The sequence below is a fragment of the Petromyzon marinus genome, chromosome 15 (genome assembly GCF_048934315.1).
Source record: "Petromyzon marinus isolate PM22_M1 ecotype Great Lakes invasive population chromosome 15, UKy_Petmar_22M1.pri1.0, whole genome shotgun sequence".
Classification (NCBI taxonomy): Eukaryota; Metazoa; Chordata; class Hyperoartia; order Petromyzontiformes; family Petromyzontidae; genus Petromyzon; species Petromyzon marinus.
This window is the reverse complement of record NC_133681.1, coordinates 1692387-1759984: the sequence shown is the minus strand read 5'-3', so window position 1 is coordinate 1759984 and position 67598 is coordinate 1692387. Positions and strand designations below refer to the sequence as shown.

At 53.1% G+C, this 67598-nt stretch overlaps 1 protein-coding gene and 1 long non-coding RNA gene across 2 annotated transcripts; one reads left to right on the top strand and one right to left on the bottom strand.

Moving 5' to 3' along the window:
- Positions 1-17411: 17411 nt before the first annotated feature.
- Positions 17412-20652, bottom strand: LOC142924622 (uncharacterized). The gene has a single exon (XM_076067191.1). It carries the CDS (start codon positions 20627-20629, stop codon positions 19691-19693), a length of 939 nt encoding a protein of 312 aa, XP_075923306.1. The 5' UTR covers positions 20630-20652; the 3' UTR covers positions 17412-19690.
- Positions 20653-38719: 18067 nt separating this feature from the next.
- LOC142924621 (uncharacterized) lies at positions 38720-55079 on the top strand. The gene is made up of 4 exons (XR_012941731.1): positions 38720-40549; positions 40667-40783; positions 42197-45204; positions 50403-55079. It is a non-coding gene; the product is annotated as an uncharacterized LOC142924621 (long non-coding RNA).
- Positions 55080-67598: the final 12519 nt, after the last annotated feature.

Here is a 67598-nt window from a genome sequence, read left to right as displayed (position 1 = left end):
CTTGCTGACTGGCCGATGTTAGTAATCCACGTGCACGCGACACACGCTGAGCAAGACACTGATGACTTTAAAGGAAGTTCGGCGAAAGATCCCTCCCGAATACGAGTCTCGTATGCAGGAGGTCGTGGGTTCGATCCAAACCCTGACGCCTGCTGCTGTATATTTGAAGTTTGCGTGTCTGTCTCCCCGTGGTCGTGTGGATTTTTCTCCGGATCCTCCGGTTTTCCCCTCCACATTTAGAATCAAACATCACGCGTTCCGAGTATTTGGCTGCTCTACATTTCCCCATGATAAGCCGCTTGGTTGAGCTATCATTTGTGGCCAGGTCGCTTGTGAAAAAGAGCTATGTAGCTCAGTGGACGTTACCTGCTAAAATATAACAGTTGTAAAACAAATGACATCCTTTTTTTATATCACTCGGATATCAATGCGACTGCACGATGATTTAAGGACTGATGCGGTCAGCTCAATTTTTACTTTCGCGAGCATCAGCTAAACGAGCGGCAATCTCCTATCTCCAGCAGCAGCAGCAGCAACACCTACAGCAGAAGCATAAGTAGTATCAGGAGGAGCAGCTAGAGCAGAATCAGCAGCAGCAGCATCAGCAGCAGCAGAATCAGCAGTGGCAGCAGCAGTGGCAGCAGCAGGAACAACAGTTGCAGAATCATCAGCAGAATCAGCAGTAGCATCAGTAGGAGCATCAGCACCAAAATCAGCAGTGGCATCAGCAGTAGCAGCAGCAGAATCAGCAGGAGCATCAGCAGCAGGAGCATCAGCAGCAGGAGAATCAGCAGTAGCATTAGCAGAATCGGCAGCAGATAAATGCAGGACTTAACGCGATTATTTTCGAAACGCTACCAGGCCGCCTTAGAATGGACATTTTCGGCGTAAGGCACTACCTCTAGAGTAACAATCCTATACAGTATTAGTGTACTCTGTGTACCTGCAGTGCTATGGACGTGTAAGTTGTAAGCATTAGGCGCATGCAAGTGTCGTGAGGCCAAATGAAGGGCATGCGGCTCATGCTTACACACAGACACAGAGACACACTCACAGCCCGTGCGCTAACCGCTGCGCCACCGCTCCTCACCGACAATTGAAATAAAAAAATAATTCGCAAGGAGCCGCGCTGCTGCTACTGCTGCTGCCCGGCTCCCCCCCCCCCCCCCGGGGCGCGAGGAGGGGGGGGGCTGTTTGAGGGTGGGTGGTGGGGGGCTAGGAGGCTGTTTGAGGGTGGGTGGTGGGGGGCTAGGAGGTTGTTTGAGGGTGGGGGGCTAGGTGGGGGGGAGGTAGGTGACGGGAAATAATTTCCCAGAACGTTGTTTCAGAGTCGAGATCGTTCTGGCTAAAACGAAACCCTGGGTGGAGGAGTGGAAATGATAATAAGTCTTGCCGAGGGGTGGGGGGTAGGGGGGGTGGGGGTAGGAGTGGGGGGTAGGGGGGGGAGGCGGGGGGTGACGGCTCCACTCAGCTCGTGTTGAACGCGACTTGTGAGCTGGGACCTCGGGCAACCAGTGGAAAGGAACCCGTGGAGAGACGAGGGGGGGGGGGCATGAAAGGGTGGGGCTGTGTGCGTGACTATGTGGCCAGAACCACGCCCGGCCGCCTTTGTCTTCTTCTCAAAACTGTCCTTTGCACGATGCGCCGGGTATGTCATCGGCTAAGGCGATGTCGTCCGAGGTGAAGTTGGTTGCGAGCGGGAATTGAACTCAGGTCGCCGGGTTCGTAGCGCAGTGCGCTAACCGCTGCACCACAGCTCCCGACTGACACACACAAATACAAATATCCCCCATATAGTCTCAACAGACTGTTGGGGCAAGTCCTGTTAGAGAGCACCTATTGAGGCCAGAACGGCACACGAGGGGGTGGGTGGCCAGCACCACGCCCGGCCACATTTGCTCACCCAGTGGCGATGTTTCATACGCATCGTCGCATCAGATGCTCTTTTGAGGCTGAGTCGACCTAGGCGAGGCCCAGGACCGATTCAGATAATCGTCACCGGTGTTGGCCGTGAGCGGGAATCGAACTCGGGTCGCCAGGTTCGTAGCGCAGCGCTCCACCACACTCACACACAAACACTCACACACAAACACTCACACACAAACACTCACACACAAACACTCACACACAAACACTCACACACACACTCACACCCAACACTCACACACAAACACTCACACAAACACTCACACACACACTCACACCCAAACACTCACACACAAACACTCACACAATCACACACACACTCACACCCAAACACTCACACACAAACACTCACACAAGCACTCACACACAAACACTCACACACACACTTACACACAAACAATCACACACAAACACTCACACACAAACACTCACACACAAACACACACACAAGCACTCACACACAAACACTCACACACAAACACTCACACACAAACACTCGCACACAAACACTCACACACAAACACTCACACACAAACACTCACACACAAACACTCACACACAAATACTCACACAAACACTCACACAAACACTCACACACAAACACTCACACACAAACACTCACACAAACACACACACAAACACTCACAGAAACACTCACACACACACACTCGCACACAAACACTCACACCCAAACACTCACACACAAACACTCACACAAACACTCACACACACACACTCACACACAAACACTCGCACACAAACACTCACACACAAACACTCACACACAAACACTCACACAAACACTCACACAAACACTCACGCACAAACGCTCACACACAAACACTCACACAAACACTCACACATAAACACTCGCACACAAACACTCACACAAACACTCACACATAAACACTCGCACACAAACACTCACACATAAATACTCACACACACTCACACAAACACTCACACATAAACACTCACACATGAACACTCACACAAACACTCACACATAAACACTCGCACACAAACACTCACACACAAACACTCGCACACAAACACTCACACACAAACACTCACGCACAAGCACTCACACACAAACACTCACACACAAACACTCACACAAACACTCACTCACAAACACTCGCACACAAACACTCACACAAACACTCACAAACACTCACACACACTCACACAAACACTCACACAAACACACACACAAACACTCAAACACAAACACTCACACACAAACACACACAAACACTCACACAAACACACACACAAACACTCACGAACACTCATGCACAAACACTCACACAAACACTCACTCACAAACACTCACGCACAAGCACTCACACACAAACACACACAAACACTCACACAAACACACTCACAAACACTCACTCACAAACACTCACACAAACACTCACACAAACACACACACAAACACTCACACTCAAACACTCATACACAAACACACACAAACACTCACACAAACACACACACAAACACTCACACACAAACACTCATGCACAAACACACACAAACACTCACACAAACACACACAAACACTCACAGAAACACACACACACTCGCACACAAACACTCACACCCAAACACTCACACACAAACACTCACACAAGCACTCACACACAAACACTCACACACACTTACACACAAACAATCACACACAAACACTCACACACAAACACTCACACACAAACACACACACAAGCACTCACACACAAACACTCACACACAAACACTCACACACAAACACTCACACACAAACACTCACACACAAACACTCACACACAAACACTCACACAAACACTCACACACAAACACTCACACACAAACACTCAAACAAACACTCACACAAAAACACTCACACAAACACTCGCACACAAACACTCACACAAACACTCACACACAAACACTCACGCACAAGCACTCACACACAAATACTCACACACAAACACTCACACAAACACTCACTCACAAACACTCGCACACAAACACTCACACAAACACTCACAAACACTCACACACACTCACACAAACACTCACACAAACACACACACAAACACTCAAACACAAACACTCACACCCAAACACACACAAACACTCACACAAACACACACACAAACACTCACGAACACTCATGCACAAACACTCACACAAACACTCACTCACAAACACTCACGCACAAGCACTCACACACAAACACACACAAACACACACAAACACTCACACACACTCACACAAACACTCACACAAACACACACAAAAACACTCACACTCAAACACTCATACACAAACACACACAAACACTCACACAAACACACACACAAAGACTCACACACAAACACTCATGCACAAACACACACAAACACTCACACAAACACACACACAAACACTCACACACAAATACTTATACACAAACACTCACACACACAAACACTCACACACAAACACTCATACACAAACACACACAAACACTCACACACACACAAACACTCACACACAAATACTTATACACAAACACACACAAACACACACACAAACACTCACACAAACACACACTCACACACAAACACTCGCACCAAGACCACGCAGCAGTCAAATTACAGCGATGATTGCGCGCGCCTGTCCAGTAGCCCCCCTCTCGCCCCCCCCCCCCCAGCAGTCTGCAGACAGCGGGGGGAGGGAGGGGAGGGAGAGAGGGGAGGGAGAGAGGGGAGGGAGAGAGGGGAGGGAGGGAGCTATCAAACTAAGTGCATTACGCGTGGCGGAGCTGATATCAGCGCGCGAACATCTCTCGTCACCCCCCCCCCCCACCTAGGCCCCCACCCCCAACCAGCCCCCCCCCCCCCTCGTGCCACGTGGGGGTGGGCAGCAGTAGCAGCAGCGCGGCCCCTTGCCATTTTTTTCCATTTCCCATTGTTGGTGAGGAGCGGTGGCGCAGCGGTTAGCGCGCAGCGGGGCTGTGAGTGTGTCTCTGCGTCTGTGTATGTATACACATCGCCGCTTGGGAGACAAAGGCGGCCGAGCGTGGTGCCCTATCGGCCTCCACAAGTGCTCCCTAACAACACTTTCCCCAAAAGTATGTAAATTGGGGTCATTGTCTTTGTGTAGTCTGGTGGAGAGCGGTGGCGCCGTGGTAGGCGCGTTGCTCTACGAAAACGCATCGGTGGCCAAGATTTGAACACGGTCCAAGGCTTCCCCTAGATTCGACTCAGCCTCAAATGGGTACCCGGTGCTGATGTGTAAACATCAGCACTGGGGACACAAAGGCGGCCGGGCGTGGTGTTCGCCGCACCACGTGGGCGCGTGCCGTGCCGGCCTTTAAAGGAGCACTCGCCCCAACAGTCTGCTCAAGACTATACGGAGGAGCTTTGTCTTTGTATGCGTTTGCACGCCTCTGTGTTCTGCACGATTTGTTCATCGTTTGTCTGTGTGCGCGCACGGGGGTGTGTGTGCGTGTCTCTCTGTCTCTATGTATTTGTGTGTGCGGCCAGTGTGTGTGTCCGCGCCAGTGTGTCTCTGTGTTCTGCCCTATTTATTCATTTGCTATTGTTTTGCTTGCGTGTGTGTGCGCGTTAGCGTCCGTGCGCGTGTGTGTGTCCGTGTGGGTGCATGTGAGAGTGTGCATGCGTGTGTGTGTGCGTGTGAGAGTGTGGATGCGTGTGTGTGTGCGTGTGAGAGTGTGGATGCGTGTGTGTGTGCGTGTGAGAATGTGGGTGCGTGTGTGTGTGTGTGAGCGTGGAGCGGTAGTGTAGCGGTTAGCGCGCTGCGCTACGAACCCGGCGACCCGCTTTCGATTTCCGCTCACGGCCAACACTAGTGACGATAATTATCTGAACCGGTCATGACCCCACCCACCCCACCAAACCCCTAGGTCGACTCAGCCACAAAATATAACCTGGCGTTGAATCATACGTCTGTCGTGATGATGATGAATGTAAATGCATGCCGATGATGCTCATCATGATGATGACTATGACCCCGATGATGATGATGCCGATGATGATGATGCTGATGATGATGGATACGTGGTGATTATACCACGTGCGTGCACCGCATGTGTAAATACACCCACGGTATATTTACACACGTGACGGCTGGGGGGGGGGGCAGTGGGACCAAGAGTGAGTCCCCCATCTCAGTGAGAGAGAATCCCTCCTCCCCCATCGCCCCCTCCCCCCATCCCCCATCGCCCCCCCGCCCTCCTCTCTGTAATCAAAGCAGCCACTTGACTCGATGACCCCACGCGCAGCACCGGATTAACGAGATGGCATGAACGGATCTGAGTCGGAATAACAAGGCCCATCGCGTCCATGTAGTACATGGACAAGGGTCCCCGCTGTTCGCGAGCAGCACCTGTGAAGGCCGGAATGGCACACGAGGGGGTGTGTGGCCAGCACTACGCCCGGCCGCCTTTGTCTCCCAGTGTTGATGTTTTACACACCGCACCAAGTACTCATTTGAGGCTGAGTCGACCTAGGGAAGGGCCAGATAATCGTCATTGGCGTTGGTGGCCAGTGAGCGGTAATCCAACTCGTGTCGCCGGGTTCGTAGCGCTGAGCTCTAACCACTACGATACCGCTCCCCGTGTAGTACACACGTACATGCATGAGATCATATTGTTCATACATGCATGTGCGCTTTATCTTTTCATTAATCTTGATTTGAAGCTTTCGTGACTGCAGGAATCCAGACTCTTTGGTTCTTTCGGTAAAGTCACGTAGGTATAATCATCTGACGACGGACGCTTGTGTTGCGCCCGAAACGTCGTGATTTATTTTATTTGATACCTACGTGACTTTACCGAAATAATCAAAGAGTATCTTTTCATAAGCCGCGTGGCGCTGTGGTGTGGAAGCCACCTGGTCTATCGCTCCACACGAAGCTGCGGGTCTTCTCGCCCACGGCGATGCCCTCCCTTCGCTACGCACACGAAACGTGAACCCCTTTAACAGAACATCTGCGCCGGTTTGAAACATTCGTGCTGACCTTGCATACAAGCCATCGTGAGTTTAGCCAGACCGGAGCACAGTGTGGGGAGCTCAACAGATCCTTAAGAGATCTGGACACTAAACTTCCTGCAGTCACGAAAGCTTCAAATCAAGCTTGACTAAACTAAAACTAAACTGAAAGTTTTACCAGGTAAGGCCCCACTGAGCGATGTACAGTAGCTCTTTTTCGGAAGCGACCTGGCCACAAATGATAGCTCAACGAAGTGGCTTACCACGTGGACATTTATAGCAGTCAAATACTGTAAACGCATGGTGATTCTAAATATGGAGGGAAAACCCGAAGGACACCGATAAAAATCCACGCGGCCACGGTGAGAGAGACATGCAAACTCAAAATATACAGCAGTCGCTCGGGTCGGCATCGAACTCACGACCTCCTGCATCCCAGGCGAGGTAGTTAACATCTCCAAGCCACCCACACAGTTCACATCACGGGCGAGCTCCTCTGGCAGGCGAGGCCGCTGTTGGCTGGGTCACGGATCCCGGGTCATGCTCAGCCACCGCGTGCCCAAGCAGCTTCTGTTTGACGGGCAGTGACGCAGTAGCGACCTTCCGGGTCTCATCAGCAGCACAGTCGGTCTCGTCAACGCAATACTGCTGCCTGCTAGTGAGATGTTAGTGACAAGCGCACTCCACCCTATGAAGGCCGGGAAGGTACACTAAGGGGGTGGGTGGCCAGCACCATGCTCGACCGCCTTTGTCTCCCAAGTGGTGATGTACAGTGGGGGAAAAAAGCATTTGATGCTCTGCTGATTTTGTACGTTTGCCCACTGACAAAGAAATTATCAGTTTATAATTGTAATGGTAGGTTTATTTGAACAGTGAGAGACAGAATAACAACAACAAAATCCAGAAAAACGCATGTCAAACATGTTATAAATTGATTTGCAATTTAATGAAGGAAATAAGTATTTGAACCCTCTCTCAATCAGAAAGATTTCTGGCTCCCAGGTGTCTTTTATACAGGTAACAAGCTGAGATTAGGAGCACACTCTTAAAGGGAGTGCTCCTAATCTCAGCTTGTTACCTGTATAAAAGACACCTATCCACAGAAGCAACCAATTAATCAGATTCGAAACTCTCCACCATGGCCAAGACCAAATAGCTCTCCAAGGATGTCAGGGACAAGATTGTAGACCTACACAAGGCTGGAATGGGCTACAAGAGCATTGCCAAGCAGCTTGGTGAGAACGTGACAACAGTTGGTGCGATTATTCGCAAATGGAAGAAACACAAAAGAACTGTCAATCTCCCTCGGCCTTGGGCTCCATGCAAGATCTCACCTCGTGGAGTTGCAATGATCATGAGAACGGTGAGGAATCAGCCCAGAACTACACGGGAGGATCTTGTCAATGATCTCAAGGCAGCTAGGACCATAGTCACCAAGAAAACAATTGGTAACACACTACGCCATGAAGGACTGAAATCCTGCAGCGCCCGCAAGGTCCCCCTGCTCAAGAAAGCACATATACATGCCCGTCTGAAGTTTGCCAATGAACATATGAATGATTCAGAGGACAACTGGGTGAAAGTGTTGTGGTCAGATGAGACCAAAATGGAGCTCTTTGGCATCAACTCAACTCGCCGTGTTTGGAGGAGGAGGAATTCTGCCTATGATCCCAAGAACACCATCCCCACCGTCAAACATGGAGGTGGAAACATTATGCCTTGGGGGTGTTTTTCTGCTAAGGGGACAGGACAACTTCACCGCATCAAGGGGACGATGGACGGGGCCATGTACCGTCGAATCTTGGGTGAGAACCTCCTTCCCTCAGCCAGGGCATTGAAAATGGGTCGTGGATGGGTATTCCAGCATGACAATGACTCATAACACACGGCCAAGGCAACAAAGGAGTGGCTCAAGAAGAAGCACATTAAGGTCCTGGAGGGGCCTAGCCAGTCTCCAGACCTTAATCCCATAGAAAATCTGTGGCGGGAGCTGAAGGTTGAAGTTGCTAAACGTCAGCCTCGAAACCTTAATGACTTGGAGAAGATCTGCAAAGAGGAGTGGGACAAAATCCCTCCTGAGATATGTGCAAACCTGGTGGCCAACTACAAGAAACGTCTGACCTCTGTGATTGCCAACAAGGGTTTTGCCACCAAGTACTAAGTCATGTTTTGCAGAGGGGTCAAGCACTTATTTCCCTCATTAAAATGCAAATCAATTTATAACATTTTTGACATGCGTTTTTTTGGATTTTTTTGTTATTCTGTCTCTCACTGTTCAAATAAACCTACCATTAAAATTATAGGCTGGTCATTTCTTTGTCAATGGGCAAACGTACAAAATCAACAGGGGATCAAATATTTTTTTCCTCACTGTATATATACACCGCACCAGGTAATGATTTGAGGCTGAGTCTACCTAGGGGGACGCCAAGGACAGGTTCAGGTAATCGTCACTAGTAATGTTGGCCGTGAGCGGGAATCGAACCCAGGTGGCCGGGTTCGTAGCACAGCACGCTCACCGTTACACTATCGCTCCCTATCACACACATACAGACACACACAGAGACACACACACACATAGACACACACACACAGACAACAACAACAACCGCCATTCGCCACTAAGTGGTGGTAACGTCACCACGACGCTTGTGCCAGGCCATGTGCACCTTGAGGCCACGTGAAGTGTCGAACGCCCGCTGGCAGGAGGTCACAGGGCAGACCCAGGTGCCACGGGTCGACTGACTGAGATGACTGGCTGATGCACCACCTGTGCCTCCTACTGTGCCAACCTGCTGTGCTTTAGCCACCCGGCGCTCCGCTCGTTGTTGTGAGCGTCGCTCCTCTGCCCTCCGCTGTTGTTGGAGGGCGACTGCCTCCAACTGCTCAGTAGCGTCCTTCACGAGCCTCCTCCACAGAGGCCGATCTTGACACCGCTGGTACCAGTAACCGGCAAGTCCACTCAGCTCCACGTCCTCCTGTACCACATCACTCCATCTCTTCTCTAGCCCGTGCCGCGCCCGTTTAGCCCCCTCGATCCGGCCGAACAAAAGCTGTTTCGGCATGCGGTGGCTGGGCATGCGGGCTACATGACCCAGCCATCGCAGCCTTGCCTGACGGAGGAGCTCACCGATGGGACCTTGCCCAGATCTTTCAAGGATTTGTGAGCTCCTCACACAATCCAGCCTGGTTAGGGGGGTCCACGTTTCGCAAGCGTAGAGAAGGGAGGGAATGACCGTGGCCGAGAAGACCTGAAGCTTAGTGCGGAGCGACAGACCAGGTAGCTTCCACACAGCGTTACGCAACCGATGAAAATATATTGCCGCTCGACTGATTCGGAGTGAGACCTCTGCTGTTAAACTGGAGCCGGTCATAAGCACACTGCCCAGGTATGGGAAACTCTCCACTCTCTCCACAACTGCCCTATCACTGATTGGGAGTTGTGGGGGTGGAGTGTCCGATGGTATAAAATACCCAGGCAGGTGCTTAGTTTTGGTGGGGCTGATGGCAAGGCCCCATCTCTTAGTGGCACGCTCCAGTCTCAGCAGCAGCGTCTCCAACTCTTCCTCTGAATGAGCAGCTATTACAAAATCATCGGCATACAAAACGTGGTTGAGCAATAGGGAGCCATCCCTTGACCGCACCCGGGCATCGATCAGCCTCCCATTATATCTGTACCAAATGGAGATTCCCCCGGTACAGTTATTGAAGGCTTCACGAACTACGTGGTCAAAATAGATGTTAAATAATGTGGGAGCCAGAGGACATCCCTGTCGCACCCCAAGGTGTACAGGGAATGACTCTGACTCCCGGCCACGTAGTTTTACCCGGGCCCGCTCACCATAATGAAGGTCCTTAATGATCGTGAGCAGAGGGTCAGGGACTCCAAAAGCACGAAGACAACCCAGAGCCCAGGCCTACTGATGGTATTATAGGCCTTGACCAGGTCAATAAAGCAGAGATGTAGGTCTTGTTGGAATTCCCTACACTACTGCTGTAGCAGACGGACAGAAAATATGGCATCTGTGCAGGACCGCCCTTGCCTGAAACCGCATTGGGGCTCCGCAAGCCTCTCCTAAGCGTGCCTGGCAAGGCGATGTTGAATAATCCTTGCCAGGACCTTTCCCGGCACACTGAGGAGTGAGATGCCCCTGTAGTTGTTACAGTCTGTGCGGTCCCCCTTCTTACAGAGGGGGACCACCAGGGCATCCCTCCAATCCTGCGGAACCCGTCCAGTGGTCCAGACTGTTGTTATGATGTCATATAGGGCAGTCTGTGCACAAACGCCACCCTCCCTCAGCATTTCGCTTGGGAGATCATCTCTGCCCGCTGCCTTTCCTGGTCTCAGACTCCGGATCGCCTCCACTAGACACACACACACAGACACACACAGACACACACACATAGACACACACACAGACACACATAGACACACACACACATAGACACACACACATAGTCACACACACACAGACACACATAGACACACACACATAGACACACACACACACAGACACACATAGACACAACAACAACCGCCATTCGCCACTAAGTGGCGGTGACGTCACCACGACGCTTGTGCCAGGCTATGTGCACCCTGAGGCCACGTGAAGTGTCGAACGCCCGCTGGCAGGAGGTCACGGGGCAGACCCAGGTGCCACGGGTCGACTGACTAAGATGACTGGCTGATGCACCACCTGTGCCCCCTACTGTGCCAACCTGCTGTGCTTTAGCCACCCGGCGCTCCGCTCGTTGTTGTGAGCGTCGCTCTTCCGCCCTCCGTTGTTGTTGGAGGGCGACTACCTCCAACTGCCCAGTAGCATCCTTCACGAGCCTCCTCCACAGAGGCCGATCTTGACACCGCTGGTACCAGTCATTGGCAAGTCCACTCAACTCCACTTCCTCCTGTACCACATCACTCCATCTCTTCTCTAGCCCGTGCTGCGCCCGCTTTGCCCCCTCAATCCGGCCGAACAAAAGCTGTTTCGGCATGCGGTGGCTGGGCATGCGGGCTACATGACCCAGCTATCGCAGCCTTGCCCGCCGGAGGAGCTCACCGATGGGACCTTGCCCAGATCTTTCAAGGACTTGTGAGCTCCTCACACAATCCAGTCTGGTTAAACCCAGGATGGATCGTAGGCAGGCCAGCCTATATGTTTCTAACCGGCGAAGATGTTCCATTATGGGGGTCCACACAGACACACACACATAGACACACATACATAGACACACACATACACACACACAGACACACATAGACACACACACACAGACACACACACAGACACACATAGACACACACACATAGACACACACATAGACACACACACATAGACACACACATAGACACACACATAGACACACACAGACACACACACACAGACACACACATAGACACACACACAGACACACACACAGATACTCTTAGAGACTCTCACAGCCGTTTAATCAGCGCGAGCTCGTGGCGCAGTTCTCGAACTAATGAAGAGCGCTCGTGACGCGCCGGGCAACGAGGGCGTTCAATCCGCGGCACTAATCACCTCGTCTTGCCTGTCGCCAGCTACATCGCCGCTTGTGTGTGGTGGGGGGTGGTGGTGGGGGGTAGTGGGGGGGCAGTGGGGAGGGGAGGGGTGTGGTAGAGCCGGTGGAACGGTGGCTCGCGCGCTGAGCTACGAACCCGGCCGACTGCGAGTTCGATTCCTGCTCTCAGGGCCACCAACACGAGTGACGATTTTCTGTCGCAAGGTCCTGGCCCTGGGCCGTCTAGGTCGACTCAGCCTCAAATGAGTGCCTGGTGCGGTGTGTAAATATCGTCACTGGGGAGACAAAGGCGACCGGGCGTGGTGCTGGCCACCCACCCCCCTTCAGAGGCGTTACTCGATAACAGCACTTGCCCCTGCAGTCTGCTAAAGCTACACGGGAGATCTTTGTCAGTCTGGTGCCCCCCCGTTCCCCCCCCCCCCCCGTCCTTACTTCCCCCTACCCTTCCTTTCACCCCCCCCGCCATCCCATTCCCCACAATCCCCCCCTCCACCCCAACTCCGCTCTAATGAGAAACTTGCAATGATAAAATAATTAGACAATGCTCAGTTTCGTCATCACCATCATTAGCCGCTGTGTTCTGTCCACTGCTGGATGAAAGAAAGCATCTCGCAGAACTGTCGCCAGCTGTCACCGGTCTCGCGATGAAACAATCCATCCAGTTTCCCGTCATTCATTTAACTCAGCTAAAACTAAACTATTTTTTTTTATTTTGCCAGGCAAGGCCCAAATGAGCTTCCTAGCTCTTTTTTCAGAAGTGACCCGGCCACAAATGATAGCTCAACAAAGTGGCTCATCATCATCACGTGGAAATGTATAGCAGCCAAATAATCTAAACGCGCTGTGATTCTGAATGCTGGAGGGAAAAACCGAAGGACCCAAAGAAAAATCCACGCGACCACGGCAAGAAAGACACCGCGAACTCCAAATATACAGCAGCAGGCGTCACGGTCGCGATCGAACCCACGTACCTCCTGTATACCAGGCGAGGAAGTTAACATATCCTAGCCACCGTGACTGTAATTTAATCCAGGAGAGCCTCTCTGAGTCTCCAGACTCTGCTATTCAAGGCGGTCCTGCTACAATGGAATGATGTTAGTCTCTTCATTGCATTATTGAGAGTTTGGTTTTGGGCGAGTCTATGGCTGTGTATGGACTTGTGGTTTTCTGTGATAGTCTATGGATCGCTGTGAATTGCATCATGAATGAGAATCTCTGTGTAAGTGTCTGGGTATCTGTGCGAGTCTATGGGGTTCTATTTTAGTCTATGGGCCTCTATGTGAGTTTATGGGCCTCTGTGTGAGTCTATGGGTCTCATTGTGAGTTTATGAGAGTCTATGTCAGTCTATGTCAGTCTAATGGTGCTCCAGTTTCCTCCCACCTGTATAATAATAATAAACGCAACTCATTATTAATTGTCTGCAAACATTTTTATAATAGAAAACCCAATGTAGTAGCAGCGGCAGGAGCCTCCTGAGAGCGAGTCATACGACTCTCCTTGATATCTAACTAATAATAATAATAATTTATATTATTAATACGTTGACTCAACCCATTATTCTTCTCTCCGGGGTGCATAAAAAGTGTACTTCTCTATGGGGAAGTCCACAGTTGGTAGTCCTGTGCCGAGACTTACTCGCCTCCACCCACTTCGCCCTTCCAGCCACAGGAAGGTGGAATGTCTACCGCTGGCTCTGACGCACTGTAAACGTTCGATGAGCATCAATGCCTTAATGCTCACGAGCAGGGGGGGGAGCAATTGCCCGCTCTGGCTCCGTGTAGTGGACATCTGTGACAAAGAGCTTCGTCGCTTATCGGATTCCTCCTGCAGCAGAAATAGAGGTTCTAAATAAAGATGCCGTGCGTTCTCTCTTCTGCACATTACATTTGCGCTGAGTGTGATTCTCTGGTCACCATCTCAACAACAACAACAACAAAGCACCCCCCCTTTGTACTGGCGCATTGAGATGGACTGCATTGAGAGGCTTAGCGGCGTAATAAAACAAAAACCCCAACAACAATATTCGATAGATTTAGGCTGATTACAATACATCTTTGCGTGATCCACCAACCCAGGTCTATACAGCGCTGCATGGACAAGCGCTGCGCGTAGCCTACCACTCCAGCAGTCTCACGCCTCGCATTGTTCCGCCAATGATCATTAATTTAAAACACGATTTAAACACGTTAACCGTTGCGTAATTGCACGAGTGTAATTACTTGGAGGCTGCTGCGTTAGGTGTTGACGTTCAGATTAAACAATAATATCTTCACAGTCTTGCGTGAAGGTTCATGCGTGACTGTGTGTGTGCGTTTAGCAAGGTACAAGAGGACGTGGAGCTGGGTGGACTTGCCGATGACTGGCACCAGCGGTGTCAAGATCGGCCTCTGTGGAGGAGGCTCGTGAAGGACGCTACTGGGCAGTTGGAGGCAGTCGCCCTCCAACAACAACGGAGGGCGGAGGAGCGACGCTCACAACAACGAGCAGAACGTTGGGTGGCTAAAACACAGCAAGTGGGAACAGTTCAGTGGTTGCCTCGGCCAGCCCATCTCAGTTAGTCGACCCATGGCACCTGAGCCTGTCCCGTGACCTCCTGCCAGCGGGCGTTTGAAAGTTCACCTCTACGTGCACGTAGCCTGGCACAAGCTCCGTGGTGACGTCATCGCCACTTAGTGGCGAATGGCGGTTGTTGTTGTTGTTTGTTAAGGCTATACGGGGGATTTTTGTATAATGTAAGATCGATTGTGGGGAGCGGTAGTGTAGCGGTTAGCGCACTGCCCTACTAACTCGGTAACCCGAGTTTGAAGTCCGTTCACGGCCAACACCAGTGATGATTATCTGAAACGGTCATGGGCATCCCCTAAAGCAAACTCAGCCTCAAATGAGTACCTGGTGCTGTGTAAACATCGCCACTAGGGATACAAAGGCGGCCGGGTGTGGTCGTGGCCACCAACTTCCTCGTGTGCCGTTTCCAAAAATCTCTTAAGGCTATACGGGGATCTTTGTCTTGCGTGTGTATGTATGTGTGAGTGTGAGTGTTCCTATATGTGTTTGTGAGCGTTATTGTTTCAGCACGTGTGCTTTGCGAGTGTGTGAGTGGGTGTTTGTGAGAGTGTGGGCGCCGTGAGAACCATGCCCTGGGTAATTGACTCGAGTCGCTTGCTCACTTCATTATCCGCTTCCCTCGAGATAACCAAGAGATTCAAACTGTGCCCCGTGAAGATAATAGCCAATCAGTCCGGGGCCCTTGCGAGTTGAATCACGCCACACAAACACAAAGACCCCCCCCCCCCCCCGTGTAACCTTCACATCCTCTCGGTGCAAGTGCCGTAAGCGAGCAGACAATGCCATTTGCCTTTCCCAAGAACTTATGTTTATATACTGCACCAAGTACACATTTAAGGTTGAGTCGACCTAGGGGAGGCGTGGCGGAAGATCGTGTTGGGGGGGGGGGGGGTTGGCTACCAATCACACTCAGATGGGGCGTGAGGTCGAGCCACATCCAATAGGGCAAGGGCTCACAAAGCGGTACCGATTTTATCGACCACCGCGCCACGCGGATTCCATTGTGCTGTCGCTCCGTTTCTCGTCAGTCACCGGGCTGCGGATAAAGGCGCAGCCCTCCCCTCCCGCCCTGCAGGCGGCCGCGATGACGCCCCTGCCCGCGGAAGTGGCCTCCCCTCCCCGCTGGAGGGAGCTCTCGAGAGGAGCCGCTCCACTCCAGTGGTAGTTGGCCTACTCTTCCACGCCGTTTGCCCACACTTTACTCCACGCGGGGGGTTATAGAGACTCGGGGGGGGGGGGGCAGGGCGGTGAATTTTGGGAATAATTTGTCAGCGAATGCAAAGTGAAGTTTAAATCACGAGTGTGTATTATTTTTGTCAGTTAAATATCCCGATAACAACGGTGAACATGTAAATGCGATATCGTGCGAACAGAAGCCGCTCGACTTTGTTTGAAACGAGATCTAAGCGGGTTCCATCGCTGCACTCCCACGCAGACTACACTCACTTAAAAAAACAAAGCCACTCCGTGTAGTCTTAACAGACTGTTGGGGAAAGTGCTGTTAGCGAGTAGTACCTATGAAGGACTGAAAGGCTCGCGTGGGGGTGAGTGGCCAATACGACGCTCGGCCCCCTTTGTCTCCCAAGTACTGTCTCGTGTACACCGTACCGGGTACTCATTTAAGGCTGAGTCAACCTAGAGAAAGCCCAGGGCCAGGACCGGTTCAGACAATCCTCACCGGTATTGGCCGTGAGCGGGATTCGAACTCGGGTCGCCGGGTTCGTAACGCGGTGCGCTAACCGCTTCACTACCGCTCCCCACTACACATGCACACACACACACCCACATGCAAATGTACACTACGACTCCCCACGCACACACACGTACACACCAACACATACGAATAACTTAGACAAGATCCCCCGTGTAGAGAAGACTGTCAGGGCACGTGCTGTCACCCTGCCGGCCTTCACAGGTGCTCATGAGCATATACAACAGACAATGGCCAATATCCCCCCCCCGCCCCCGTATAGTTTTCTGTTTAATTTATTAGGATTTATCCTGTGAGCCATTCGGCTCTTGATTGAGCCTTGACAGACTGTTGGGGCGAGTGCTGTTCGCGAGCAGCACCTGATGAAGGCCGGGCACTTGGCCGCCCGCTCGGAACATGAGAGGCTGGGTGGCCAGCACCACGCCCGGCCGCCTTTGTCTCCCACGTAGCGACGTTTACACATCGCACCAGGTACTCACACAGAGACCAAGACCCCCCCTCTCCCGGCAGTCTGTGTAGTTCACAGACTGCTGGAAGAGGGGGGGGGGGGGGTCTTCATCTGCTGCGCCGATGAAGGCCGACACGGCGTACGAAGTGATGGGTGGCCAGCACCACGCCCGGCCGCCTTTGTCTCCCTAGTACCCCCCAAGGTACTCACACAAACACACCAACACACACAGAACACTTTTCGCTGAAACGCTTTATAAAAGAGGGGTGGAGGGAAGACATCATTATCAATGCACGGCTCTCACGCCCGTGATAATTGGTATCACACACATATATATAACACACACATATATAACACACATATATACACGCTCTTCTATGTATCGCCTTGTAGTCCGTTAACGACTCAGATGTGTGCAAGTCTATCCGTCATCACATAGACCAGAAATTATTTGTGCTTTTCATTATTTAAGGTTAAGAATGTGTACGTGTGTGTATTTTATGTGTGCGTGTGTGCGCCGTGCCGCCCTTCATAGCTGATCGCATACAGCACTTGCCCCAACGGTCTGTTAAGGCTATAGGGGGATCTTTATCTTTGTCTCCGTGTGTGCGAATGATTGTGTGCGTCTGACGGTGTGCGCGTGTGTCTACACGTGCAAAGATGTATCTGTTTTGCGTGTGCATGTGTATGTTTGTATATGTTTGTGTGTTTGCGTGTGTGCATGTACATGCGTGGGCATGGATATGTGCGTGCATGTACGTGTACATATGTGTGAATGTGCATCCAAGTCTACGTAAATATGCATGTATGTACGCATGTGTATATATGAATGTGTGTGTGGATGTGCACATGGATGAGCGTATGGAGGTGTGCACGTGTGTCCGCATGGGTATGTATGTGCATATGCACGTGTGTTTCTGTGGGGAGCGGTAGTGTAGCGGTTCGCGCGCTACGCCACGAACCTGGCGACCCGAGTTCGATTCCCGCTCACGGCCAATACCAGTGACGATTATCTGAACCGGTCCTGGGCCTCTCCTAGGTCGACTCAGCCTCAAATGAGTACCTGGTGCGATGTGTGAGCATCGCCACTATGTGCACATGTATGTGAGTATGCATGTGTGTGTGAGTGTTCGCTAACAGCACTTGCCCCAAAAGTATGCAAAGGTGGATCTGTGCACGTGGTGCGTGGTGCTGGCCACCCACCCCCTCGTGCGCCGTGCACTTGTCCCAACCATCTGGTAAATGATCTTAATCTGTGTACACGAATGCGTGTGTGACCATGCATAACTGTGTATGTGCAAATTCATGTTTATGCGTATGTGTGTGTATGTCTGCTTGCGCGTCTATGCGATTGTCCGTGCCAATGTTATGCACGTATATATGTGCGAATAAGTCTGTTCATATATATATGTGTGTGTGTAATCTCTACAAACAACGACCAGTTTATTTATTTGGTCGAACGAGGCCTATGAATGTGAACTCCCGCAGACACCAGGATACATCTCGCAAATAGGTCTCCTGTATAAATTAAACGCATTCAAAATATAATCACATCCAAATCTATTTACACATATATTATTATTATAATAATTGTATTCCTTTGCAAAAGATAATCGCGCCTTCCTCGCGCTCTCCGCGGAAGGCGATATAATTGAAGACGTGAGTGTGAACATTGGACAAGTCTCTCTGTCTCTCTCTGTCTCTCTCTGTCTCGTCTCTGCGTTTCTCCGCTCCAGGGAGAGATCTTCTCGTCAGAGTTCAGTCGCTCGCATCGCCTCCACTTCTCGCCCAACATCGATGGCAACACTTTGAGTTCATTATAAATAAATAAATAACGCCTCTTCAATAAAATCCGCGGCTTCCAGTCCACAAAACGAATGGATTTAAAGACAACCAAGAGCAATAAAGCAAAAAACACGTGTCTCATCACCAGCACCCTCCCTCCATCACTCCATTAATCCCTCCACCTATCTCTCCAACTCTCCATCCCTCCATCTCGCCATCCCTCCATCCACAGATTCCCTCCACCCACGCCGTGTTCCATTAGAATCCACGCAACTTGTTAAATGTCTTCAACTTGTTCAACGTCTTCACGTTGCCTTTAAGTGGAACTCGGGCTGGAGAGGTTCCGACGGAGCAAGGAAGGGCAAGGCTGTCGGGCAGGGCTTGCGGAGGCAGCGAATGGCGAGGTAAGTAGTGACAGGGCAAGGCTGCTGAGCTGGAGGACAAGACGGGGTAAAGGTACAGGGGGCAAGGCCGCAGGGCAAGGCTCGGTAGGGCTTCGTGACAAAGCAGATGAAGGTTGAGCGCAGAGTTAACATTGCAGGGCAAGGCTAGGTTTGAAGGGCAGGGGTACGGGATTATTCAAGACTGCGGAGCAAGGGTCACAGGGCAGGGTAAGAGTTACAGGGCAAGGCTGTAGAGCAGGGAACAATGACAGTCCACGGGAGTTGCGCGATAGGGGCTTAAGGGCAAGGCTGAAGTTTCGGGTCAAGGCTGCGGTGGCCTCCTCCGCGCTACGGGGTCTCATCGCAGTGTTTGCATAGCGCGGATCGGGTCCCGCCATGGAATCCTCCACCACCTCCTCCTCCTCCTCCTCCCGCGCCACCTCCTCCTCCTGCTGCTGCTCCTCCCTGGCCACCCGCTCCGTGCAGCTGTGTCGCTCCCTTCTCCGCCGGACAAACGCTCTGCATCCCCGCTGGGACCCCGCCACCACCACCTCCCCCTGCCGCCGCGTGCATCGCCATGAGCCCCTGGTACGCCGGCTGCTCGTACAGCGACACCCGTGCCCCCTCCAGGCCGCCCGCAACGGCCGCGGGCAGGGCCGGCAGCGTGGGCAGCGCGGGCAGGGCGGGCAGCGCCTGCCCCTGGTTGAGGTAGGCGACGAGGCGACGCATCTCCTCGAGCGCCTGCGCCTGCATGAGGATGTAGTTCTTGGCCAGGAGCAGCGTGGCGATCTTGGAGAGCTTGCGCACCGAGGGGCTGTGCGCGTACGGGATCACGGCCCGCAGGTCGTCCAGGGCGTCGTTCAGGTCGTGCATGCGCCTCCTTTCGCGCGCGTTGATGCTCAAGCGCAGCGCCCTCTGCTCCTTGTTCTTGCGGCTCGAAGGCAGTTTCCCCGCTCCTCCTCCTCCTGCCGCCGTGGAGCTTCTGTCCCCCAGCCCTCCGAGTTCACCTCCTCCTCCTCCTCCTCCGCCGCCGCCGCCGCTGCCGCCTGCGGACGTCCCGTCGCCGCATCCTCCCCGCCCCTCGTCGCCGCCTTCGTCCCCTCCGCACCGCGTCCGCCCGCCCATCACCGAACCGCGGTCACTGTCGTCGTCCCCGCTGCTGTCGCCGCGGCGCGAACCCATCATGAGCAGCTCCTCCACGGCGCCGGGGGCCAGGCCGACCCCGAATCCCAAGCCGAGCCCCTGCAGCGCGACCCCCTGCAGGCCGACCCCGATACCCGAGCCCATCCCGACGGCCGAGCCGACGCCGCCCCCGCCAGAGGACGCGAGGCCGGCCGACGCGGCGCCGTCATCGTCGACCCCGGCGCCTCCGACTCCGCCGCCGCCGCCACCTCCGATGCCGACGCCCCCGCCGCCGCCGCCGCCGTGAGCCCTCTGCTCGCGACAGCAGGAGGCGGGACCCGGGGACGCGGCGCATTCGCTCCACTGCCGGGCGCAGTCGCCCGCCGCTCCGATCGATCCTCCGCCCCCCGCTGTCGCCGCTGCTGCCGCTGAGGCCCCCCGCGGGCCGGCGGCCGCCCCGAGCTGCAGGTAGAGCTCCCCCACCCGGTCCCGCGCCGCGCCCCCGGCGATGTCCATCCCCGACGCTGGGCAGGGTCCGCGTGGCGGAGCGCAGCGCTCCACGCGAGCTATCTCATCCTCCTCCTCCTCACTCACTCTCTCTCTGCCCTCCCCTCACTGATCCCCTCACCTCCTCTCCCTCTTTCTCCTCCTCCTCGCTCTCTCTCTGCTCACTCTCTCCTCTGCTCTCTCCTCCTGTCTCACTCTCTGTACACTCCCCTCGCTCGCTACTCCACTACCCTCCTCTTCTCGCTCCTCACCTCATCTCTCTTCTCTCATCCTCTCCCACCTCCGTCTTCCCCTCTCCTCGTCCTCCTCTCTACCTTCGCTCTACTCCACTCTGCTCCTTCTCTACTCCCCCCCCTTCTCCCTTCTCCTCCCCCTACGTCTCTCCTCCACACACTTCCTCGCTGCGCACCCCCGTGACACTCCCTCTGTCTGTTCCCGTCTCCTCCTGTTCCATCCACCCCAATCCCAAATAGCCCTAGGGAGACGCGAGTGAGTCGCGATCTATCTCGCTAACTATTCAACTCCCCTCTCTCTACTCCACTCTCTGTCTACTCTCTGTCTATTCTCTCTCTCACGACGCTCTCCCTACTCTCGTCGTCTTTACTCTTCTCTGCTCCGCGTCTCCCTCTCCTCGTGAGAGTGGGGAGAGAGGGAGAATAAGGGAGGGAGGGAGGGTTGGAGTGGGGTGCTGGGGGGAGCTGTGGATATGACTGTGTGTGTGTGATGTGTGTGATGGGTGTGTGATGGGTGTGTGTAATGTGTGTGTGTGATGGGTGCGCATGTGATGGGGGTGCGTGTGTTATGGGTGTGTGATGTGTGCGTGATGGGTGTGTGTATTATGGGTGTACGTGTGTGATGGGTGTGCGTATGTGTGATGGGTGTGTGATGTGTGTGTGTATGTGATGTGTGTGATGGGTGTGTGTGTGTAATGTGTGTGTGTATGTGATGTGTGTGATGGGTGTGTGATGGGGGTGTGTAATGTGTGTGTGTGATGGGTGCGCATGTGATGGGTGTGCGTGTGTTATGGGTGTGTGATGTGTGCGTGATGGGTGTGTGTATGATGGGTGTACGTGTCTGATGGGTGTGCGTGTGTGTGATGGGTGTGTGTGTCTGATGGGTGTGCGTGTGTGTGATATATGTGCGTGTAATGGGTGTGTGTGATGGGTGTGCGTGTGTGTGTGTGATGGGTGTGCGTGTGATGGGAGTGTGTGATTGGTGTGTGTGATGGGTGTGTGTGTGATGGGTGTGCGTGTGTGTGATGGGTGTGCGTGTGATGGGTGTGTGTTGGATATGTGTATGTGATGAGTGTGCGTGTGTGTGTGATGGGTGTGCGTGTGATTGGTGTGTATTGGATGTGTGTGTGTGATGAGTGTGCGTGTGTGTGTGATGGGTGTGTGCGTGTGTGTGATCGGTGTGCGTGCGTGTGATGTGTGTGAGTGAGTGAACCCAGCGACACGAGGTCGATTCCCGCTCACGGCCAACACCATTGATGATAATGATGTGAGCCGGTCCTGGACCTCCCCGAGGTCAACTCGGCCTCAAAATGAGTACCTGGCGCGGTGTCTAAATATCAGAACGAGAGAGACAAAGGCGGCCGGGCGTGGTGCTACCCACCTGCCCCCTCGCTTACCGGCAAGTTCTGGCCTTCACAGGTGCTCACCAATAGTGCTTGCCCTAACAATCTGTCAAAGGCTATATAGGGGGATATTTGTAGTTGTGATGGGCATGTCTGCGTGTATGTGAGTGATGGATGTATACTCTTTGGTTCTATTCGGTAAAGTCACGTAAAAGTATAAAACAACAAAAAATAAAAATAAAAAATAAAAAAATTCACGACGTTTCGGCCACAACACAAGTGGCCTTCATCAGGTGAAGGAACCAGACTGTCTCGAGGACAGCGCTGGAGTGAACACAGCCAAGCTCAGATCGCGACCTTTAAGCTGTGTGGGAGTAATTAAGGTGCCTTGACAAAGGAATTAGCATAAAAATTTGCATTTAATTGGCGGACTTAGCATGATGAACGGTGTAGAGGGGGTGAACATGTGCAGACCAGCGAGGGGGGGAGGGGGAGTTTAAATATTGATGGTGTGAAAAGGGAATTTAAGCAGCTGCGAAAGTTTGGGGTACCACTACTTGAAAAAATATACTGTACCATTGAAAATTAGTTTAATGTTTGGTTCGATTTAGAACATCTTTCCAATGGTTGCTTAATTTGAAACCATCCTCTCGGTTGAAATTGTGTCTGTGTTTGTAAATCTGAATTGCCTCGTGAACAAATCTCTGATAAAAACCCGTGGGTTTGCAAAGAACCTTGGTATCGGAGAAAATTATATCGTGATCACCCACAGCGTTGTAACAGTGATCAGCTACGGTAGAAGAATTCGTTCTGCCGTGTTTCAAATCTGATTTGTGCTCGCGAATTCGGTCAGAGACATGTCGTTTCGTCTCCCCGATATAGCAGTCACCACAGGTGCAGATCAATCTGTAAACTCCGGGGTACTGTAAGTCAGGAATGACATCCTTCACGGAAGGGATCAGGTCACGGATTTTGTGTACTGTATTGAACCGGACCAGGATCTTGTGTTTGTTTAGAATTTTGGAGATCTTTTTAGTAACGCCTGCTATATATGGTAGTGTGATGGTTTTGATCGGAGTATCAAGTGGTTGTTTCTGTATGGAGGGAGAAACAGCTTGGCGGATGGTACGGTCAGAGTATCCATTCCTTTTGCGGGCCAGATGCACATGTTTTAATTCACTGGTCAGGTGGTGTTGGTCCGAAATGCAATGAGCCCTGTGGTATAACGTTTTGATGAGAGAATTATTTTGCGTCGGGTGGTGGTGGGAATCAGGTTTCAAGTAGGAATCTGTGTGGGTGGGTTTCCTGTAGACAGAATGTCCCAATGAGCCATCAGGTCTCCTCTCAAACAGAACATCCAAGAATGGCATTTTGCCATCTTTCTCCACTTCCAAGGTGAATTTGATGGCGGGGTGTCTGGAATTAATGTGGTCTAGGAAAAGGTTCAAAGCCGGGAGGCCATGTGGCCAAATGACGAAAGTGTCGTCTACATATCTCTTCCACAGGGAAGGTCTGAGGGTGGAAGTCTGGATGGCGTCTGATTCAAATTTCTCCATCAAAATATTGGCTATCACTGGTGACAAGGGGGATCCCATGGGGGTACCCTCATTTTGTTTGTAGAAGGAGTCATTCCAAGTAAAGTAGGTGTTGGTGAGGCAGTGCCTAACCAGTGCAGGTGTATCGGGCCTAGTCCTTGTTGGACCAAATTTTCAATTATTTCAATGGTATCAGGTACTGGGACCTTGGTGAACAAAGAGACCACATCGAAGCTGACAAGGATATCGTCAGGGGACAGTACAACGTCTTTGACCATAGAGAACAATGGGGCTGAGTTAAGTACTGCTGAGGCGGTCTTGCCAGTGAAAGGCAGCAAGGTATCTGACAGAAAACGGGCTAGTCTATAGGTAGGCAAGTTGATCGTGGATACGATGGGTCGTAGTGGGGTGCCTTCTTTATGAATCTTGGGAAGACCATAGAATCTAGGGGGTTTTGCAGCAGAAGGTTTTAGGGAGGGACGTTTAGTTGGGTCGATTAGGGAGGTCGAACTTGTGATGATCTTGTTGTTTTTTATCGCTAGGCTATTAGTAGGGTCATTTTTTTATTTTTGAGTAACTTCCATCGTTGAGCAGATTCTGGATTTTGTTGTTGTATGAATCTTTATCCATAATTACAGTAGCGTTGCCTTTATCGGCTGAGAGGATGACTATGTCACGTCTGTTTTTTTAAATTCGCGAGTACAGAGCGTTCATTTTTGCTGATGTTGCTAATGTGTGTCTTAGCATTCTTAAGAATAGTAGCTATTTCAGCTCTCGCAACGTCTGCTTGGATGTGTCCTCCGCCTTTGAGGGCTACATCGACCTGAGAGATGATATCATCTACTGTATGTGTTTTGGGGTGACAGCAAAATGTAGCCCCCTAGCCAGTACTGTTTTCAGATGGTCCGAAATCGGGGTGCTACTCTGATTAATGACGATTTTGTTGACGTCTAGTTTTGTTATATGTGGAACTGTGTTCTTCTTTGATAGGTGGTTGAATTTAGAAATCAGGTTTGCTTTGCATTTGACTGACAGTGAATCAGCAGAAGAAGCAGTCATGTTGTCTACGTGATTCCAATCAGAAGGTGACATTTTTTGTGTTAACATTAAATTTGCTCGTAGGAGAGTCCTGTCTAAAGTATCGAGTTCAAATCGGAGTAGCCTTATCCTCTCTGAGATTAAAGATAGGCTGGCCTTAAACAGAATCTGTTTAGAATTCAGCGAAGATACAGCAGCAGAAGTGAGTGTGAAAGCGATGGGTATTACCTTGTGATCGCGGCATCTTTTGAGGAAGGTCAGCGTCTCGATGAGCTGTGACTTCTTGTCCCGTTGTCTGTTAAAAGCTCTAACAGATAGGTGAAATCCCTCCCCGTAGAGGTTATCAATTCTAGATTTCAAGCTTCCGTGACTGCAAGGATCCATACTCTTTGGTTCTATTCGGTAAAGTCACGTAAAAGTATAAAACAACAATAAATAAATAAAAAAATTCACGACGTGAATGTATGTTATGGGTGTTTGAGTAACGTGTGTTGGGTGATGTATGTTGTGTGTGGTTGTGTGTCTGTGGTGCTGGCCACCCACCACTCCGTGTGCCGTGCCGGCCTTCATAGGTGCTCGCTAACAGCGCTTGCCCCAAGTCTGTTACAGGCTACACGGGGGATCTTTGTCTTGTGTGTCTATGATGCGCATGCATTGTGCCGTGTTATACATCTGTGTGTGTCTGTGATGTCTGTATCTGTGAGTGTGTGTGTCTGTATCTGTGAGTGTGTGTGTGTAATGTCTGTATCTGTGAGTGTGTGTGTCTGTGATGTCTGTATCTGTGAGTGTGTGTGTGTCTGTATCTGTGAGTGTGTGTGATGTCTGTATCTGCGAGTGTGTATGTCTGTATCTGTGAGTGTGTGTGTCTGTGATATCTGTATCTGTGAGTGTGTGTGTCTGTGATGTCTGTATCTGTGAGTGTGTATCTGTGATGTCTGTATCTGTGAGTTTGTCTGTATCTATGAGTGTGTGTGTGTGTGTCTGTATCTGTGAGTGTGTGTGTGTAATGTCTGTATCTGTGAGTGTGTGTGTGTCTGTGATGTCTGTATTTGTGAGTGTGTGTGTGTCTGTATCTGTGAGTGTGTATGTGATGTCTGTATCTGTGAGTGTGTGTGTCTGTATCTGTGAATGTGTGTGTCTGTGATATCTGTATCTGTGAGTGTGTGTGTCTGTGATGTCTGTATCTGTGAGTGTGTATCTGTGATGTCTGTATCTTTGAGTTTGTCTGTATCTATGAGTGTGTGTGTGTCTGTGACGTCTGTATCTGTGAGTGCGTGTGTGTCCGTATCTGTGTGTCTGTGATGTCTGTATCTGTGAGTGTGTGTGTCTGTATCTGTGAGTGTGTGTGTGTCTGTATCTGTATCTGTGAGTGTGTGTGTGTCTGTGATATCTGTATCTGTGAGTGTGTGTGTGTTTGTGACGTCTGTATCTATGAGTGTGTGTGTCTGTATCTGTGATTGCGTGTGTCTGTGACGTCTGTATCTATGAGTGTGTGTGTGTCTGTATCTGTGTGTGTCTGTGATGTCTGTATCTATGAGTGTGTGTGTCTGTATCTGTGAGTGTGTCTGTGACGTCTGTATCTATGAGTGTGTATGTCTGTATCTATGAGTGTGTCTGTATCTGTATCTGTGAGTGTGTGTGTCTGTGACGTCTGTATCTATGAGTGTGTGTGTCTGTATCTATGAGTGTGTGTGTCTGTATCTATGAGTGTGTGTGTCTGTATCTATGAGTGTGTGTGTGTCTGTATCTATGAGTGTGTGTGTCTGTATCTATGAGTGTGTGTGTCTGTATCTGTGAGTGTGTGTGTCTGTATCTGTGAGTGTGTGTGTCTGTATCTATGAGTGTGTGTGTGTCTGTATCTGTGAGTGTGTGTGTCTGTATCTATGAGTGTGTGTGTCTGTATCTATGAGTGTGTGTGTCTGTGACGTCTGTATCTATGAGTGTGTGTCTGTATCTATGAGTGTGTGTGTCTGTATCTGTGAGTGTGTGTGTCTGTATCTATGAGTGTGTGTCTGTATCTGTGAGTGTGTGTGTCTGTATCTGTGAGTGTGTGTGTCTGTATCTGTGAGTGTGTGTGTCTGTATCTGTGTGTGTCTGTGACGTCTGTATCTATGAGTGTGTGTTGGGGTGCGTTAGTTGTTGGCTGAATGGGTGGGGGGAGGGGGTTTGGGGGGACGATTGTCCTGAGACCCCCCCCCCCGCTACTCCCCCCCCCCCCCATGCAACTGCTATGGGGGAATGGGTGCGCACGCGCGCGTCCAATCGGGTTAAAGTCTCAATTAAGCGACAATAAAACAACGGAGCCAACAAAGACGGAGGGGGTGAGGGGGAAGAGGTCGGGGGGGGGGGGCAGGAGAGAGGGAGGGGGGGAAGAGGGAGTGGGGGGGTGCAGAGGAGGAACAGAAGAGAGAGGGAGGGGGGTAGACAGAGGGAAGGGGAGAGAGAGCGAAAAGGATGAAGGGAGGAGAGCGCAGGGCGAGTGGGAAGAGTGCGAAGCGAGAGAAAGCGAGGGTGGTGAGAGGAGGAGGAGGAGAGAGAGGAGGGGAGAGAGAGAGGAGGAGAGAGAGAGGAGGAGAGAGAGAGGAGGAGAGGAGGAGAGAGAGGAGAGAGAGGAGGAGAGAGAGGAGGAGAGAGAGAGAGAGAGAGGAGGAGGAAATAGAGGAGGAGAGAGAGGAGGAGGAGAGAGAGGAAGAGGAGAGAGAGGAGGAGGAGAGAGGAGGAGGAGAGAGAGGAGGAGAGAGAGAGAGGAGGAGGAGAGAGAGGAGGAGAGAGAGGAGGCGAGAGAGAGAGGAGGAGGAGGAGAGAGAGGAGGAGAGAGAGAGGAGGAGAGAGAGGAGGAGAGAGAGAGGAGACAGAGAGAGAGGAGGAGGAGGAGAGAGAGGAGAGAGAGGAGGAGGAGAGAGAGGAGGAGGAGAGAGAGGAGGAGGAGGAGAGAGGAGAGAGAGGAGGAGGAGAGAGAGGAGGAGGAGAGAGAGGAGGAGAGATAGGAGAGAGAGGAGGAGGAGGAGAGAGAGAAGACAGAGAGAGGAGGAGGAGAGAGAGGAGGAGGAGAGAGAGGAGGAGGAGAGAGGAGAGAGAGGAGGAGAGAGGAGGAGGAGGAGAGAGAGGAGAGAGAGGAGGAGAGGAGACAGAGAGAGAGAGGAGGAGGAGGAGGAGAGAGAGGAGAGAGAGGAGGAGGAGGAGAGAGAGGAGGAGGAGAGAGAGGAGGAGGAGGAGGAGAGAGGAGAGAGAGGAGGAGGAGAGAGAGAGGAGGAGGAGAGAGAGGAGGAGAGAGAGGAGGAGAGAGAGAGGAGGAGAGAGAGGAGGAGAGAGGAGGAGGAGGAGAGTGAGGAGAGAGAGGAGGAGAGAGAGAGAAGAGACAGAGAGAGAGGAGGAGGAGGAGGAGAGAGAGGAGAGAGAGGAGAGAGAGGAGGAGGAGAGAGAGGAGGAGGAGGAGGAGGAGAGGGGAGAGAGAGGAGGAGGAGAGAGAGGAGGAGAGATAGGAGAGAGAGGAGGAGGAGAGAGAGAGAAGACAGAGAGAGAGAGGAGGAGGAGAGAGAGGAGGAGGAGAGAGAGGAGGAGAGAGGAGAGAGAGGAGGAGAGAGGAGGAGGAGGAGGAGAGAGAGGAGGAGAGAGAGAGAAGACAGAGAGAGGAGGAGGAGAGAGAGGAGGAGGAGAGAGAGGAGGAGGAGAGAGGAGAGAGAGGAGGAGAGAGGAGGAGGAGGAGAGAGAGGAGAGAGAGGAGGAGAGGAGACAGAGAGAGAGAGGAGGAGGGAGGAGGAGAGAGAGGAGAGAGAGGAGGAGGAGGAGAGAGAGGAGGAGGAGAGAGAGGAGGAGGAGGAGGAGAGAGGAGAGAGAGGAGGAGGAGAGAGAGAGGAGGAGGAGAGAGAGGAGGAGAGAGAGGAGGAGAGAGAGAGGAGGAGAGAGAGGAGGAGAGAGGAGGAGGAGGAGAGTGAGGAGAGAGAGGAGAGAGAGAGAAGAGACAGAGACAGAGAGAGAGGAGGAGGAGGAGAGAGAGGAGAGAGAGGAGAGAGAGGAGGAGGAGAGAGAGAGGAGGAGGAGGAGGAGAGGGGAGAGAGAGGAGGAGGAGAGAGAGGAGGAGAGATAGGAGAGAGAGGAGGAGGAGAGAGAGAGAAGACAGAGAGAGAGAGGAGGAGGAGAGAGAGGAGGAGGAGAGAGAGGAGGAGAGAGGAGAGAGAGGAGGAGAGAGGAGGAGGAGGAGGAGGAGAGAGAGGAGGAGAGAGAGAGGAGACAGAGAGAGAGAGGAGGAGGAGGAGAGAGAGGAGAGAGAGGAGGAGGAGGAGAGAGAGGAGGAGGAGAGAGAGAGGAGGAGGAGGAGGAGGAGAGAGGAGAGAGAGGAGGAGGAGAGAGAGAGGAGGAGAGAGAGAGGAGGAGGAGGGAGAGAGAGGAGGAGAGAGAGGAGAGAGAGGAGGAGAGAGAGCGAGAGAGAGGAGGAGGAGAGAGAGGAGGAGAGAGAGGAGGAGAGAGAGGAGGAGGAGTGAGAGGAGGAGAGAGAGAGAGAGGAGAGAGAGAGGAGAGGGAGGAGGAGAGAGGAGGAGGAGAGAGGAGGAGGAGAGAGAGTGGAGGAGGAGAGAGAGAGAGGAGGAGGAGAGAGAGAGGAGGAGGAGGAGGAGAGAGAGGAGGAGAGAGAGAGAGGAGGAGGAGAGAGAGGAGAGAGAGAGGAGGAGAGAGAGAGGAGGAGAGAGAGGAGGAGAGAGAGGAGGAGAGAGAGGAGGAGAGAGAGGAGGAGGAGAGAGAGAGAGGAGAGAGAGAGGAGGAGAGAGAGGAGGAGGAGAGAGAGGAGGAGAGAGAGAGGAGGAGAGAGAGAGAGGAGGAGAGAGAGGAGGAGGAGAGAGAGGAGGAGAGAGAGAGGAGGAGAGAGAGGAGGAGAGAGAGAGGAGGAGAGAGAGAGAGGAGGAGAGAGAGAGAGGAGGAGAGAGAGGAGGAGGAGAGAGAGGAGGAGAGAGAGAGGAGGGAGAGAGAGGAGGAGAGAGAGAGGAGGAGAGAGAGAGGAGGAGAGAAAGGAGGAGGAGAGAGAGGAGGAGAGAGAGGAGAGTGAGGAGAGGAGGAGGAGGAGAGAGAGGAGGAGAGAGAGGAGGAGAGAGAGAGGAGGAGGATAGAGAGGAGGAGGAGAGAGAGGAGGAGGAGAGAGAGAGAGGAGGAGGAGTAGGAGAGAGAGAGAGAGAGGAGGGAGAGAGGAGGAGGGGAGAAGGGTGAGAGAGAGAGGATGGACAGAGGTCAGCGAAAGAAAGTAGAGGGAGGATGGTGTAGAGAGGGGAGACTGAGAAGGGGAGCTTGGGGAAGAGGGGGGAGTTGGGGGGGTGGGAGCGCGTTAGGGCGTTCTCTGGGGCGAGTGTCCGTTATCCCATCTGTAGCCCCGTCTGTGTGTCTGTGTGTGTGTGTCTGTGTGTGTGTGCACATGGCCTGGCTTGACAAGCGTCGTGGTGACGTCACCGCCATTTAGTGGCGAATGGCGGTTGTTGTTGTTGTTGTCTGTGTGTGTGTCTTTGTCCGTGTGTCCGTGTGAATGGGGAGCGGTAGTGTTGCGGTTAGCGCCCGCGATATTCACCCGGCGAACCGAGTTCGATTCCCGCTCACAGCCAACACCTGTGACGAATATCTGAAATGGTCGTGGGCCTCCCCTAAGTCGACTGAGCCTCAAATGAGTACCTGGTGTGCTGTGTGAACATCACCCCCGGGGAGACAAAGGCGGCCGGGCGTGGCGTTGACCACCCACCCCTTCGTGTGCCGTACTGACCTCCATCGGTGCTCGCTAAAAGCACTTGCCCCAACAGTCTGTTAAGGCTACACATGGAATCTTTGTCTGTGTCCGTGTGTATCTGGCACAGTGGGGAGCACAGGTGGTGCATCTGTCACTTTCTCAGTCAGTCAACCCACGGCACCTGGGTCTGTCCCGTGACCCGGCAGGAGAAAGCTTTCGACACTTCACCTGGCCTCAAGGTGCACCTGGCCTGGTACAGGCGCCGTGGTGACGTCACTGCCACTTCGTGGCGAATGGCGATTGTTGTCCATGTGTGTCTGTGTGTGTGTCTTTGTCTCTGTGCGTGTTTGCGAGTCTTTGTGTGTGCGGGTGTCATCACCCAAACTTGCCCAACACTAAACCATCCGCCTACATTCCTATCGCTACGTACGGTGTGAAAGAAGTTCTGCATACATACGATCATACTATTATTATTGTTAATGTGGCAGGGCGTCTCAATTCTTATTTTAATTTCGAACATGTCAATAAAACAGCATTACAATTTTTTTTCAATAAAAACTACATTTTGTGATTCTGAAAAAGGCCCACTGCACAAAACGTTAACCGACTGGGTTCATCATAAACACTAGGGCAGTGATGATGAACATCACTCAAGGCAGCTGAGTCTCAAGACGCCGTTTTAAGGAGGGCCATGCTACAATTGGTAAGCGTGGCCATTTCATTCAACGAAAGTAGAGGCTTTTCAGCGTCGCGTGAGGAAACTATAAACCGTCACATACGAGAGTATAGCGCTACAAACTCAGCACAGACACATTCAAGAATCCATGTGCGTGCTGCGATCCATTATTCTAGTGTGTGTGTGTGTTTTTTTTTGTGAATTAGTTGATAATTTACTTAACCTAAAGCTGTTGGGAGAGTTCACCTCGCTGACCCACCAGTTGGAGTCCACGCCCAAAATCGATTCATCCCCCCACCCCACGTCCCCCCGCCCCTCCCCTCTGTGCCCCCCCCTCCCCCGTGAGCCCCCTCCCCCCCACGGACCCCCGCCCCCCTGCCCCCCCCCCTCCCCAAGTACCCCCTCTCGCCCAGCAGAGAGAAGAGCCCTGGGGAGGAGAGGTCGTGGCACTGGATGTGGGAGAGCAACTGGGAGAAGCGGTGCACACACTCACACGCACGTGTGCACACACTCACACGCACGTGTGCACACACTCACACGCACGTGTGCACACACTCACACGCACGTGTGCACACACTCACACGCACGTGTGCACAGCTCAGATATTCAAACATTCACACGCATATATAGCATCATGTACTTGTGTGCACACTCAGATATTCACACTCACGCACGTGTGCACACTCACGTCTAAATACACGCACACACGCGCGCGTTCGAACAACAAAGACAAAAATCCCCCGTATAACTTTAACAGACTGTAGGGGCAAGTGCTGTTAGCGAGTAGCACCTATGAAGGCCGACACGCCACACGAGGGGGTGGGTGGCCAGCACCACGCCCGACCGCCTTTGTCTCCCTAGTGGCAATGTTAACACACCGCACCAGGTCCTCATTTGAGGCTGAGTCGACCTAGAGGAGGCCCAGGACCGATTCAGATAATCGTCACTGGTGTTGGCCGTGAGCGGGAATCGTACTCGGGTCGCCGGGTTCGTAGCGCAGCGCGCTAACCACTGCACCACCGCTCCCCACACTCTCACGCTAAGACACTCACACGGGGTAGAGCGTGTGCTGTTTGTGGCCAGCCCCTTGGCGTTTTACGCCTCCGGCTCTCTGCTCAGCACCTGCGTGATAGAAGATATCACATTGTGCGCTGCGATCCCTACCGCCTAAGTTCAATTCCAGGCCACGGCTAACATCTGATGTCTGATTCGGCTCCAGCCCTTTCCACCCTCCCTGTCTCAGTACGCACCAGCAGCGTGGTGAAGTATGGTCGATTAATCCAGACGATTCATCGCGCCGTCGAGAAGGCCATCATCCAGCAGTAGATTGGCGAGAGGCCTGGACACTGCAGGGCGCGTGCAGCAAAACCCGCAGTGAGTTGAGAGCCAAGTTGATGATGCCGAGTAACCCAGGTAACCCAGGTAACCCACGTAATGCAGGTAACCCAGGTAACGCAGGTTACCCAGGTAACGCAGGTTACCCAGGCGAGAACTCAAAGAGACCAGGATAAGGAAGTCGTTTTGCAGAGGTGTGACGTGAGTCACCAAAATAAACGAAATCAAAATTAATCATTTAGAAATCTAAAGTAATCATTTAGAAATGTTAAATAATCATTTAGAAATATAAAGTAATTATCTAGAAATGTTAAAAAATCATTTAGAAATATAAAGTAATCATTTAGAAATGTTTAAACAATCATTTAAAATCATAAAGTAATCATTTAGAAAGGTTAAATAATCATTTAGAAATATAAAGTAATCATTTAGAAATATAAAATAATCATTTAGAAATATAAAGTAATCATTTAGAAATATAAAGTAATCATTTAGAAATATAAAGTAATCATTTAGAAATTTAAAATAATCATTTAGAAATATAAAGTAATAATTTAGAAATTTAAAGTAATCATTTAGAAATATAAAATAATCATTTAGAAAGGTTAAATAATCATTTAGAAATATAAAGTAATCATTTAGAAATATATAGTAATCATTTAGAAATATAAAATAATCATTTAGAAATATAAAGTAATAATTTAGAAATATAAAATAATTATTTAGAAATTTAAAGTAATCATTTAGAAATATAAATTAATCATTTAGAAATATAAAGTAATCATTTAGAAATATAAAATAATCATTTAGAAATATAAAATAATCATTTAGAAATATAAAATAATCATTTAGAAATATAAAGTAATCATTTTGAAAGGTTAAATAATCATTTAGAAATATAAAGTAATCATTTAGAAATATATAGTAATCGTTTAGAAATATAAAATAATCATTTAGAAATATAAAGTAATCATTTAGAAATATAAAAGAATCATTTAGAAATTTAAAGTAATCATTTAGAAATATAAATTAATCATTTAGAAATATAAAGTAATCATTTAGAAATATAAAATAATCATTTAGAAATATAAAGTAATCATTTAGAAATATAAAATAATCATTTAGAAATATAAAGTAATCATTTAGAAATATAAAGTAATCATTTAGAAATATAAAGTAATCATTTAGAAATATAAAATGATCATTTACAAATATCAACAAAGGACGCCAAAGACGCAAAGAGAAGTCACGTGGGACATCACCAACACATTTAACAAACATAAATCAACGATAATTAATTCACACGTTATTATTGTTGCGTTATTATTAAATTCGGATGGTCAGATTATTATTATTAGACTGATCCACAGGACCATTACAAATTCATTTACACAAACATTCAAAAGATATAAAATGGGTGGCTATTGTACTCACGGACATACGAATCACATGGACAATGTTAGTCTATAGGCAATGTTAGTCTGTGGGTAATGTTAGTCTGTGGGTAATGTTAGACTGTGGGTAATGTTAGTCTATGGGTAATGTTAGTCTATGGGTAATGTTAGTCTGTGGGTAATGTTAGTGTGTGGGTAATGTTAGTCTGTGGGTAATGTTAGTGTGTGGGTAATGTTAGTCTGTGGGCAATGTTAGTGTGTGGGTAATGTTAGTGTATGGGTAATGTTAGTCTATGGGTAATGTTAGTCTATGGGTAATGTTAGTGTATGGGTAATGTTAGTCTGTGGGTAATGTTAGTCTGTGGGTAATGTTAGTCTGTGGGTAATGTTAGTCTATGGGTAATATTAGTCTATGGGTAATGTTAGTCTATGGGTAATGTTAGTCTATGGGCAATGTTAGTCTGTGGGTAATGTTAGTGTGTGGGTAATGTTAGTGTGTGGGTAATGTTAGTCTATGGGTCGTGTTAGTCTATGGGCAATGTTAGTCTATGGACAATGTTAGTCTATGGGTAATGTAAGTCTGTGGGTAATGTTAGTCTGTGGGTAATGTTAGTCTGTGGGTAATGTTAGTCTATGGGCAGTGTTAGTCTATGGGTAATGTTAGTCTATAGGTAATGTTAGTCTGTGGGTAATGTTAGTGTGTGGGTAATGTTAGTGTGTGGGTCATATATATTCTTGGGTCTTTCGGTAAAGTCACGTAGAAGACAATGTTAGTATGTGGGTAATGTTAGTCTATGGGTAATGTTAGTCTGTGGGTAATGTTAGTCTATGGGTAATGTTAGTATATGGGTAATGTTAGTCTATGGGTAATGTTAGTATATGGGTAATGTTAGTCTGTGGGTAATGTTAGTCTATGGGTAATGTTAGTATATGGGTAATGTTAGTCTATGGGTAATGTTAGTCTATGGGTAATGTTAGTATATGGGTAATGTTAGTATATGGGTAATGTTAGTCTATGGGTAATGTTAGTCTGTGGGCAATGTTAGTCTATGGGTAATGTTAGTCTATGGGTAATGTTAGTCTGTGGGTAATGTTAGTGTGTGGGTAATGTTAGTCTATGGGCAATCTTAGTCTATGGGCAATGTTAGTCTATGGGTAATGTTAGTATGTAGGCAATGTTAATCACGTGTATAAGACAAAGACCCCTGTATAGGCTTAATAGACTGTTTGGCAAGTGCTGTTAGCGAGCACCTATGAAGGCCAGAACGGTAGACGAGCGTGTAAGGGGCCAGCACCACGCCCGACCGCCTTTGTCTCCCCAGTGTGCCGATCTTTACACACCGCACCAGGTACTCATTTGAGGCTGAGTCGACCTCGGGGAGGCCCAGGACCGGTTCAGATAATCGTGACTGGTGTTGGCCGCGTGTAGGTATATAGACACACACACAGATAGGTAAAAATTAAATACGTACACACAGACAGACATAGATACATAGAGAGTCACGGCGGACGGAGGGAGACATGGGAGAGGGGGTCACGGAGGAGGGGGGTCACAGGGGGAGGGGGGTCACAGGGGGAGGGGGGTCACAGGGGGAGGGGGTGGTCACGGGGCAGGGGGGAGAGGGTCACGTGGTTGCGAGGAGGCTCATTATGGCGATGCGGCGGCGCCCGCGACATCGACTCGACAGCTCACGCGCCAATACACGCGCACACTCAGACACACGGAACAGAACCCCCGTATAGCCTCGGACAGACTGTCGGGGCAAGTGCGCTTAGTGAGCACCTATGAAAGGCTCGCACGGCACTCGAGGGGCTGGGTGGCCAGCACCACACACAGCCGCCTTTGTCTCCCCAATGCTGATGCTTGCACAAGGCACCACGTGCTAATTAAAGGCTGAGTCGAACTTGGGGGAGGCCAAGCACCCGTTCAGATAATCGTCAGTGATGTTGGCCGTGAGCGGGGAATCGAACTCGTGTCGCAAGGTTCGTCGCGCAATGCGCTAACCACTGCACCACCGCTCCCCGCGATGTGCGTAATCACTAACACATTTGCATGCACAAGCATGTTCACTCACACGCATGAACATACATTCCGAAATATGAAGAATACCAAGCAGTTGAAGGAGGGTGCTGCTACACGAAGAAGTTTCGTTATGAGAGGTGGGCTTCGTGTGGGAGGGCTAGTGAGTGGCTAGTGTGGTTAGGGGTAGGGCTAGTGAGTGGCTAGTGTGGTTAGGGGTAGGGCTAGTGAGTGGCTAGTGTGGTTAGAGTCAGGGCTAGTGTCTGAGTGGCTAGTGTGGTTAGGGTCAGGGTTAGTGTCTGGGTGGCTAGTGTGGTTAGGGGTAAGGCTAGTGTCTGGGTGTCTAGTGTGGTTAGGGGTAGGGTTAGTGTCTGGGTGTCTAGTGTGGTTAGGGGTAGGGCTAGTCTCTGAGTGGCTAGTGTGGTGAGGGTCAAGGCTAGTGAGTGGCTAGTGTGGTTAGGGGTAGGGCTAGTGTCTGTGTGGCTAGTGTGGTTAGCGGTAGGGCTAGTGTCTGGATGGCTAGTGTGGTTAGGGGTAGGGCTAGTGTCTGGGTGGCTAGTGTGGTTAGAGTCAGGGCTAGTGTCAGGGTGGCTAGTGTGGTTAGGGGTAGAGCTAGTGTCTGGGTGGCTAGTGTGGTTAGAGGTAGGGCTAGTGTCTGGGTGGCTAGTGTGGTTAGGGGTAGGGCTAGAGTCTGGGTGGCTAGTGTGGTTAGGGGTAGGGCTAGTGTCTGGGTGGCTAGTGTGGTTAGGGGTAGGGCTAGTGTCTGGGTGGCTAGTGTGGTTAGGGGTAGGGCTAGTGTCTGAGTGGCTAGTGTGGTTAGGGGTAGGGCTAGTGTCTGGGTGGCTAGTGTGGTTAGGGTCAGGGCTAGTGTCTGGGTGGCTAGTGTGGTTAGGCATAGGGCCAGTGTCTGGGTGTCTAGTGTGGTTAGGGGCAGGGCTAGTGTCTGAGTGGCTAGTGTGGTTAGAGGCAGGGCTAGTGTTTGGGTGGCTAGTGTGGTTAGGGGTAGGGCTAGTGTTTGGTTGGCTAGTGTGGTTAGGGGTAGGGCTAGTGTCTGGGTGGCTAGTGTGGTTAGGGGCAGGGTGAGTGTCTGAGTGGCTAGTGTGGTTAGTGGTAGGGCTAGTGTTTGGGTGGCTAGTGTGGTTAGGGGTAGGGTTAGTGTCTGAGTGGCTAGTGTGGTTAGGGGTAGGGCTAGTGTTTGGGTGGCTAGTGTGGTTAGGGGTAGGGCTAGTGTCTGAGTGGCTAGTGTGGTTAGGGGTAGGGCTAGTGTCTGGGTGGCTAGTGTGGTTAGGGATAGGGCTAGTGTCTGGGTGGCTAGTGTGGTGAGGGTCAGGGTTAGTTTATGGGAGGCTAATATGGTTAAGGGTAGGGTTAGAGATCGGACTAAGCTCTGATTGGCTGGCCCCCTCATCCTCGCTCCCACATGGCCACGTGGCGGCCTTTTCACTTTGTGTTCGCCTTTTAATGTCACAACGCCCCCCCCCCCATGTTCCACTTGACTCAGCCGCTTCCCCCTCTCTCTCCCCCCCCCCACTCCACTCCCTCCTCTCCGAGACTTCGCGCCCTCTTCTCTCTCGCTGTCTCTCTCTGTCTCGCTCTCAAAGCTCTTTTTTTTAGGGCTGAGTTTGGCGGTCGCCCTGGACTGGAGGTCGTGGTGGTACGGGGGGGGGGGGGGTAGAGAAAGAGTGTAGATGCGAGAGACATATGAGAGAGAAAGGGGAAAGGGAGAGAGATGGGAGAGCGGCAGGGAGAGATTTTGACTTTAAAACAACTTTTATTGCCGCCAGCAGCAAAAGCACTGGAGGCGATTTCGATATGAAATACACAAAGTCACCAGCAAACAAATTAAAATAAACCCCCACGCGCTGTGGCGCTAAAAAGCACCGCGCACAACACGAAATAAAAGTCACGTGGTGGTGGTGGTGATCATCGCGCACGCCACGGTGACGAGCGAGCGCTTCAGAAGGTGAACACGTGGGGTGCCGCCCACGCTGGTACAGAGAGGGGCTTGTCCGGCTCCCCATCGTTCGAAGAAGACGCGCTGCACATCACCGACATGTGTGTGGTGCATGGCGTGCTCCAGCCGGAGCCGCGCCTTGAGCAGGCCTCTGAACACTGGAAGCAGCACAGAGCAGCCGTCAGTGTCACCTTGCAGCATCTTTTTCCTCGTTCTGTACACCGCCAACTTCGCCTGAGCACAGGCGAAGTTGGCGAGGAGAGAGAAAGGGAGAGGGTGGATAGAGTAAAGAGAGGGGTAGTGGAGAGAAGAGAAAGGGCCAGTGCGAGGGTTGACACGGGAGAGAGTAGCGACAGAGAGAGAGAGAGAGTTACAGGGACTATTGAGAGAGTGGATGAGGGAGATATTGGGGAGAGGAAGAATGGCGGCGAGAGAGGTAAGTTAGAGTGGAGAGGGAGGGAGGGAAGAGCGTGGGGAGAGAGAGAAGAGTGATGATGAAAGTGACGGGGGAGGGTGGGAATTGTGGAGAGTGGTCAGGGAAGAGAAGGACTGGGGATGGGAGAGGTCGAGAGAGAGTGGAGATATTGAGGTGGAGAGAGAGTGGAGATATTGAGGTGGAGAGAGAAAGTGGATATAGAGAGTGGAGTTATAGAGTGGAGATATAGAGTGGAGAGAAAGAGGTGGAGAGAGAGAGTGGAGTTATAGAGTGGAGATATAGAGCGGAGAGAGAGAGAGAGAGTGGAGATATAGAGTGGAGAGAGAGGTGGAGAGAGAGTGGATATAGAGAGTGGAGATATAGAGTGGAGAGAGAGTGGATATAGAGAGTGGAGATATAGAGTGGAGAGAGAGAGTGGATATAGAGAGTGGAGATATAGAGTGGAGAGAGAGAGTGGATATAGAGAGTGGAGATATAGAGTGGAGAGAGAGAGTGGATATAGAGAGTGGAGATATTGAGGTGGAGAGAGAAAGTGGATATAGAGAGTGGAGTTATAGAGTGGAGATATAGAGTGGAGAGAGAGGTGGAGAGAGAGAGTGGAGTTATAGAGTGGAGATATAGAGCGGAGAGAGAGAGAGTGGAGATATAGAGTGGAGAGAGAGGTGGAGAGAGTGGATATAGAGAGTGGAGATATAGAGTGGAGAGAGAGTGGATATAGAGAGTGGAGATATAGAGTGGAGAGAGAGAGTGGATATAGAGAGTGGAGATATAGAGTGGAGAGAGAGAGTGGATATAGAGAGTGGAGATATAGAGTGGAGAGAGAGAGTGGATATAGAGAGTGGAGAGAGAGAGTGGAGATATTGAGGTGGAGAGAGAGTGGGGGGCGGGTGGGGGGTAGGAGGGAGAGTGGAGGTGGAAGAGGGCGAGACGGGAGCGGGGGAGAAGGAGAGAGAGAGAGAGTGGATTGTGTGGGGAGTTGAGAGAGTGAGAGGTGCAGAGAGAGAGGTTGTAGCCGCGTGTCGGATCCACGCCGCTTGTAATGAATCATTTCCTTATTAAAATGGCCAATGCCGCGCGAGATTTCGTTTCATTCGAGCGAATAAAAGGCAACGAGTTTCCCCGACAATTTACGGTCCGATTCGGCCGTTTAATCCTCTGCCTTTATATTTGCATTCCGCTTGATTAAACCCAGAGATAGCTGATGGGTCCCGCGCTACCGGACAGAGCGCTGTGCGGGAGGGTGTACGGGTGTACGTGTGTGTGTGTACGTGTGTGTGTACGTGTGTGTGTGTACAGTCTGTTGAGGCTATGTATTTTATCTTTGTACGTGTGTGTGTGAACGTGTGTGTGTGTGTACGTGTGTGTGTGTGTGGGGAGCGGTAGTGTAGCGCTATGAACACGGCGACCCGCGTTCGATTCCTGCTCAGGGCCAACATCAGTGACGATTATCTGAGCCGGTCTTGGGCCTCCCCTGGGTCGACTCAGCTTCAAATGAGTACCTGGTGCGGTGTGTAAACATCGCCACTGGGGAGACAAAGGCGGCCGGGCGTGGTGCTGGCCACCCACCCCCTTGCGTGCCGTGCCACTAACAGTACTTGTTTAGGTTATCACGGGGTGTCTTTGTACTTGCGTGCGTGTCCGCGCGTGTGTCCACGTGTGTGTCCCCATTACAATGACCATTCTGATGACGTGAATTCTCTCCCGAGTGGCGATGTTTTTGTTTTTACACACCACGGCCAGGTACCCCATTTACGGCTGAGCCGACCTAGGGGACGCTCAGCTATTACTTAGCGATCGATGTTGCCCATGGGCTGGCATTGAACTCGGACTGGCCAGGTGCCGGCGCATCGCACGCAGAGCGTCGATCACCGCCCACGCGAGCCCGAAGCGCCTTCATCCACGGACCGCTGTAGGTGAGTGACACCATCCCTCCCAGGTACCGGGGAGGGAGACGGGAGGGGGGGATGTGGGGGAGGGGGGATCAGTTAACCGCCCCCCTCCCCTTTCTCCCCCCACCCCCCACCTCCAAGCACCCCCTCCCCGTACCTCGCAAATTTGAGCAGATAAAGAGCATCGCGTGGAGGTTCCGTCCGGCGTGGTGGAGATTGAGCGATGCTCCGGGGAGCGAAACGCAGTCACCCGGAAAGGTCGGCGTGAGGTCAATCAGGCGCCTCTATCTCACACGCGGATTAGATATGCATACGGACAGACACACACACACACCTGCACAGGCAAAGATCCCCCGTATAGTCTTAACAGGCTGTTGGCGCAAGTGCTATTAGCGAGCACAAACATACATCTACACACACCTACACACGCCTACACACGCACACGAACACACACACACCTGCACACGCACATACACACCTACACATACCTACACACGCACACACACACCTACACACACACCTACACACACACCTACACACACACCTACACACACCCACACACACACCTACACACACCTACACACACCTACAAAGATAAAGACAAAGATCCCCCATATAGCCTTAACAGAATGTAGGGGCAAGTGCTGTTAGCGAGCACCTATGAAGGCCGGAACGGTACACGAGGGGGTGGGTGGCCAGCACCACGCCCGACCGCCTTTGTCTCCCTAGTGGCAATGTTTACACACCGCACCAGGTACTCATTTGAGGCTGAGTCGACCAAGGGGAGGCCCGGGACCGGTTCAGATAATCGTCACTGGTGTTGGCCGTGAGCGGGAATCGAACCCGGGTCGCCAGGTTCATAGCGCAGCGCGCTAACCGCTACACACACCTACACACGCACACACCTACACACAAGACAAAGACAAAGACAAAGATCCCCCATATAGCCTGTAACAGACTGTAGGGGCAAGTGCTGTTAGCGAGCACCTATGAAGGCCGGAACGGTACACGAGGGGGTGGGTGGCCAGCACCACGCCCGACCGCCTTTGTCTCCCTAGTGGTGATATTTACACACCGCACCAGGTACTCATTTGAGGCTGAGTCGACCTAGGGAAGGCCCGGGACCGGTTCAGATAATCGTCACTGGTGTTGGCCGTGAGCAGGAATCGAACCCGGGTCGCCAGGTTCATAGCGCAGCGCGCTAACCGCTACACTACCGCTCACCTACACACACACCTACACACACACACACACCTACACACACCTAAACACGCACACACACACACCTACACACGCCTACACACACCTACACATACCTACACACGCACACACACACACCTACACACACCTACACACGCACACACACGCACACACACACCTACACACACACCTACACACGCACACACACCTACACACACACACGCACCTACACACACACACCTACACACACATACACACGCACAGACACACACCTACACACGCACACACACACCAGCGGTGGTTTAACAAAGGATTGTACATTAATTATTATTATCTTCTCTCTTTCCCTTTCTCCCCATCTCGCTTATTTCTCTCCTGCCTATCCCCTGCCTCTCCCTTTTCTCTCCCCCCCCCCCCAACAACTCCTCTCTCTCTCTGTGTCGTGTTTTATTTTCCCCCGACCGTGCACAGATTAAATCACTCGCTGACATGATTACCAAAATATGCAAATTGAGCCTGCAGAGGTGAAGTGGTCGCGGTGAGATCATCATGATAGGAGTAGTGGGGGTGGTGGGGGGAGGTGTGGGGAGGTGGAGAGGGGGAGTGATGGTGGGGAGGGAGCTTGCGAGGGAGAGAGTGAAGGGGAGAGCCACCAGGAAACGTTTGTTTTTGACATGCACCCCCGCCTCTGTGTACATATCAGCGCCACTATAGGCGGCACCCCTGTGGCCGTTTAACGTCTCGTAGCGTCTGCGACTTGAGCGTGTCAATTGCGCTGTGGCCGCATGCTTCTAAACGTGGAGCGGAGAAAAAATTAAAACCCGGAGGACCCCGGAGAGAAATCGCACGCGACCACGGGGAGAGACAGAGAGACGGACACCACGACCCTCCTGTTGTCCAGGAGAGGTAGTTAACATCTCGCCACCGTGGCGCCTACAAACTGTATATTGTATGTGTAAATATAACCGACGACGTTTCGGGGAACGGTCCTTCTTCATAGCACAATGTCCACATAATGTGCTAAGAAGAAGAGTCATTGCCAGAAACGTCGCTGATTTCATGTAATTTTTAACATTTACGTTAAGGCCACTCAGCGTTATTCGATTCACGGCCACTTGGTTCGATTACAGGCCAGTGGAGAGTGATAACTCCCCCTCCCCCAGGCACCCCCCCCCCGCCCCCTCCTTCAAAATGCATTAACCAGCGTGGTGAAGTATGGTCAAACAACCCCCCACTGAACCCTCGAACCAACGCGGCGTGTGGAGGCCATCACCCAGCAGTTGATTGACAAATATTCGTACGTTCTTGATCTTTATTTAAACAGAGCGTTGGGGTCGAGCAAGCGCTGTTGGCGAGCAGTATCGCCTGTGAAGGGCGGCACGGCGCACGACGGGGTGGGTGTCCAGCACCACGCCCGGCCGCCTTTGTCTCCCCAGTGGAGATGTTTACACAGCGCACCCAAGCACTCATTTGAGGCTGAGTCGACCTTCGGGGGGGGGGGGGGGGTGGGGGGAGATGCCCAGGACTGGTGCAGCTCTCCGTTACCGCTGCTAAAACGGAAATAATGACACCTCTCTTGTTAATGGGATTTTTTCGGGTTTGGTTTTAATTCTCATTTTAATATCTCTGACCGTCAATTAACCCAAAAAAATAATAATTCCTGCGCTCGGAAGGCAGGCGGCAGCTCCACTGGCGCTACGGTACGCGGTCATTAGTGGCGTCTAACTCGGTATCGCCACGCGCGTTCGCCTTCATCAATTTGACCGGCACTAATTAACATATGCAAATTAGGCAATCGCTCAACGTTAATCACTGCGGCGATTACCGCTCACGTGCTCGCAGAGTCTCAACAAGCGGCGGCCGCTAATGATCGTGTAATAGACGCGCCTTTCCCTGCCACGTGGTCTCCCAAATAACATACATCGCCATCATCATGCTCGTCATTCCAATACTAATAAGACAATTAACTTAGCTTTGCCGTTTTTGTCGCCTCCACATAAAAGCAAAATCCCAAAGTCAGATGCATTTGTTTTGCACGTCCCGTTAGTCACGCGGCATTGTGGGAGTGCATTGTTTCAGCAGCATCGGTTGAAGCAAAACTCTGTCTCGTCAGCAGAGTCCGGCTGCTTGCTAGAAGCAATGCTGGTGACCCTGCCAGATTTTCATAGGCAAGGACACTCAACCTGTTAGACATGTGTCCTAATTGGACACCAACCCATCTCTCTACGGTGTCCCGTAAACCAGGTGACGTGTGTGTGGCCACCCCTGTTCCGAGTCCCTCGTCAGCCCCTGTGGAAACAGACGCCGCTGCTCCGAGCAGCTCACCGCTGCTCGCTCCTCAATTCTCTCCTCTCCCTCTCTTTCCTCTCATCATCATCACCCTCTCATCATCATCATCACCCTCTCATCATTACCATAGCATCGTCATCATCATCACCCTCTCATCATCCCCCTATCATCATCTTCTCACCATCATCCCTCTCTCATCATCATCACCTCAATATTATTGTCATCATCACCCTCCCATCATCCCCCTATCATCATCTTCTCACCATCATCCCTCTCTCATCATCATCACCTTCTTAATATTATCGTCACCATCACCGTCTCATCATCATCATCACCCTATGATCATCACCATCATCACCTTCCTCCCTCCTCCTCCTCGTTCTCCGTCTTGGTGGGAACTTCCGCCCCGGGCCTCCTTCCCCTCTCCCGTTCCTTTCTCTCTCTCTCCGCGTTCATCGACAAACATCCTTCACTCTGATCCCCTCCCCGTGGTACAGCCACCTGGACAACGATTTTTGTTTAAATTATTTTAATCCACATCAGAAAACGTTGCCAATTGGCGTCGTCATGGATAATGTTTATATTCGTGGGCGTCTGGGTGCCGAGATGTTAACTCCCTCGCCTGGTATGCAGGAGGTTTTGGGTTCAATCTCGACTCTGACGCCTATCTGCTGTATATTTGCGGTGTCTCTCTCCCCGTGGCCGCGTGGATTTTTCTCCGGGTCCTCCGGTTTTCCCCTCCACATTTAGAATCTCCCCACCTGCTCATGTTCGTCACTCCAACCCTTGTAACAGGCGTTCATAAATCAGGCTAAGTGAACCTAGAGGTAGTCTAGGCCAGGTTAAATTGCCAGTTGTTGGTCGTTAGAAATAGACTTGACCCACCATTATGTGTAAATACAGTAGCAGAATCCTGTCGGTTATGGGAGATTATTTGACCATACTTCCCCGCGCTGGTCAGTGCGGGTTTGTGAAGTGGCGGGGTGGGGGGGGTGTCAGGCGGAGGTGAGAGGAATCGAGGGAAAAAACCCGAAGCATCCGGAGACAAAGCCACGCGTGCGAGGGTGCAACGCTCCATCCCATCCGACAGAAGGGGACACGTGACATGATGCCCCCACGGGAAGGAGAGCTTCGCAACAGCATCTGTGCCGTGATCCACCAACCCTTGCTGCTGCCTCCTGGATTTACAGGTCACCCACGTGCAGTTTAGCCAACCACCACAACAACAACAACATTCACCGCTATGTGGCGGTGACGTCATCACGGCGCTTGTGCCATGCTAAGTGCACTAAGAACTTTGAGGCTCTCACGTGAAGTGTCGAAGGTCCCGCTGGGAGGAGGTCACGGAACAGAGCCCAGGTGTCAGACCACCACAACCACCACAACCACAACCACCACCACCACAACAACCACCACCACAAACACCACCACAAACACCACCACAAACACCACCACAAACACCACCACAAACACCACCACAACCACCACCTCCCGGCTGTAAGTGATGGATATCACAAGCACGTAATGGTCATGCCACCACCAAGATGACACTGACGCGACTTACTCGCGAAAATCTCTCCGCTATTCACACCCCCCTCCCCCCCCCCCACTTCATCTCCGGATGAGAAAAGTCTCGGGGGGGTGGGAGTGGTGTGTTGCGGGGTGGGAATTGAGTGCATGTGGAGCTCTGTGTGCGATGATTAATAGTGCGCACGGCACTGATTAGATTAACGTGGTCACTAATTAAAACGTGTCCTAACACGGACTTGGAAAACGAGTCTGGTTGCACTAATGAGCCGCGATAAGCATATGAAGACTAATTTCGCTCCTAATGAGAGAGATTTTAGGGGAAACGGAGGAATGTCACGCGAAATCGCATCGTTAAAAGATGCCCTAATTACGCCGCACTAATCACGGTGTGCATCGCACATTGCGGAGCACCGCGCAGAGCCGGGCGCAGGATGAGGAGGAGGATGATGACGAGGAGGATGAGGAGGATGAGGAGGAGAGGGACCGGCGCGCGGTACCTGGGGTCCAACTCGCGTCGCAATGCGCCGTGGGTGGACGCGACTCCAAGGATGCCGAAGTTCACAGAAGTCTCTCTCGCTGCCCACTCGGTCTGCGTCTGTGCAACGCACGCCTCGGGTGACGCGCGGGGAGCGGCGGTGCAGTGGTTAGCGCGCCGCGCTCCGAACCCGATAGCCTTCAACAGCATGTTGAAGGCTATCGGGTTCTCTGTATGTATGTTATACAATGCCACGCTTGGGCAGGTTGTAACGAGTCGCCGCCTCGATTCGAGAGAGAGGCGACGACTCTCAGACGAGCGGTGAAGGCAGCAGCAGCAGCTACGGGGTTAAGGAGACGGCGCGACCAACGACTAATTGCCAACGTTCTGCGGTCCTCCACATATATATTAAGTCGCTATCGGATCATTGATGCGTGGTTTTTATTGCTGTTACATGGAACAAAATAACAACATGAACCGCCCATGAGCTGGATGCGCGCGCTCTTTATGGACTTTAGCGTCAGACCCCGCAATAGGCAAGAGGCGATAGAGGGGGGAGTGGTGGGTTGAGATGTCAATTAAAGGCACCACGTCCGCAACTTGTTATTGTTGTTGTTGTTGTTGTTGTTTTCCGGCTGTAAACAAAGCCATTGTCTGTATGTATGTACGTTGAACTTCTTTCGCACCGTACGTAATCAATCGTGCTAATCGGAGGTGCGGGGAAGTCACGTGAAGGGATCTCAGATATGCTTCGGTGAGATATTCTTCCGCGGACTCTTCCGTCAGGGATACGTTATGATGAGCTAATAGTCAAGTTGGTTACAATGGTGTAGGCTTGGCGTGTTTCGATATTGTGGCTGTGGTTAAGGTTGGGGTGTAATTGGCTCATGTGGTTAGGTTAGGTGTAGAGCTGGGGTGGTGTTGGCTAGTGTGATTGTGGTTAGGGTCTGGTTGATTAGTGTTGTTGTGGTTAGGGTGTGGCTGCATAGTGTGGTTGTGGTTAGGGTGTGGCTGCATAGTGTGGTTGTGGTTAAGGTGTTGTTGGCTAGTATTGTTGTGGCTAACGTGTGATCGGTTAGTGTGGTTGTGGGAAGGGTGTGGTTGCATGGTATTATTGTGGCTGGCGTGTGGTTGGTTAGTGTGGTTGTGGTTAGGGTGTGGTTGTGGCTTGTATTGTGGCTAACATGTGGTTGTGGCTCGTATTGTTGTGGCTGGCGTGTGTTTGTGGCTGGTATTGTTGTGGCTCGCGTGTGGTTGTGGCAAGTATTGTTGTGGCTAGCATGTGGTTGTGGCTCGTATGGTTGTGGCTAGCGTGTGTTTGCATAGTATTGTTGTGGCTAGTGTGTGGTTGTGGCTCGTATTGTGGCTAACATGTGGTTGTGGCTCGTATTGTTGTGGCTGGCGTGTGTTTGTGGCTGGTATTGTTGTGGCTCGCGTGTGGTTGTGGCAAGTATTGTTGTGGCTCGCGTGTGGTTGTGGCTAGTATTGTTGTGGCTCGCGTGTGGTTGTGGCTGGTCTTGTTGTGGCTCGCGTGTGGTTGTGGCTGGTATTGTTGTGGCTCGCGTGTGGTTGTGGCTGGTATTGTTGTGGCTCGCGTGTGGTTGTGGCTAGGGCACGGGACGGCAACTTGTGGCGTGCACCTCTAGAGGGAGGTGCTTCGTGACGTCTCCAGGCACACCGTCTCGTCGTCTTCGACAAAGTGAAGTTGTGGTGCTTTTTTATACCGAATTCCAAAATAAAAATCTCTTCTTGTTATTTTGGTTACCGACCCCTGGGCCAGGGTCTGGTTCGGTGTAAATCCCGGGTGTGCTTGGAGAGTGACTTGCTGGGCCATGGTGTGGCTGTGGCTCAGGCTAGGGTTGTGTTTGTCTAGGTGTGGTTGTGGTTAGTGCTGTGGTGACGATCTGTCGTTATTTTAGTGGCACAAGTGATGACCACTGCAGAATCGCGTGCGACGCAGCTTTAACAGCGACCACGCGTGTGAGTGTGTGTGCGTGTGTGCGTTTCCGTGTGTATGCGTGTGTGTATGCATAGTGGGGAACGGTAGTGTGGCGGTTAGCGCGCTGCGCTATGAACCCGGCCACACGAGTTCAATTCCCGCTCACGGCCAACACCAGTGATGAATATTAGAACCGGTCCTGTGCCTCCCCTAGGTCGACTCAGCCTCAAATGAGTACCTGGTACGGTGTGTAAATATCGCCACTGGGGAGACAAAGGCGGTCGGGCGTGGTGCTGGCCACCCACCCCCTCGTGTACCGTTCCGGCCTTCACAGGTGCTGCTCGCTAACGGCACTTGCCCCATCAGTCTGTTAAGGCTGTACGGATCATTGTATGTGTATGTGTGATGTGGTGTTGGCTATCCACCCCCTCGTGTGCCGTGCCGGCCTGCATCGGTGCCCTTGCCCCAAAAAGTCGCGAGGGCTACACGGGGGATCTTTGTCTTCGCGTCTTCGCGTTTGCGTGAGCGCGTGCGCGTGACCCGCCCGACTCGCGCGCGTCTTTCCCATCAGACCGGGGGCGGCTTCTGCATTGCCTCCCCTGCACCCCAACACCCCTCCCCCTATCCTCCACTCCCTCCCTCCCCCATCCCTCCATCCCTCCCCCATCCCTCCCCCATCCCTCCATCCCTCCCTCCCTGCCTCTGAGTCGAGACGCGGGGTTGGTGCCTGGGACCGCGTCAAGGACAGGACAGCGGTTAGAGTCGGGGTCAAGTAGAGAGTTACGGTTATGATCAGAGAGAGTTAGAATTATGATCAAGTAGAGAGTTATGGTTATGATCAGTGATAGTTAGAGTTAGGATCAAGTAGAGAGTTAGGGTTATGATCGGTGATAGTTAGAGTTATGATCAAGTAGAGAGTTAGGGTTATGATCAGAACGAGTTGTAGTGAGGCAGCAGCTCAGGGTTAGGATCAGGCATTGGGTATTGTGAGGTGTTGCTGCTACTGCTGAGGATGTTGTCGATGCTGTTGCTACTCCTCGTTATGATGACACCTCAAGCGGATGCCGCTGATGATGGCCCCGGCACTGCTGGGGAGGGGTGCCGAGGGAGGTGGAGGCGCTGGCTGGGGTGGTTGTTGGTGGGGTTCATGAGTTCACGCGTTGAGTTTTGGGGGATGCGATGTTGGGTGAGTGGGTGTGTGTGTGTGGGGGGGGCGTGAGACGGGATGCGGAGCGTTGGGGCGCAAATGCATCTGGCAGGCACCAGCATCGCGTGCCTTTGTAAAGGTGCGGGAGCGGTGTGCGGGCGGGGTTGTATTTGTGGGCGGGCTGTGTGGAGGGGTGGGTGGTTGAGTGGCGGGGGTGGTTGGGTTGGTGGTGGCAGTGTTCTGAGTTTGAATGTCACCAGCCGTGTCGGCTCGGGGCTACACTAATGCGTCAGGAAGCCTGTCCGTAGCGCAGCTGGGTAGCCCGTCCATGTCCTGCCATAACCAGAGATTCCGCCCTCCCCCCTCTACCATTTATCACCCCCAGGGAAGAGGGGACAGTGTGGGGGGGGGGGGGGTGAAACGGGCAGAGAGAAGGGAGAGCAAGACGCGTGACTGACACGGACGACACACTGGCACAGCTCGATGTTAGTTTAGTTTGCACTACGTGTTGGTGTGTTTGTATCTTGTTGTATGTTGAACTTCTTTCGCACAAACTAAACGCAAGGAGCGGTTCTAAAGAAATTAATTTTCAATCCCGCACCCCCGATTAGCACGGTTGGCTACGTGCGGTGCGAAAGAAGTTCAGCACACATACGTTAAAGCGCATAGCTCCAGCGGCTTCCTAATATCGGTGGGAAGAGCGTTCCAGACGGCCGCAGGGGCGCATCTGAAAGCGCCGCGCGATGCGGTGACCGGCGTCTTTGTTCGATGTCGAGCAGCCAGAAGCCGCCGCAGCTGCCGCTGCTGCTGCTGCGAGGATGACCACCGCAGTTCATGTGATGGTGGTGGTGGTGGTGATGATGGTGGTGATGGTGGTGGTGATGGTGGTGATGGTGGTAATGATGATGGTGGTGGTGGTGGTGATGATGGTGGTGGTGGTGGTGATGATGGTGGTGGTGGTGGTGATGATGGTGGTGATGGTGATGGTGGTAGTGATGGTGCGCTGCGCTATGTAACTCGGCGTCCCGAGTTCGATTCCCGCTCACGGCAACGACCAGTGTGACAATTATTTCAATTGGTCCTGGGCCTCTCCTGGGTCGACTCAGCCTCAAATGAGTACCTGGTGCGATGTGTAAGCATCGCCACTGGGGAAACAAGGGCGGCCGGGCGTGGCGCTGACCACCCACCACCTCGTGTGCCGTGCTGGTCTTCATTATGTGTCGCTCGCTCACAGCACTTGCCCCAACAGTCTGTCCTGGCTATACGGGGGATCTGTATCTTTGTTGTTTTTTTACAGGCGGCGATTCGTGCTGCGAGGTGTCGTGTGACCATACTTCACCAATGCCGCTCAGTGCGGGTTGGTGCAGCGGAGAGGTGGGACCACTCCATGACCCCTTCGTGCGTCACTCCGCCACTGATGTGAGCCGTGGCCGGGACATTGAACTTAGCTGTTGCGGGTTCATAGCGCCACTCAGGCACTAGATGTAAACATTGAATAATAAAATAATCCTCCACGGATTTTAGATTTATGAGTTACATTCATCTCTGCGTGACCCACCAACCCTCGCTTGTTGCAAAGCGCCCCGAAAGAATGCGTGGTGCAGGGCGTGGATTAATTGGTGATGGGCAACACCACGCCCGGACGCCTTTGTCTCCCCAGTGCTGATGTTTAACACACTCCACCGGGTACTCATACGAGGCTGAGGTGACGCTAGAGGAGGGGGCCCAGAGGATCGTCACTGGTGGTGGCGGTGGCCGTGAGCGGGAATCGAACTCGGGTCGCCGGGATCCTCGCGCAGTGCAGCGCTAACAGCTCCTCTCGGTTGGCGCAGGCCGTGGATGATCACGCCACCTGGTACACACACACATCACACACACATACATAACACACACATCACACACACACATCACACACACACACATCACACACACACACATCACACACACACATAACACACACATCACACACATACATAACACACACACATAACACACACACATAACACACACATCACACACACACATAACACACACATCACACACACACATCACACACACACATAACACACACATCACACACACACACACAACACACACACACATAACACACACATCACACACACACACACATAACACACACACACACATAACACACACACACATCACACACACACATCACACACACACATAACACACACATCACACACACACACATCACACACATCACACACATACATAACACACACACATAACACACACACATCACACACACATAACACACACATCACACACACATCACACACACACATAACACACACACATCACACACACACATAACACACACATCACACACACACAACACACACACACATAACACACACATCACACACACACACATAACACACACACACACATAACACACACACACATAACACACACATCACACACACACACATCACACACACACACACATAACACACATCACACACACACATCACACACATAACACACACACACATAACACACATCACACACACACATCACACACATAACACACACACACACACATACATCACACACACATCACACACACACATCACACACACATACATAACACACACACATACATCACACACACACACATATAACACACACACACACATATAACACACACACATATAACACACACATACATAACACACATCACACTCACACACACATAACAGACACACATAACACACACACATAACACACACACATAACACACACATACATAACACACACACACATAACACACACATACATAACACACACACACATAACACACACACACACATAACACACACACATAACACACACAACACATAACACACACACACATACATAACACACACACACATACATAACACACACACACGAATATAACACACACACATAACACACACGAATATAACACACACACATAACACACACGAATATAACACACACACATAACACACACGAATATAACACACACACATAACACACACGAATATAACACACACACATAACACACACGAATATAACACACACACATAACACACACAACACATAACACACAACACATTACACACACATTAAACACACGCATATAACACACACACACACATAACACGCATAACACACACACACACATAACACACACACACACACGCGCGCGCTCGCACACCTATCCCGCTTATTAATAAGACATGATATTCACGGCGTTTATCAGCGACAGCGAGTTCGCGGCGCTCGTAAATTCCGAGTGTTTCATTATTTTCACGATCTTTAATCTCGCGAGCACAGAGTGGTTTGTGCGCTTTGCGCAGAGGGTGAATCACTCGGTTCCACTCTGCCTTCAATGAGCAAATGCCCTTGTTAGCGAGCGCCTATTTAAGGCCGGCACGAGAGCGCCCGTGGCTAGCGCCACGCCACCGGCCACCTTTGTCTCCCCAGTTCGCGTGTTTCATTCGCGCCGCGCCAGGTGTGCCGAGTACAGACGGCGACCCGAATTCGATGCCCCTCAATCACGGTCCACATCAATGACGAAGAGACGAACCGGTCCCGGGCCGCCCCCAGGGTCGGCTCAGCCTCAAACTAATACCTGGTGCGATGTGCATAAACTCTCGGCACTAGGGAGACAAAGGCGGCCGGGCGTGGTGCTGGCCGGCCACCCCTTTCTCGTGTACCGTGCGGGCATACATAGGCGCTGCGACTCGCGACCAGCCCTTGCCCCAACAGTCTGTTGAGGCTATACGGGGGCTCTTTGTTTGTGTGTGTGTGTGTGATTGCGAACAGACTTCGCGTGATGATCACAGTCGCTCGGGTGTGCGCGCCAGATGCACAGGAGGCGCGTTCATTCGCCCCCTCATTTGCATCGCCTGATGCCAAATACAGCGTGCGCGCGCGTGTGTGTGTGTTGTGAGTTTGTCTCTGTGCCTGCGTGCGTTCGCAGTGAGGGGTGGCGCAGTGGTTAGCGCACCGCACTACGTGCCCGATGACCCGAGTTCCATTCCCGCTCGCAGTCAACATCCGTGACTCCCCTAGGTCGACTCAGTCTTAAATTCTAACTGTACCTGGTGGGATGTGTTTAAACTTCGGCGCTGGGAAGACAAAGGCGTCCGGGCGTGGTGTTGGCGCGTCTTGCCGGCCTTTCATAGGTGCTGCTCACTAACAGCACTTGCCCCAACAACTTGGTAAAGGCTGTGCGGGGGACCATTGTCTTATATTGTTATGAACGTGGCGCATGTAGGTGGATATGCGCGTACCCAAACACGTACTTTATGGCAGTGATTACGTATGAACACTCTAACGCAACAACTGGCATCGTCATGGCTCACGGGTACGTCTTGCACCCGTTACACGTTGTGCCTCGAAGCCCCCCACTACCCAAGCGGTGGCGGGTGAGGCCGCCTGCTCCACAAATTCCCGGGTCGATTCCAGCAGCCGCCCTGGTTAATGCTGCGGCGTGAGTAGTAACCACGCGTGGTCGCTAAAGATCCCGTGGCGTTGTTCCTCGAGAGTTTCCCACTGGTCGAAGTTTTAAGTTTGCCCAATTTTAGAAAAAGTAAACTAATTTTACTCCAGTAATTATAAACTAAACTAACTACTCAACTATTTTTTTTATTTATTCTGTAGCTCTTTCTCAGAAGCGACCTGCCTATCACAAGCGATAGCTCAACGAAGTGGCTTATGATCATCACGTGGAAATTTATATCAGCCAAATACTGAAAACTCGTGTTTGTAAATGTGCGGTGAAAAAATCCGGAGGACCCGGAGAAAAATCCACGCGACTACTGCACGAATATTTAAATATACAGCAGGCGCCAGGGTCCAGATCGAGCCCACGCCCTCTTGTATACCAGGCGAGTAGTTAAGACCTCGGAACAGTGGCGCCCTCATTGCCAGCTCCTGCGAAAACGTAGCAGGCCCCTCTTGAAAATGAGTCATGAGAATCCGTGACGCTTTCCTAGGCAAACTTCCGAAATCAAAACGAGATTCATAGGGAGGGCTGAGCTCTGGGCAGCTGCCGGGCTAACGTTGTCAACAGACGACTTCGCGGCAACGCCAATTGCTGCCCTGCACGTCTATGCTCCTCGCTTCTACGATCGTATCGTAATAATAATACTCATGATAATCGTGGTGACAGCGAGGAGCACGGGCGTGGTGAAGTATGGTCAAATAACCCGGCGCGCGCGCGCGCGGAGGCCCTCATCCAGCAGTGTATTCACAAGAAAGACCTGCACACTCGCAATCCCATACACACGCCGCGCAGTGAGTGAATGGATGAACGAATGAGAAGACGAATGACTGATATAATATTACTACTGCTGCAACCACTCATCCAACTGCCGTATCCGGTCACGTCACAATCGACTCGGCGCTTCCGACGTTCGAAAGTGAAGTTCGCACCCCACGCAGTGTCTCACGATCTCTCTCCCTCCTCTCTCGCCTCTTCCCATCATCAAAATTGTAACCCCCCTCCAGCACCACCCACCTCCCCCTGGCAGCCTCCCCCACCACCCCTCCCCCCGATGCCATCCCCCCCACCCCCTCCCCTCGGAGACGCGGTTGCCCAAAACGGCCCATCTGTGCCTGGCGTGGCTGTGCCCAGCGCTGATGATGGTGATGGTAATGAATAGCGCAGAAGCGTCCCCATCTGCTACCCTGCTTAACTCTGCCCCGCTCGCCCCCCCCTCCCCCCTCGCCCCCTCCCTTCTCGCTCCACCCCCCGCTCTCTATCGCCCCCCCCCCCTTTCTCCCCGCCCCTCCCTCGCTCTTCTCACCTCCCTCCCCCCACTTTCTACTCACGAGGTCTGGATGGAAACGAGTTAACAATACGCCGAACGATTCGATTAATCGACGCGATTCGATGTTGCCATTCTATGAAAAAAAATCGAAAATGTGTTTGTTACCTCGTTAACTTCTGCATAAAGTTCTGTTCGATCAATTACTCTGAGTGTTCTATTTGCATGGGTATGTCTCTATGAAAGTCTACGAGTCTCCATTTGAGAATGTGTGTTAGCTTGTACCCTCTGTATGTAGGCCTATCTGTATATATGTAGGTCTAAGGTTCTTCTACGTAAGTCTTTATGCGAGTCTGTGCGCCTCTATGTACGGTGTGATATATGGACGCATGGGTCTCGATGGGAATCTATGGTTCCCTTTACATTACAATGACTATTCATATTCTTCAGTACCAGTGGGAATATTGATGTTGTATGGAGAGCAGGACGCAGTCGGATGTCGGCAGAGGGGAAGAATTATTGAGCCCGGACTTGAACAGAGGCAGGAAGTCGACAGCACGGGCGGCTGGGTGGGATGGAGGGAGGGAGATTTAGACCGTGGGCACAGCGGAGGAGAATGAGTGACCTCCCACACTGAGCGCAGGCTGGCTGGGGGCATCACGATGTGTGCGTGGATCGCCTGAGTCGGAGTTCGTCGTCGTTGCACCGTGAGTTGCCAGTGTTTGATCCCAGCCAGAACAGAATCGGAACCAAACGGAAACAGAACCGGAATAGAACCGTCCCCTCTTCATCGTGATGATGATGATCATCATCATCATCACCGTCACCATCGCACGAACGCATTAACACAACTTCTCTCAAATGCTCAGACTCTCTATCTCTCCTTTCTCTTCTCACTGCCCCACTCCACCCGCATGACACCCCCCCCCTCACCCCGTTCCCACCCCTCTCGAGATCCCCCTGAGCTCTGCTCCCCCACATCGCGACGCGCGGACGAGTCAGTGTGGAACACCTCTGCAAGGGATGGGGGTGACAGGTGAATACTGCAAGCCATTACCGAGTCCAGTGGTAAATACACCTCGCCACAATAACCGGCAGACTCGCACGGTTTACGCGCTCTTACATTCACTCATTCGCTCACTCATTCACAAATAACTCAATCAAAAACCACCCATCCATTCACTCGCTCGTTCACTCACTCGTTAGTGCAATCGTACATTCGATCACTCGAGCCATTCACTACCTTAATTTATTCAAGAATGCATTCGCCGTTCCATGAATTTGCGCAATCGTTATATTATAAACTCATTAATTAATTGGCTCATTCACTTAATTGTTCGCTCATTCATTAAATCAATCACTCAATCGCACATTCGTTCACTCCATTATGCAATCACAATTCATTCCCTTATTCATTCTTGCATTCAATCGTTCTGTCATTGTGTTTGCAACAAGCAGGGGAGAGCTCATTGCGACCTCGGATACAGAGGAGTAGCGACCACAGTGAGAGTTGCCCAACCGCACCATCAGCACTGGGGAGACAAAGGCGGCCGGGCGTGGTGCTGGCCACCCACCCACCTCGTGTGCCGTGCCGGCCTTCATAGGTGCTACTCGCTAACAGCACTTGTCCCAAAAAGTTTGTTGAGTCTATACGGGGGATCTTTGTCGTTGTGGGTATTTAAGGGGGGGGGGGAGAGCGGTGGCGCGTCGGTTAGCGCACTGCCAGTCGACCCGAGTTCGATGACCCACCAACCCGTGCCTCCATTGCGGGGGTGGGTGCCAGCACTGCGCCCGGCCATCTTTGTCTTCCCAGTGGCGATGTTTGCACACCGCACCAGGAAAAAAATTGAGGCTGAGTCGACCTAGGGGAAGCCCGAAACCGGTTCAAATAATCGTCACTTGGTGGTGGCCGTGAGCGGGAATCGAACTCGGGTGGCCGCTGAACATGCCGCTCCCATGTAACAAAGACGGGGCAAGTGCCGTTAGGGGACACCTTATACCCGCACGCACACTCTCGCACGCACGCACGCGCGCGCGTCGATCAGCACGCGCCGAGGGTGATGATGTATTTACAGCGGGGCCTCATCACAGCTGATTAGCGGGGCCGCCGGGGCAAGCGCCCGGTATCCCTGGGATCATTTGCGCCCTAACGAGAGGCGAGGGGGACGCGAGACGAGGAGACGGAGCCGAGACGGAGCCGAGACGGCGTCTTCTGATGACCTTCACGACTCCCACAGCGCTCTCTCTCTCTCTCTCCCCTCCCTATCTCTCTCTCCGCCTCTGCAAGCTCCCCCCTGCCCCTCTCTCTCTCTCTCTGTGGACGATGACTCTGTATGCATGCGTGTCTCTATCAGCGCGCGCGTGTGCGTGTCTCAATCGGCGTGGGGTGTAGCAGGTAGTGCGCGCTGCACTCCCGACCCGACCACCCGAGTTCGATTCGCGCCCGCGACCAATACCATTGGCGACAATTTTAACTGGTGCCGGGCCTCGCCTAGGTCGACTCAGCCAGCTTAATATGAGTATCTGGTGCGATGTGTATATTTTACTACACGGGAGACAAAGGGGGCCGGACATTGTGCTGGCCACCCATCCCTTCTTGCCCCGTCTCGGCCTTCATAGGTGCGACTTGCTAACGCCTCTTGCCCCCGCCAGTCTGTGAGAGGCTCTACGCGAGGTCTTGACGTTGCCCCCCCCCCCCCCCACCACGTTGGCTGCCATTCCGTTGTTAGTCTCGACCAAGACATGAACATATAAAGTTTACTGTTTTTTCACGAAACACTTTCCGAGTGCACGCTGCTGGTAGACTGAAGTGCGTTGCTCGTGACTGCCGTTCGCAGCCACAGCGAGTGGTATCGTGGATGTGGTGTGCCGGGTGAGGATATTTGTCCGAAGTGAGATCCTACTCTTGTTCGCCGGCCACCACCACCATCATCATCATCATCTCTTTTGGCCATGAAGCGTCCTGCCCTAACAATTGTTAAAACGATTGTTTTGTTTTACGACGAAAGGCCCATTGAGCTATAACAGCTATTTTGCAGAAGCGACCTGGCCACAAATGACAGCTCAACGCAGTGGCTTATCATCATGTGGACGTTAATTTTATCGCAGCCACCACATTCTAAACGTGTTTCTAAATATGGAGGGAAAAAACAGAGGACCCGGAGAAAAATCCACGCAGCCACGGAGAGAGAGAGACACGCAAACTCCAAATGTACTGCAGGCGTCAGAGTCGGGATCGAACCCACGACTTCCTACATACCCGGCGAGGTAGTTAACATCACACCACTGCAGCATCAATATTAACACTTACCCATCCACTCGCACACCCCCACAGACAAAGGTCCCCCGTGAAGCATCTACAGACTGTTGGGGCTGTTAGCAAGCAGCACCTATGAAGGCGACACGGCGAACGAGAGGGCGCCCGGCCGCCTTTGTCTCCATAGTGGCGATGTTTACACACCGCACCAGTTGTTCATTTGAGTCTGAGTCGACCTAGGGGATGCCTAAGACCGGTAAAGATAATCGTCACTGGCGTTACTGGCCCGTGAGCGGGAATCCAACTCGGGTGGCCGGGTTCGTATCACAGCGTAGCGCTAACCGCTGCACTACCGCTCCCCTACTCGGACACACACAGAGACAAAGATCCCCCGCGTAGCCTGACCATACTTTTGGGGCAAGTAGTGTAAGCGAACACCTATGAAGGCCGACACACACACCCACCACACACACCACACACACATACCACTCTACCCACCCCGCCCTCCCCCACGAGGAAGGAGGGGGGGGCAGGGGGGGCGTCGAGCGGTGGCGGGTGACGAGGCGACGGGAGACAAACTGCGGCGGGCGATTTTAATTTGGAGTTAAGGACGCCACGACCGCGACGCACGCGTCCTTGAGAGTGCGGAGCGACACGCCGCCCCTGATGGATGAAGACGGAACGTCTCTCGCCCCCACAACCCCCCACGTCTCTCGCCCCCACAACCCCCAACGTCTCTCGCCCCCACAACCCCCAACGTCTCTCGCCCCCACAACCCCCAACGTCTCTCGCCCCCACAACCCCCAACGTCTCTCGCCCCCACAACCCCCAACGTCTCTCGCCCCTACAACCCACCAACGTCTCTCGCCCCCACAACCCCCAACGTCTCTCGCCCCCACAACCCCCCAACGTCTCCCGCCCCCCACAACCCCCAACGTCTCCCGCCCCCACAACCCCCAACGTCTCTCGCCCCCCACAACCCCCAACGTCTCTCGCCCCCACAACCCCCCAACGTCTCTCGCCCCCACAACCCCAAACGTCTCTCGCCCCCACAACCCCCCAACGTCTCCCGCCCCCACAACCCCCAACGTCTCCCTCCCCCACAACCCCCAACGTCTCTCGCCCCCACAACCCCCCAACGTCTCCCGCCCCCACAACCCCCAACGTCTCTCGCCCCCACAACCCCCAACGTCTCTCGCCCCCACAACCCTCAACGTCTCCCGCCCCCACAACCCCCAACGTCTCCAGCCCCCACAACCCCCAACGTCTCCAGCCCCCACAACCCCCCAACGTCTCCCGCCCCCACAACCCCCAACGTCTCCAGCCCCCACAACCCCCAACGTCTCCAGCCCCCACAACCCCCAACGTCTCCCGCCCCCACAACCCCCAACGTCTCTCGCCCCCACAACCCCCCAACGTCTCCCGCCCCCACAACCCCCAACGTCTCTCGCCCCCACAACCCCCAACGTCTCCCGCCCCCACAACTCCCAACGTCTCCAGCCCCCACAACCCCCCAACGTCTCCAGCCCCCACAACCCCCCAACGTCTCTCGCCCCCACAACCCCCAACGTCTCCAGCCCCCACAACCCCCAACGTCTCCAGCCCCCACAACCCCCAACGTCTCCCGCCCCCACAACCCCCAACGTCTCTCGCCCCCACAACCCCCAACGTCTCTCGCCCCCACAACCCCCCAACGTCTCCAGCCCCCACAACCCCCCAACGTCTCTCGCCCCCACAACCCCCCAACGTCTCCAGCCCCCCACAACCCCCCAACGTCTCCCGCCCCCACAACCCCCAACGTCTCCCGCCCCCACAACCCCCAACGTCTCTCGCCCCCACAACCCCCAACATCTCCAGCCCCCACAACCCCCAACGTCTCTCGCCCCCACAACCCCCCAACGTCTCCAGCCCCCACAACCCCCAACGTCTCCAGCCCCCACAACCCCCAACGTCTCCAGCCCCCACAACCCCCCAACGTCTCTCGCCCCCCACAACCCCCAACGTCTCCAGCCCCCACAACCCCCCAACGTCTCTCGCCCCCACAACCCCCCAACGTCTCCAGCCCCCACAACCCCCCAACGTCTCCCGCCCCCACAACCCCCAACGTCTCCCGCCCCCACAACCCCCAACGTCTCCCGCCCCCACAACCCCCAACGTCTCTCGCCCCCACAACCCCCAACGTCTCCAGCCCCCACAACCCCCAACGTCTCTCGCCCCCACAACCCCCCAACGTCTCCAGCCCCCACAACCCCCCAACGTCTCCAGCCCCCACAACCCCCAACGTCTCCAGCCCCCACAACCCCCCAACGTCTCTCGCCCCCCACAACCCCCAACGTCTCCAGCCCCCACAACCCCCCAACGTCTCTCGCCCCCACAACCCCCCAACGTCTCCCGCCCCCACAACCCCCAACGTCTCTCGCCCCCACAACCCCCAACGTCTCCAGCCCCCACAACCCCCCAACGTCTCTCGCCCCCACAACCCCCCAACGTCTCTCGCCCCCACAACCCCCAACGTCTCCAGCCCCCACAACCCCCAACGTCTCTCACCCCCACAAACCCCCCAACGTCTCTCGCCCCCCACAACCCCCAACGTCTCCAGCCCCCACAACCCCCAACGTCTCTCGCCCCCACAACCCCCCAACGTCTCCCGCCCCCACAACTCCCAACGTCTCTCGCCCCCACAACCCCCAACGTCTCCAGCCCCCACAACCCCCAACGTCTCCCGCCCCCACAACCCCAACGTCTCTCGCCCCCACAACCCCCAACGTCTCTCGCCCCCACAACCCCCCAACGTCTCTCGCCCCCACAACCCCCAACGTCTCTCGCCCCCACAACCCCCCAACGACTCTCGCCCCCACCCACCCACCATGCCCTCCTTGATTCCCCCCTCACACAATCGCGACTCCATGACAAGCTCCTGACGCTCTCCTGACGCCCATCCAAACCTCACCCGGACCCTCACCCGACCCTCACCTCCGGTAATCGCCGCTCTCGGCACAGTCCCCAACCTCCCACGCGCACTGCCCCCCCCACCCCACCCCTCCGGTCAGCTGACACGCACACACACAAGGCAAAGGTCCCCCGTATAGCCTTTAACAGACTGTTGGGACAAGTGCTGCTAGCGAGCAGCACCTGCAAGGGCCGCGGAGACACAAGGACAATGACGCAGCCATTCAGAAAACGCAACGGCAACAATCAACCACAGCAGCAGCAGGCCGCCACTCGAGACGTCACCACGGCGCTCGTGCCAGGCTAGGTGCCATTTGATGCCGTCACGTGAAGTGTGTGAGGCTCGCTGGCTGGAGGTCACGGTAGAGGCCCGTGTTTGTGCGTCTCTGCGAGTTGTCGCTGTTCGATTGTGTCTGCGCTACGAGCCCGGCGACCCGAGTTCGATTCCCGCTCGCGGCCACCAACACCGCTGACGAATATCTGAACCGTTCCTTAGGCCTCCGCTAGGTCGACTCGGCCTCAAATGAGTACCTGGCGCGATGTGTAAAACATCGCCACTGGGGAGACAAAGGCGACCGGGGTCGTGGTGGTGTTTTGCAATCTCCTCTTGCGCCATGCCGGTCTTCATAGGTGCTACTCTGGAAGCAGCACTTGCCCCAACCGGCTGTTGAAGGCTATACGGGGGTATCTTAATCTCTGCCTGTGTGCGTGTGCGTGTGTGTCTGGAGGCGTGCCGTGCGTGTGTCTCCACCCATCCACCTCTGTGTCTCCCGCGTTCGCATCTCTCCGCTGTCAACGCTTGAATCGCGTAATTAACGGAATAATGGATTAGAGGGAGATGACTTCCCTGCCGTGGCCTCCCCTCGCCCCCCAACCCCCTCCCACGCCTCCAAAAATAACACCCCCCCCCCCGTCACCTACAAAATCACCCCCCCCTCTTCTGAGGGATGAGGGGCACACCCAGTGACTCACAGCCCAGCGGCAACCTACTGCTTGATGAAGTGGGGCCCTCGCCACGACACTCCTCGATCGGTCGAAGCGCGCGCTGATTGACCATACTTCACCACGGCGGTGGTCAGTGCGGATGAGTGAGCAGGCAGAGAGACAGACGCGGCACGGGGTCTGTTCGCCGATGTTAGCAGCGCTGCTGCCCGTGAAGTGACACCTGTCGGATCGTGGGGTTTACGTGGCGCCGAGTACGCTAACCGCTGCGCCACCGCTCCACCAACCCTCACCCGGTGTGTAACTGTGCTCCTTAACGGAGGAGGAGCAGCGAAACTCCACAAACTCGATGGTGCCACGGTGCGCAAATGTTAACTACCTCGCCTGGTATACGGGAGGTCGTGTATTCGATCCAGACCTTGACGCCTGCTGCTGTATATTTGGAGTTTACGTGACAACCCTTACTACGACAAGTGCTGCATCTGCACCCAGCCCTTCCCGCAGTCCATCGGCCTCCGACGGGTAGCTCAGATCTGCATGCAGAGCTCTCCGTCATCTGCCACCGAGCACACGGCCTCCTCCAGCGCCCACTGGTCCTTGAAGTCCGGCACGGCGTGGGTCAGCCGCGCAAGGCGGAACTCCAGCCCACACCTCTCTCTCGCTCCACTCCTATGCCGGGGACGCGCACGCCGTGTTCCTTGAACGTTGGGGGGCCGGTCAGGCCCTCTGCGTCACTGACTTTCACGTTTTGACCGCCGACTTGAAGCGGGCGATGGTGCGTGACGACGCGGTGCTCGCGGTGCTCGCGGCGGTGTGGCGCACGTGGCGGTGTGCATCACGTGGCGGTGTGGAGCACGTGGCGGTGTGGATCACGTGGCGGGGTGGAGCACGTGGCGGTGTGGATCACGTGGCGGTGTGGCGCACGTGGCGGTGTGGCGCACGTGGCGGTGTGGCGCACGTGGCGGTGTGGATCACGTGGCGGTGTGGCGCACGTGTCGCGGTGTGGCGCACGTGGCGGTGTGGCGCACGTGCCGCGGTGTGGCGCACGTGCCGCGGTGTGGATCACGTGGCGGTGTGGCGCACGTGCCGCGGTGTGGATCACGTGCCGCGGTGTGGATCACGTGCCGCGGTTGTGCGATGGCGACGTCGCTGTACTCGCTGTTGGTGACCCCATATCAAAGTGACTCCAGAGCTGTTACTGCTGGCAGCAATAAAATTGGTTTAAAAGTCTCCCTGCCCATCTCTCTCTCTCTCGCTCGCTCTCTCACTCCCCATCTCTCGCTCTTCTCGCCTAATCCAGCGACGCAACAACTCCACGATACAAATACAATCCGCGTCGCGTCTCATGCGGGCTGGGGGGAGGGGCGGTAGGGAGTTGCCAGTTGTGGTAGCCTTGCACAGCGGCAGCGTATTCGCTCACTCGGAAGCAGAATATTTATTGACAGTGGAGAAATCCGATGAGCTATAAAGCTCTTTTTCACAGATGTCCAGTTGCGCCAGGTCAGAACGTTGCCACAACAAACAACGACAACACGACGACAGAGGGATAGAGTTGAGTTGCCGTTCACGGATAGCGCCCGTGACGGCCGGGACGGTGAACGAGAGAGGGAGGCTGGTGTATAGCCAGCCAGCCAGCACCACGCACGGCCGTCTTTGTCTCTCCCTATGTGCTGGTTTGAGGTTGAGTCGCGCTATAGGCGAGGCCCTGGAACGGTTCAGGATGCCACGCGCCACTCACTGATGACGTTGCACGTGAACTTGAATGGAACTCTGGTCGCCTGCCTGGGGTTCACGAAGCGCAGCGCGCCACGAATTTACCGACTCGATTCAAGCATCGATTGGCCCCGACGCGGAACCATGGATGCCAGCAACAGCGCGACGCAACAATAGGCCGTGGCGCGCTGCCCTCCGCGCTGCACACCACAACCCCGCTGACCACGCGTGCCGCAACGCGCAGCGCATCCTCGCCCACGTGACCAGCGAGCAGTCTCACGCCCGCTGAGCTCGCGGCATCCGACCAAGTCCGGGGGTGGCTCCTCCGGCTGGCTTGGTCATAGGCTGACAAACCCCTCGTACGTGACAACCCCTACTCGTCGGCTGTGTCGGGTGGTGGCGGGTTTAACGACACATTTATATATTGACGCGATCTAACCCCCCCCCCCCCCCCCCAAAACAACTGTTTTATAGACACTCTTCACAGCCACCCCCCCATCACCCCCGCCGCCCCCCACCCCTGTCTAGCCCCCCCCCACCACCACCCCTCCCCCATCACCCCCCCCTACCCCCCGCGTCATCTGTGCCGCCAGCTGTGGGCTCCAGATTGCGACTCGAGTCGGGGCGGATTTCGCCGCCGTCCGCGAGGACGCCGCTAATGGTAGCGACGCGAGCCAGGGAGCGCGACCAATCACGGTGGGGGGGGGGGGGCTAAGAGGGGGTGGGGGCTGGAGGGGGTGGGGGGCTCACACAGAGACAGAGAGTGTGTGTGTGTGTTTGGGGGAGCGGTGGTGCAGCGGTTAGTGCAGTTGCGCTCCTAACCCCGGCAGCCCCGCCCGAGTTCCATTCTCGCTGTCACGGAACTATTTTAGAACCGGCCCTGCCTACCCCCCCGCTCCACCCCCCTCAAATAATCATAACTGGGGAGACAAAGGCGGCCGGGTATATTTATGCGTATGTGCTTGTTAGCAACACCTGCTGGATCAACATTGAGCAGTGCAACCAGAACAGATGTCTCTACGTATATCCTTGTATACGGTACTGACGTACATACACGTGTATGTGTATGTGTGAACGTGCGATTGGTCAATAACACCGTGGCCTTTGAAGGGAACGCATTTAATAGGCGACGTTTCGGGCAATGCCCCTGCTTCAAAGGACACGTGCGATGAGGAAGGGCTATTGCCCGAAACGTCGCGTGTGCCTGGGCGACGCTACCAAAGCAATATCATCAAATAATGTGCGCATGTGTGTGTGTGCAGGTGGCTTGTGGAGTCCTTCATCCAGTAGTTGATTGACCAGTGGCTGATGGTGATGGAGACGGTAAAAAGACGACATTAAAAAAACAATCGATCGCAAATAATCGAATCGAATTGTTACCGCGGAACGCTGAGGAATGGAGGAGTATTGGGGGTGGGGAGTGCGTGAGTGAGGCCACGTTGATTCGTTCCAGTCACTCGCTCACCGGCGGCTAGTCGCCTCCCGGTCACTCTTCTATCGCTACTACTACTACCATGGTTACCGTTCCCACACCGCAGGTCACAACAACACACTCACCCACCCACTCATTCACCCACTCCTTCACTCACCCACTCATTCACCCACCCACTCACCCACTCCACTCACCCACTCACTCACTCACCCACCCACTCACTCACCCATTAATTCACTCACCCACTCACTCACCCACCCACTCACTCACCCACTCACTCACTCACTCACCCACTCACTCACTCACCTACAAATTTACTCACCACCCACCCACTCACCCACTCACTCATCCACCCACTTACTCACCCACTCATTCACCCACCCACTCACCACCTCACTGCAGGTAACAACAACACACTAACTCACCCACTCATTCACTCACCCACTCACCCACCCACCCACTCACCCACTCACTCACTCACCCACTCACTCACTCACTCACCCACCCACCCACTCACCCACTCACTCACCTACTCACTCACTCACTCACCCACTCACTCACCCACTCACTCACTCACTCACCCACTCACTCACCCACTCATTCACTCACCCACGCACGCACTCACTCACCCACCCACTTATTCACCCACCCACTCACCCACTCATTCACCCACCCACTCACCACCTCACTGCAGGTACCAACAACAGACTCACTCACCCACTTACTCACCCACTTACTCACCCACCCACTCACTCACCCACTTACTCACTCACACACCCACTCACTCACCACCTCATTGCAATTCACAACAACACACTCACTCACCCACCCACTCACCACCTCACTGCAGGTAACAACAACACACTCACTCACCCACTCACTCACTCACCCTACTCACTCACTCACCCACTCGCTCACCCACTTACTCACCCACTCACTCACCACATCACTGCAGGTCACAACAGTGCAAACTACCACCGCTTCTCTTGCTGCTTGTGCCCTTGTACTGCTCCACTTGGCAATTCCCTCCTCCCATTAAATATTTCCCCAAGTTAATTTCATAACGTTGCTCAATTCCAGAGACATGTCATTAACGTATCTACAAATCTATCTAAACCAGCTAAAGCCTCCCGCAAATCACGTGACTTCTGTGTGGCCACCCCCACTCTTCCCTCTCCCCGCCCATTGTGAATACAGACGCTTTCGCTCCGTGATGATCACTTCTGCTCGCTCCTTCTCTTTTTTTCTATAAGAGGAACCAAGAAGATGCTCGGTGTAGTCGGCACTTTGCTTCGTCCATCATTTCGGTTTTTTTAATGCTTTGCTTTATGCCCCCCCCCCCCCCCCCCCCATTTTTAAATGAAAGATTTCTCAAAAGATTTCACGCTCTGCTCTCCTCCTTCTTACCCCTTCCCTCTCTCTCTCCCTACCCTCTCATCATCGCCATCATCGTCATCCGCCTCGCATAATAATCATCACCTCCCATCATCATAATAATCATCACCCTCTCATCATCATCACCTTCTCATCATCATCACCCTCTCATCATCATCATCACCTTCTCACCATCATCACCCTCTCATCATCACCCTTTCATCATAATCACCATCATCCTCTGATCATCATTATCATCATCCCCTTTCATCATCAGCAACCCACTCTTATCTCCCCCTCCTCCTCCCGCCTCCTCCCTCCCCTCTCCCCCCTCCCCTCTCCTCCCTCCCCTCTCCCCCCTTCTCCCTCCTTCCTCCTCCTCCCCTCTCGTCCCTCCCCCCCTCCTCCTCCCTCCCTCTCCCCTCTCCCCCCCTCCTCCTCCTCGTTCTCCGTCCTGATGGGAACTTCCGCCCCGGGCCTCCTTCCCCTCTCCCGTTCCTTTCTCTCTCTCCGCGTTCATCGACAAACATCCTTCACTCTGACCCCCCCCCCCCCCTCCTCGTGGTGAAGTCACGGCTACAGCGTTCTATTAAATACAACATTGATGGTGCTGTCTGTTGCTGGCCGCTTGGCGGGAGGGAGGGGGGGGCTTTGTGCCCCTGTAGTTCAGCGAAGCGTGATTTGTTTATATTTTATTTAAATACCCTCTCTGGTGTCAGCGCGTTAGCCCCCAAAAGCGCCTGTAATGGGCATCTTTATATCTGCCAAGCTCAGATGTTGGGGATGAGTTGGGGCAGGGCCGAGATCGGAACTGTGGCGGCATTGTGGGGGGTAGTGGGGGTGAGGGGTGGGGTGTGTTTGGTGGGGGGGGGGGGACCGGAGGGGCGGGGCATGGGGATGTAGAGAAGGGGGGTGGGGGGTCTGGATGAGCATGGATGTGTAACTCTGGCTATAGTTGCCGAGTTTGAAAACGCGGGACTCCCGGTGGAGTCGCGATGCCCATCCTCGCCATCTGCCTCTCTAATCCAGAGCCGCTCGCCTCCTCCTGTGTAGCGGAGC

Excerpts from the sequence above, each read along its gene's own strand:
- LOC142924622 (XM_076067191.1), bottom strand. The coding sequence starts at position 20,629 with ATGGGCTCGGGTATCGGGGTCGGCCTGCAGGGGGTCGCGCTGCAGGGG.